The sequence below is a fragment of the Punica granatum genome, chromosome 8 (genome assembly GCF_007655135.1).
Source record: "Punica granatum isolate Tunisia-2019 chromosome 8, ASM765513v2, whole genome shotgun sequence".
NCBI lineage: Eukaryota > Viridiplantae > Streptophyta > Magnoliopsida > Myrtales > Lythraceae > Punica > Punica granatum.
Window position 1 is genome coordinate 19,607,447 of NC_045134.1, and position 71,326 is coordinate 19,678,772.

The 71,326-nt window shown below is 35.7% G+C and overlaps 6 protein-coding genes and 1 pseudogene across 10 annotated transcripts; 2 read left to right on the forward strand and 5 right to left on the reverse strand.

Annotated features, from left to right (window-relative positions):
- Positions 1–1,202: 1,202 nt before the first annotated feature.
- On the forward strand, positions 1,203–6,231 carry LOC116189557 (programmed cell death protein 2-like). Its single transcript, XM_031519268.1, has 11 exons — positions 1,203–1,492; positions 2,225–2,504; positions 2,732–2,815; positions 3,206–3,339; positions 3,445–3,542; positions 3,999–4,087; positions 4,244–4,358; positions 4,666–4,826; positions 4,921–4,991; positions 5,591–5,705; positions 5,797–6,231. The coding sequence occupies exons 2-11, from the start codon at positions 2,256–2,258 to the stop codon at positions 5,965–5,967; spliced, it is 1,287 nt and encodes a 428-aa protein (XP_031375128.1). The 5' UTR covers positions 1,203–1,492; positions 2,225–2,255; the 3' UTR covers positions 5,968–6,231.
- A 1,988-nt stretch (positions 6,232–8,219) lies between these two features.
- On the reverse strand, positions 8,220–15,668 carry LOC116189359 (protein NETWORKED 1D-like). The gene is given in 6 exon segments (XM_031518993.1): positions 8,220–9,407; positions 9,900–11,416; positions 11,419–13,953; positions 14,367–14,603; positions 14,696–14,782; positions 15,300–15,668. Coding segments are annotated over 4 exon segments (5,103 nt in total). The 5' UTR covers positions 14,470–14,603; positions 14,696–14,782; positions 15,300–15,668; the 3' UTR covers positions 8,220–8,459.
- Positions 15,669–37,473: 21,805 nt separating this feature from the next.
- LOC116189577 (40S ribosomal protein S4-like) lies at positions 37,474–39,846 on the reverse strand. The gene is made up of 5 exons (XM_031519292.1): positions 39,694–39,846; positions 39,215–39,292; positions 38,928–39,108; positions 38,193–38,290; positions 37,474–38,076 (listed from the first exon to the last, which is right to left on the reverse strand). Exons 1-5 carry the CDS (start codon positions 39,694–39,696, stop codon positions 37,642–37,644), a joined length of 795 nt encoding a protein of 264 aa, XP_031375152.1. The 5' UTR covers positions 39,697–39,846; the 3' UTR covers positions 37,474–37,641.
- Positions 39,847–41,642: 1,796 nt separating this feature from the next.
- On the reverse strand, positions 41,643–43,998 carry LOC116187959 (40S ribosomal protein S4-like). The gene is made up of 5 exons (XM_031517019.1): positions 43,844–43,998; positions 43,347–43,424; positions 43,060–43,240; positions 42,473–42,570; positions 41,643–42,355 (listed from the first exon to the last, which is right to left on the reverse strand). Exons 1-5 carry the CDS (start codon positions 43,844–43,846, stop codon positions 41,921–41,923), a joined length of 795 nt encoding a protein of 264 aa, XP_031372879.1. The 5' UTR covers positions 43,847–43,998; the 3' UTR covers positions 41,643–41,920.
- Positions 43,999–50,353: 6,355 nt separating this feature from the next.
- Positions 50,354–52,724, reverse strand: LOC116187960 (annotated as a pseudogene).
- A 9,978-nt stretch (positions 52,725–62,702) lies between these two features.
- On the forward strand, positions 62,703–68,015 carry LOC116187817 (chaperone protein dnaJ A6, chloroplastic-like). Of its 3 annotated transcripts, none has more exons than XM_031516768.1 (8): positions 62,703–62,921; positions 63,280–63,439; positions 64,444–64,585; positions 64,733–64,790; positions 65,732–65,774; positions 66,124–66,172; positions 66,743–66,823; positions 66,925–68,015. In XM_031516768.1, exons 2-8 carry the CDS (start codon positions 63,333–63,335, stop codon positions 67,783–67,785), a joined length of 1,341 nt encoding a protein of 446 aa, XP_031372628.1. In that variant the 5' UTR covers positions 62,703–62,921; positions 63,280–63,332; the 3' UTR covers positions 67,786–68,015. The 3 variants fall into 3 exon arrangements, with proteins under 3 accessions (XP_031372628.1, XP_031372627.1, XP_031372629.1); XM_031516767.1 differs by having other exon boundaries at positions 62,704–62,921; positions 66,922–68,015; XM_031516769.1 differs by lacking the exon at positions 62,703–62,921 and adding an exon at positions 64,233–64,324 and having other exon boundaries at positions 63,304–63,439; positions 66,922–68,015.
- Positions 68,016–68,235: 220 nt separating this feature from the next.
- On the reverse strand, positions 68,236–70,807 carry LOC116187819. Of its 3 annotated transcripts, none has more exons than XM_031516773.1 (3): positions 70,652–70,807; positions 69,180–69,349; positions 68,236–68,839 (listed from the first exon to the last, which is right to left on the reverse strand). In XM_031516773.1, the coding sequence occupies exons 2-3, from the start codon at positions 69,331–69,333 to the stop codon at positions 68,466–68,468; spliced, it is 528 nt and encodes a 175-aa protein (XP_031372633.1). In that variant the 5' UTR covers positions 69,334–69,349; positions 70,652–70,807; the 3' UTR covers positions 68,236–68,465. The 3 variants fall into 3 exon arrangements, with proteins under 3 accessions (XP_031372633.1, XP_031372630.1, XP_031372631.1); XM_031516770.1 differs by having other exon boundaries at positions 68,236–68,848; XM_031516771.1 differs by having other exon boundaries at positions 68,236–68,848; positions 69,180–69,343; positions 70,652–70,802.
- Positions 70,808–71,326: the final 519 nt, after the last annotated feature.

A 71,326-nucleotide genomic window follows, 5' to 3' on the forward strand; every position in this document is an offset into this window, starting at 1 on the left:
AGTTAAACCATGCTAAAGTAATCGGTCCCAATATCCAGCAAGTTCAACCATGCCAAATTTTTATAGATGTTGATGTGCACAAGTTCGGTTAAAATGATTATTTTGGCATGATTATCAGGGGTGTGCACGGGTACTGGGTAGCTCGTATTGAAAATATGGTAGGTTTCGGGTATTAAAATCAGGAACCGGTGAAAATTGGTTTCGATTCCGGTTCTTGCCTACAGGGTACTCGGAATCGGTTATTTATTAAAACAAAAAAAGAGAAAAGAGTAAAGTTACTGGCTTCTCTAATGAATCTGAACAGAAGCACTTTGTTGTGTGAGATTGTATTATGGATGTTTAATTTTATCGATGGATTGATGAGATATATTATTTTTTTTTGTTGTGGATTAATCTAAATTTGATTAATATTCTATTTGGCGTGATTACTGATTATGTATGTGATATTTTCGGTTTTATTTAGCGAGAGAAAAAAATTTACAAGTTCCAACAGGATACCCGGAACCTGTGGTATAATACAGGTTCTAAGTAGGTTCCGGTTCCAGGGTTCAACAGGGTAGGGTTCGGTTCCAAAATCTTGAAACATGTCAATTACAGGATATGGTCCAGGTATCGTGAAAAATACAGGGTACGCGGAACCGATTACCCCTAATGATTATTGTCTTTACAATATAATATACTAAACTCCTTTTTTACTTAATGTGATAACAAATATTAATACTTTTTATTTTCAAATGACAAACTTTTAACTATTTTAACACTTCTTTTCTGTTAAAAACTCTTTTTAACATTCAAATCAACATACAAATATATAAATCCCTAATTCAAACTTATAATCATTTAAAGAAGTCATATTTTGGTATATGTGATTTTTTAAAAAAGTCATATTTTGGTAGATGAAGAACATAAGCAAACTATTGATTTTTTGAAGTTACTGATATTTTGATAATTGAATATTTGATATTTTGGTAGATGAAGGAAAAAAGCAAACTACGTGATTTTCAGGTTAAATGGTTTACCACATCAACGCTATTGACGGCCACGTCCGTAATTTTGATAGCCCAATTAATGATTGATAGATTTGGTATTTGGTATACGGAGAAAAACGTTGTAATATTTTAGGTCAAAAAATAAAAAAAAATTAGCAGATGAAAAAAGTAATTTAGTTTTTAGGCTATTAACCTTAAAATAAAATATAAAATTAGGGTTGCACTGTCTGTGTCAATCTCTCTGCTCTCTGTGTCTCTGGTCTCTGTATCTGTCCTGCGCCGGCGTCCCCCGTGAGCCCGTCCAGGCGTCGATATCCTCCTCCTCCTCCTCCTCCTCCTCTCAGGCTCTCCATTGCCGTCGCCCCTCTCAGCTCGGCCGCCTGCGCGTCTCAGCCCTCCCTCTCAGCGACTTTCAGCCCTCGCCGTCCTTCTGTCCCTCCCAGTGGATCACAGTGGTGTGGCCGTGGGGGACTTGGAGACTTTGAGGGTTCTTTCAATTGAAGGTTGAAAATCCTCGACCATTCAGTTAACTGGACATAAAAATTTGTACTTTTTTTTTACTTGAATGGCTTCATTTACTTAATTCGGTTTTGATTACGGTTATAGTAATTATATACTTTGTCATGGGCTTGCCTCAAATTGTTTTGATTTGTGATACTATGGATGTCTTCCGTTCTCAAACATTGGTTCAGAATTGTTGCTTTATGATGCAAGCGGGTGACAAGCATAGCTTATTCTTGTTCCTTGGTTAACACGTCTGCATCTTATTTTGTTATGTACTAGTCAATTGATGCAAATTTTTTGGTTCGTGAAAGTCGGGATTGATGGTGATTGTTTTTGGCTTTTGAGTGAAAGAGTGGTGTATTGAGAACAGACCAGTAAGAATGGATTGGTCAGCTTAGTTTGCAGATACTGAACAGCTCTAATTATTCGCAGGAAGTCGTTTGCAGAAGGTATTATATTACGCTTGAGAGCTAATGGGGTTTTGCCTAGGTCTCTTCAGGACTAGAGTGACTTACTCGAGCTTCACGTGTTTTAAAACGTCCCCTTTTAATAGTCTTTCACGGTATCATTCTTGTTCTGGTGTCTGTCAGATGTTTCTTAATTGATGTATCTATTTTTCTTACTGATATATAAAATATTTGGATTTCCAGAAATTTGCCTCTTAGTTATAACTTATATTTATCGAATATTTGACTGAATTCTTATTTGTTTGATTGGCTTCGATGTTACAGATAACCTAAGTGAAGAAAATTGGTAAAGGACATGGAGATTGGCGAGGCAGACAACCCTGCAGACATGCTCAAGGGTCTCCAGGTCACATCCTATGACAACGAAAATGATGATGATGATGATGATGCAGAACCAGTAGAAGAAGACCCAATTGATGAAGAGGACGAAGATGACGATGGAGATGAGGAACAAGAACCAGTAACTTTAGGGTTTTTAGAGAAACCAAAGAATAATTGGTCTCTGCTTCGCCAGCTGTTCCCCAGCAAAGCTGGTGGTGTTCCGGTGTGTTAATTTTCATATCTTGCCTCTGATCAGCCTTCTCTTTCATCTTGTTCCCCTTCTCTTTTTGCAGGATTTACGGTTGCCCTTCCACAATTTCTTATATGATGAGAAATATAAGATTGGCAAATTTCCTAGTGAATTATGCTGTTATTAAAAAATTTGTCTGGTCTGGAGGATTTTCTTTTTCTTTTCTTCTAGTTGTAATCTTTTTCCTTAACTAAATGCAGGCATGGTTGGTCCCAGATGAATTGCCCTCGGGTAGGGCTTGTGTTTGTGATATATGTGGAGAACCTCTGCAATTTCTGCTCCAGGTATATCTGGATTTTGGTTGTTAGGTTGCTTAACAAGGTGTTTGTTGTACATTGAATAGCAATTTGATAGTAATTGGATTTGGGCCCTATCTATCTGGCTTTTTATTAGGTTTTGATGATATTTGTGATTAATAATCTATCACTAATTCAACCAGCTTCCCGGTCACATGCCTTGTGATCTTAGAAATGCGCATGGTAAACTGGTAGGATGTTGGTATGACTTTTTGGGACGTAAGTTCTTGCAGAAGGATGGGTGTTTCTTGGTTTTCATTGTCAAGTCTTCTCTGACTTATGAGTGTATACGAATTGCAAAACTCTGATTATGAGTTATTCTGAAAATAGAGCGAGAAAGACTTCGTGGATATTAATTTTGAATATGTAAATTCATAGGTCTATGCGCCACTCTCTGATAAAGAATCCACATTTCATCGGATACTATACTTGTTCATGTGTCCATCTATGGCCTGTCTGCTTCGAGATCAGCACGAACAATGGAAGCGGTGTCCCGAAGAAGCATTTCGAAGGTATCCTTTTAGTCATGCCTAGCCTGTCAGCATTTCTGATCCATTTTAATCATCTTAAAAAGTACTCTTTGATTCATAGTTTTGATTATATTCTGGATTTTCTAGTGTGAAGGTCTTTCGTAGCCAATTGCCCCGATATAATGCTTACTACTCAAGTGATCCACCCAAACATGATGGAACTGACAAACCTTCTAGTAGCGGAGGTACCTAATGGAATAAATTTTTTCACCTATAGAATCTATTATTATTAATAAATAGCACATATAAACACACTCTGTTTGAGCTATGTCCTGGTAAGTTGTTCAGCTGGATTTCTTAGTAGAATGCTTGTTCTATGGAGGTTTCAGAGAAATGAATAGCGACCTTGTCCTCTATATTAAGAGAAGACAGTGTGGCCCAATGTTATGATTGAATGGAACAATGGACATATTATAATGCCTTGAAATTGAACTCAGATTCCGCTCTGCCTTTCCATCAGGCCTATATTCTCCTGACCTGTTAGCTTCTTCATAAATTCTATGAGGTTGTAGTAATATTCTGGAAGAGTCAGTTGCCCTAATTGAGGAACTGTAGCCTAGATGTGTATGTTCTTACTTAGTTTTGGTTTGATATGGTTGTGTTCATACTCTTACGTACTATTGGTATTTCCCTTGGATCAGCTGCACTTTGTGATTGGTGCGGTACATGGAAAGGAAATAAAGTATGTGGTAATTGCAAAAGAGTCCGATACTGCTCAGAGAAGCACCAGGTACCTTCGGGCTTCTGTCACTCTTACAAATTTGAGAATATAGAGAGAGAGAGAGAGAGAGAGAGAGTGAAAAATCATCCCCCCCCCCCCGGTTTTTCTATTTTCCCGTAAGTAGTGAAAAGATAATTCTCATATTGGTTTCTCTCCAACCTGCAGGTTATGCATTGGCGGTCGGGTCATAAAGCTGCTTGTCAACGTCTGAGCATCTCACCTGAATTATCCGAGTCTAGTCCCAGAACTGGAGAGACTGCTTCAGCTAAAATACAAAGTGGTGAGTGAGATGGAATTTTTTTAGGTATTTATATGTTTTTATTTGGTTGTAGTGTGTCTCACTGTGTCGGATGATGTGCTTCCATTCAACCAGCATCTACAGGCAGGTGTTATCAGTTTAATCACATACGTTTTTAACAGTGGGCGTGCATCTATTGATGCTTGCATGTTGATATGAATCGCAATCGTGTTGGTAGTTTCTATTGGAGAAGTGAGTTTAGGCATTGTTTTCTACTGTAGTAGTAGCTAAGCTGTTGGATTTTTGTATCTTTCCTTAATACTTCTATTTATTCTGCTGATGAAAACAGCTGCAAGCAAGAATTTGTGGCCTGAGTTTGAGATTGTCAATGAGGATGAAAGTGAATATGATGCTGAGATGTCCGATGATAATAGTAATGCAAACGCTCTGGTATCATCAAAGAACAATGAAATGGATGAATCAATGAAGTCCCTTATAAACAGTTTTGAGGTATTGCTTTTTTATTCAGAATCGCTGACTGGGCATGAGCTTCTTTTGCTAAAATTCCTTATGTGGATCACCTTATATTTGACGGTGAACTTAGGGGGATGGTGATAGAAGAAGTTGGGCCACCTTCCAAGAACGTATTTCCAAAGCCCCCGAGCAGATCCTAAGGTGCATTTATTTTTAACTCGAGAAGAATGTTCTGGAAATTCTTATTCCCCATCAACTTCCTAGTAATATGTGATTTGCGTGGGTGATGCAGATTGTAAATGATTATGAAATCTATGAAGTTTGTAGATCCAAACTTTTCATATACTGGGCTTGGCTTGACTTCTGAAAAGCTGGGAACTATCATCGTCTTTCTTTAGTCGCACCTTCATAAACAGATAATGTGAAAGAAGCATGTAGTGGATTGTATTTTAGAAGATGTATTTGGTCAATGAAGCATCTTGAAAGTGCAGCTCAACGCCTTCCTTTTCAAGAAGAGAAAGATGGACTACTTGGAAATACTTTGCCCTCTTCGTTCTCCTTAATACCAAACTGAGTAGCTATGCGTTACTTGCCTATACAGCCCCCCGTCAACAAGAGAGTGCTAGTTAGCTGATTTTTCCCCTTGTTTGATGGGTGCGCTAGTTAGCTAAAGATTTTTTCTTCTGTGTCAATTTTCTTCTCGTACACTGATATTTAATATATGTTCATGGTTCCATGTTTTGTATCCTAGAGCAGCTTTTCTTGAGTAAAATGTCTTCTTATGTTTATCCTGGGTGCAGATATTGTCGCAATGTGAGCACGAAGCCTTTGTGGCCCATGTTGAGTGGGCTGCCATCTAGGGCCGATATTCCAAGATGCAGCTACTGCGGTGGCCCCCGGTGTTTTGAGTTCCAGGTCAATCCTTATCTTGGTCTAGAGATCCGTCTACCGAGGTGAGTGTTACCTGTTGATTGTTTCTCATCCTTTTGTCTCCTCTCTTGTTCAGGTACTGCCTCAGCTGCTTTACTATTTTGGCGTAAAGAATGATGCAGACTCGCTTGATTGGGCTATCATTGTTGTCTACACCTGTGAGGCCTCGTGCGAAGGAAGCTTGGCTTACAAGGAAGAGGTCGCTTGGGTACAACTCGCTGCTCCGACATCTTCCCCCATCTCTTGATCTCCCGTTTGCAATTTTGCCTCTTGTCATCTCTAGGCTTAACACTTTTCTAGTAAAATTTACTTCTTTTGTTTCTTTTGCGGGTGTGAAAGAGCAAACTATTATCATTAGCATAGAAACAGAAGGAAAACCAGAGTTTTGTTTCTCTTAGCACGAGCTTTATGTAGTGTTTTGTATTTGAAGTTGCCTCTTTTTGCACTGTATTTCCCTGCGAACTCAAGACGGACTGAATCAGCATATTTGCGATTGATCGGTGATCACGAAGAGGTTAATTCTCTCGGCTCTATTGAGACTATACTTGGTGGATGTCGGGTTATGGAATCTAGATGCATCGCTGATCTTATGGCATTGTTATCAAGGTGGTACTGCCGTGTAATATATAGCGATCCAAATAGGTGAAAAGCTCGAACAAGATCAGGTTCTTTTGGGCAAGGGAAAGATCATGATAGAATCATCTGAACCACTCGGCACACTTTCCACATCACCGTATTTATATTCCTATCTTATATAACAAGTCAGAATCAATCGTCTGGACTTTTGGATTCATTAAGAAATTTGACATACCAACTTTTTTTTTTTATTACAATAAGAGACTCATGGCCTAGTACAAAGTAATAGAAAGGAAATAAAAAGGCACAAATAGTCTCACTGATAAAAATCGAACCTGAAATCTCTAAATTATCAGGTGTTATCAGGTGAGAATGTTAGTTACTGCATTTCTTTCTCTTTGATATACTAACTTTAAGAACAGAATTTACAGAATCTCTAGCATACAATAATAGGAACCCCCCCCCCCCCCCCCCCCCCCCCCCCCCCCCAAAATCAAGGAATCAAGGTCTTGTCAACTTCTCCAATCTTATCAGCTTGGTTGTTGCAACCTAATAACTGCATCCCTTGATGACGGGGAAAGTAACACTATAGGCTTGATTTGAAATGCGATGAGGTTGAATAAACGTTTATTTTATTGAGTTTTAAATAGAAATAGTGTTTTGTGAGATCCTTTAAAATTATGATTTGATTACTTTTTACTGTTACAAATATGATTTTCTTCAACAAATTGATAACTGCTTATAAATATTGATTTTGTTTATTCTCAATTTTAATTATTAATTTAATTTCAATAATTTTAAATTATTACCTTTATTTATTTTAAAATCGAGATTTATTTTTAATAATTATACTTCAACACTTATTTTAATAGTACTCTCATGTCAAGCCTACATCGCCGTACAATTTCCCAAATTTTATGTTTCTTCTTAGCATCTTCATTTATGGTTATCATTTTTAGGGGAGACTTTCTATGGTGCCCTCAAACATTTTAGGACACCAAAAACAAAAAAGTCAATGTTCAAGGCACAATTTTTTCGTCCATAATCAATGAATGGCCACTGATAAATAAAAATAAGTACAAGGAAAAATTCCAAAGGGGCAGGTTACATAGACAGAAAATTAGAGCAGATCCATCGAAATTACTGCAAAGCAAAATTTAAAATTTCATGTGCTGAAGTGCACAAAATAAATACAAATATAAATTTTTTCAAATGTTGTAATTCGTACTCAATCTCTTGCGACTAAGCTCAATATAAACCTTAATAAAAATTAGAAAATAAAACATAGCGACAATTTATATAAAGACTACTACTATTAAGATAAACAAAGCCAAATGAATCTTGGACCAATACCCGATGGAAGAACTATCCACAAATCACATCATCTAATCTAATCAATCAACCAACCCTAAACAGCTAGAGGCATAGTTATTCTAAGGCCCCGTTTGGATTTCGAGTTCAATGATTTTAACTTTAACTCAACACACTACACAACAAAAATACATATTTCCAATTCAAAAATTTTAATTTTAACTTTAACTTTAACTTAACACACTACACAATAAAAACACACGTTTCCCAAGTCAAATTTATAATCACATCTCATTTGTCCTTTTCCACAATCAAAATCAAAATCAAAATAAAAATAACTTTAACTCTCAATTCAAACCGTCCCTAACCTTCTTCACGTATTGGCATAACTTGTGCTTTTCCTCTGACCCTTTCTAACTCTTCGAATCTGTATTTCCCCACAGGCTTAGTCTGCCTTTCCTATGGTTTCATTCACACATTACCTCTCTCATGGATCGGCTCAGATTCATAGCATTAAGTTCAAGCGACAACTGATTCTGCCCGATGAATGAACAAGCTCGAATCCGATAATTCGCTGCTCTCAGATTTTAAAGACCAAACCGCGGCTCAAAATACTGAAAATGGAACTCCAATACGGAAAATTAAACTCCTACTTGCCAGTACGCACGCGAACATCTCCTTCACACACTGTACATTTAATACCAGTAATTTCCCCACTTTTGCCTCTCCCGCAAACAAAGGATCCGGCACCTTTTTTTGTGCAAAAATACGTACAAAGCCTTTAAAATGTACAATAGTATCTCTATAACAAAAGGAAAAAAACTTGTATGCATGCTGCTACTGGTGTGTTAATCATTCGATCACCTTCGGAGCACAAGCACAAAAGGGAACCGCCTTCTTACGCCTCGGGTCGTTCCTGTTGTGGGTCCTCAGCCCGCCGCCGTAGAGATAGTCCCGCAGAAGCACTCTCTTGCTCCTCTCGTCCATGACCACACTGCTCGTATCCTTGCTTTCGTTCCCGTCCTCGAGCTTCAGTAACAGAAACTGAATTCTCTGCAGCTCCAATTGGATCCTGCCAATCTTCTCCGACCCCCTCCGAGCCTGCTCCGAGACCCTCCTCCTACTGACACCTGCCCTGTCATTCTCATCGGGTTCTTCCTCTAGATTCTTTGCCAATATACGATTCGCATTAAAAAGCTTCGCTATGGCCGCCTCGGCTTCTTCCAGCTGCCCCTTCACAGCATCGTACTCGAACCCTCTAGCTTTCCCCATCTCACCCCTATTCTTCTTCTTCTCGATGGCTTCTACCTTCCTCTTTAGGTCCTCGAGGGTTATCTGCAGGTTTGTCAGTTTCTGCACGTCGGAGTCGAGCCGTTCAAGGACCTTCACTCTCCTCTTCCCACCACCTGATTGATTATCCGAGAAGCTTTCAGAGATCTCCAGCTTATCGAGAAGCGAGTCAGTCGAAGGGTTCAGGCTCCTGTGCTCCTTTCGCACTTCGGAATTATGGAAATTATCCACTGAGATTTTACTTTTCCCAAGTTTCGGGTCCCTGCTTGTGTCCCACAGCTCGAGCACTTGATGATCATCGGGCTCAAGAGTCCCTCTCCTACTTATGCCATAGGATGAACACTCAGAGGCCTGATCAAGAATGATGTCTTTAGTCATGAGTCTTCCTTCCGCTGCATCAGAATCTCGCACGGGGGCTGAGCTTGGGCCTTCCAGTTTCCCAAGCTTCTCCAGTAGTGCTGTCTCCATAGCCCTGATTCTTCTTTCTAAGTCATGCATCGACTGGAGATCCTGAAACAAATCCAGTATGATTGATAAATTAATGAAATCTTAGAGGGAGGCAAACAGGTATGATAAACTACCAAAGTTACACACCGACATGTAGAGCTGACAAGCAAGAAAAACCTAGAATAAATGCTACGCGCTTAAATTTTGAGCTCATTCATCCGAAATAATAAAATCTTGTAAAAATCCAATGAGCACCAAAATATTGCAAATAATGATAGGTGCTTACATAAATTGACCAAAGCTCGTTGCAAAGGATAAAATAGAACTCGACTACAACTTAGAGCATAAGACGTGGACTCCAGTTGTATAATTGAAAATTGTTACTGAGAGTGAGCATTAAAAATCAATTACCAGATATACCTTATGCACAACAAAAAAACGAGATCACACACGCAACACCTCAATTACGACCACCATTTCTCGTTATATTCTTGATCCAATTTCAAAAGTACCTGGCAGTAAATAATGATCATAGTACAAATTACAAATAATTACCTCGTGTCCTTGATCATCTGCTTTGTTTTGTTTATCCTGATTGACAGATCTTCCGAGTGATACCACGCTGTCCCTTAAGGAAGCAAATGCTGATAAATGAGCAGCAAGTTTAGAATTCAGCTCAGCATTTTCTCCTTCCAAACTTCCAACCTTTCTCTCGAGAATTTCCGTTTCCAGGCATCCTGATTCTCTCACAGCTTCCAACTCTTCTGAAGTCTCATGAATTTTTTCTTCAAATAACATTTCACGAACTTCAGAGACAATTACTCTGCCAAAAACAGACCCATACTCTTCTTTCAGATCTTTCAATTCCTTCTCCAGCTTGAGTTTCTTGTTCTCCATGACATTGATCGTCTCTGCGGCTTTGGAGAGTTTCTTCTCCAACTGTCCCAACATTTCTTTCTCATTCGCAATCTCACAGTTTAACTGTTCATTAACTGAAGTAACCGATTTCACCTCATTTTCCGACTTCTCTAGTAATCCCTCGAGTTCTAACTTCTCCATTCGAGTGCTCTCCAAGTTGCTTTCTAGTTCCTTCTCCAGCTCACGTTTCTTGTTCTCTATCACATTCATTGTCTCTGTGGCTTCCAAGAGTTTCTTCTCCAACTGCTCCACCATTTCCTTCCCACTTGCTATCTCGCAGTTTAACTGTCCATTAACAGAATTAACTGATTTCACCTCATTTTCTGACTTCTCCAGCAAGCCCTCAAGTTCTAACTTCTCTGCTTGAAGTTTCTCCAAATCGCCCTCCATCGCTTTAATCTTCTCGCGCAAGCTGCCATTAACAAAATGGACTTTCTCCAGTTCCTGAACCAGCCGTCTGAGTACCAGAAAATTCTGACGAGCAACATCTTGGAGAATAATTGAAACAGTAGCTTGAGATAATTTTTCACTCAAGACAGCATGACTTTCCTCTTCCAGCCAGTGTTTCTCTTCAAGAACCGCACGGTTCTCTTCCTTCAACTGCTCAAAAGCTGCCCCAGTGCACGTAAGCCGCTCGTGCAGGATCTTCATTTCAGATATCATCACTTCTTCTCGGCAGATTCCCTCTAAGACTTTTGATCTCAGTTCTTCACTTGTCTCAAGAATCATGTCAAACTCCGCTTGCAATAAAAGGAACTGCTCCATTTGAACCCTAAGATTCTGATGGAGGTCATATCTCTCAGCCGAAAGACCAGCTGCCTCTGCTTCCATTTGCCTCAGTAGCGTGTTGAACACCGATTTTTCAATAGTCCCAAGAAGATTTTCCTCCTCGACTTTCGCAAGAGAATTCTGTAGTCCTTTCACCTTGCCGACAATGCAATCCACAGTTTCTCGGACCATTTCACTTTTATGTTCGAGACCATATTTGGCACCGATATCGAGAACAGCAAACACCTCATATAGCCCAGAGCGCAAGTCACGGATGTGATCAGTCAAAGCCTTCAGCTCCATCTGCTGTTCAAGATTTTTATTCTCCAAAACAAAGATCTTCTTCTCTGCATGATGTGAGCCCTCCTCAAGTTTCTTGCAGTTTAACGGAGGGATGAAATATGCTCTTCTAATTCCTTCATGCACTTCAGCAATATGAACATTTCAGTCTTTAGTTCTTTCACCTTCCAGATGATTTTTTCCACAGCTTCTCGGTCTATTTCAATTTTGTGTTCCAAACCATCTTCTGCATCAACTTTGAGAATCCCCAAGATGTCATATAGCCACGAATGCAACTCATTGAGTTGATTAGTTAAAGCCTTCAGCTCCACCTGCTGTTCAAGATTTTTGTTCTCCAGGCGAGAGATCTGTTGTTCCGAAAGGTCTGAGGCCTCCACCAGTTTCCGGCAATTCAATGAGAGGGACAAAATCTTCTCTTCTAATTCCTTCATGCATTTCTGCAGTATGAAGATCTCAGTCTGAGAACTTAAATTTTTGTCCAACTCCTCCTCATATTCACTGTTTCTGCAAGCAGCCTCTTTTTGAAGGAGAAGCATCCGAGATTCCATATCACACAGCTGTGCTTTACTCGATTCAACATAACCTGAGTGTTCCTCCCTCTCCACACTCAAGGTTTTGTTAAGTTTATCCATCTCTAGCAAAATAGATTCTTTCTCTTTCTCTACAAATGCATGAATCTCTTCAACTTCTCGGAATCTTTTCTCAAGATCTTTCAGACTTTTCCGAGATTCGTCCAACTTTGAAACTAAGCCGTCTCTTTCAGTGACCAGTCCAGACTTTTCTTCACCGAGCAGAAGGCATGAATCCTCCAAGCCTTTTGACTTGACCCTCAAAGCTTCAACTTCGGCATTAGCATCACAGAGTGAGTTCTCCAACAAGTTGTTCTTCTCCGCGAGCTTTTCAAAATTTTGGGTCGCTATATTTAACTGAGAAGCGAGAGAATCCTTCTCTTTGAGGAGAGACTCGCATGATTCTTCCAATGCCTTCACCTTCTCCCTCACACCTTCCAATTCGACATTCAAATCAGAAAGTGAGTTATCCAGAAGAATGTTTTTCTCAATAAGTTTCTCCATGACCGCAAGCTTCCCTAGAAGAACTGCCTTCTCACTTGTCTCGGAATCAACCTGCTCTTCTAAGCTACGGTTCTTCTCGTTCAAGCCGTTCAGTTCTTTCTTCAAGCAGTAAATCTCCTGCTGAAGGGCATTCCTTTCATCAACACGAAGCTCAATCTCCTGCTCAAGCTTCTGTATCATCTCCCTCAAGCTCAAGATCTCCTCCTGCAAATTCTTCACCGTAAGGGAAGAGGACAGGTTCACCTCGTTTAAATTCTTATTCTCATCGAGAACCTTCTTGACTTCTCCCTGCAGACTCTGATTTTGTTCTTCCATGTCCTTCAAGATCTGATTCCTGGTTTGAATTTCTACAGCAAGAGACCTCAATTCCTCTTGGGACTGAGAATGGAGGTGCTGCAGAGTCTGAAAAGCTGTCTCAGCCTCCACAAATCTCGCTCTCTCTTCCTGCACACTGGCCCACAGGTTCCCCACCTCATTGTGCTTCTCCACAAGCTCCTGACTCTGAGTCTCCAATTGCAAGTGGAGACTCTGATTTGAACTTTCCAGCATCAGATACCTTTCTTCGGAGATCCTCAGCTTCTCAGTCCGATCATTGATCTCAAGCCTCAGCCTGTGTGTCTCCTCTTCAGCCAAAGAAAACTTATGTTCTAAATCTGAGATTGTCTCCCTTAACTTTGCGAGTTCTTCCTTCAAGCTTTGAACTTCGGCCTCAGCATTTCTTAGCTTCTCTTCTAGTACCGATATAACTTCAAGACATTTGTTGTATTTCTCAAGAGCAGCTTCTTTCTCAGCCTCTACTTTCACAAGATCCGCCTTGAGGGCTTCAACCTCAGTTTCAACTCTATCCGCTCTCTCATTAGATTCTTTCATTAGATTCTCAATTGTGCCTATCTTATCAAGACACTGTTGGTACTTGAGAAGATTCTCGGTCTTCTCTTCCTCCAATCTTGCAATTGATTCCTTCAAGGAACTAACTTCAGCTTCAGCTTGCTCTGCTCGCTCGGAAAATTTCTTCGACTCCTCCAAGCTCCGCTGGTACTGAAGTACTCCAGCTTCTTTCTCTGCTTCTAATCTCGCAAGATGCTTCTTCAAGCTCGCAATTTCCTCTTCACCCCGATGGCCATGTTTCTCCTCCGAATCATGAAAATGAAGACCTCTTCGCACTCTTCCTTCTCCAGAACCAAATAGGCCATTGCCAAACTGCTTCAAGCCCTTTCTGCCAGTGATTGACTCAGAATCTTCCGAAAACCCACCATTTCTGCTTGCAAATGAGAACTCGGGTGTCTGGGGGTTGAAGTCAGGAGTCGAATCATCTGAGAGCATTAAGGGGACTTGATTGGGGAATGCTTCGGCCATGGCCTTATGGGCCTGCTGAAGGACCCCTGTGGCATGATCATATCTCTCAGCTAAGGCACGATAGGCCCGATAGAATTCCTCAACCAGCTTCATGAGCTCGGGCCGCTTTTTGTAGTACATCTCGGCCCTTCGAGCGAAGGAGTCTGCATCTTCCTCCAGGAGCTTGATCATTTGCTTGACTTTCACGTCCATATCTGTTGAGGAAACAAGAAACACACGAAGTTAGGATCTCCAAGAAATACACGAAGTTGAGGGGAAATGTCATTCATGCAAAGCTGAGAAACACGAAATTATGATGCGACGCATTTTCAAAATGGAAAACCATTACAAAAAGTGGAAAAACCGGTGTCTATCTTGTGTACTCCACTTTACTTTTGAGCCGAGAACTTAACAATTAAAGCAGCTACCAACACACGATCATCATATGAACTGAATGCTTCAAATTCAAAAATTTTTAGCAATTACTGAGTCTGATTGCCTGACTGCAACAGCTCAAATTGAAGCAAAAATCTCGTTTATCCACTGAAGAATTCTGTTTTAGCAACCTTCAGCTTAAGGTATACTTAAAACACAGCAAAACCAGAAGGAGAAAGAAAGTAAACAATACCCGTGAGGTTCTCCAGAAGCCATTTTGAGTTCTTTGGGCTAATATGGCTATTCCACCACCAAGAGTACATTCCTTTCGAGGTTGCATGCGCCACTGCCGCCATCTCTTCAGCTAATAAAATTGCAACTCAAGTGCCGAAATTCCAAACTCTAAGCAAGCTCTGTCTTGAACGGGGGACAAAAATATCACACTTCCACGGTAATTTTTTAATTAACTATATTCTCGGTCTCCCTGTACCTAGGCAACAAAGGTCGCACGAACTGTACGTAAGTTTCGGTCGGTTTCGCATTAAGAAATTCAAAGGTGATCAGATCTTGCAAGGGTAGTACCTGATCAATAAAACCCAGGTCCAGGAATCACCAAGGAGTTGAAATTTGCTTCTCTCCAAGGTGCCCAAAAAAAAAAAAAACAGCTGCCTGAACAGAACACACCAAACAATAAAAGATCAGAGCAGATTAAAATTGATCAGAAACAGAATTTGATCACTGGTACTTATTGAAAGATAAAGACTCTTAGATGATCAAATCACAGCAATCCTACAACTGCAAGACTAAGAATGAACTTCAAAGCTTAAACAAAAGATCCAACTCAAACGATTGAACAGCAACCAAGATAAGTTCACCAGGAAACTCAATCCTGATAAATGAGGTCAAATTTTCTCACCAAAATCAAAACTTGAGAGAAACCCAGAAAACATAAACACCGTAGTCTGAAGCCCATCACTTTGAAAGTTGAAACATCATCAATCATCTTAGGTTTCTCCTCCGGAAACAAAGATTGAGAAGATGCCATGAAACAGCATCCGTTCTTGGAATCACAGTCACTTTGAAACTCGAAATCATCCCAACCAAAAAAAAAAAAGAATAATAAAAACACAGAAAAGGGGAAAGAGATTTCTTTGAAGCATATCAGCTTCGGAACTTGAAATCTTACCGATCACTAATAAACCTCAAAAAACGGGGAATTCGGGTTCTGGGTTTTTTGGATTGACTTGCGGTTGAAACAGACAAAAACCATAGCTTCCCCTGCTCCAAGAATTTTCACTGTCTCAGCCCATGTTTGGTCAGATCGTTCTCTGTCTGCTTCTTCTTCTTCTTCTTCTTCTTCTTCTCTCTCTCTCTCTCTCTCTACTGGCTGCTCTGCTGTTGCTTAACGCTTGCTCTTTTGTGCTGTGTTTTGTTTAGGTGAAAGGCTGCCAATGTGTGAAGAGGACAAAAGCAGAGGAGGGTTGGGGGTTGGCAAGGGTGACCCGTTGGCTAATGAATCTTCCTCATGTCATCATCATCGTCATCGCCGTTGGCTTGGAAGCCTTTTCCTTCCTCACCATTAATCAAATGTTTAATGTAATTTCAACTTTTTGGTAAGTCTCTGTCTCAATCCAAAAACCACCTCTTATTATGCAAGGAAATTCTCAGCACTTCGCTGTCACCTCTAGTAACTTATGATGTGCAGTGAAATGACTGTCATGCCCTTGGTTGGATTCCCTTTCTACGCTCCTCATAATTACAAAATTAAATTAGATTAGATTTTTTTAATCATGATTTGTGGGTTTTTTTCCCTTTTTTTTTTGGCCAGAGGCATGAGTTGTTCAAATTGTTGATTAAAATTTACGTCGTATCCGAAGTCAACTAGAAGCGTCTAATGTCCCATAGACCACGGCGACGCCAAAGGAGGATTATCTTTGGCTTTTCTTTTCTTCAAAAAATTGTAATATATCTTAGATCCCATATAGAAAACATAAAGAAAATTCTGTTGGAAATTTAACAAACTGAAAGCACTATATATATGGTATCCCACCAAGAACTATATTATCCAATTAATGTGAAACATATACGTATGGAGCTGCTGTGCAATCACACATGTCATTTCTTAATAATTTAAAAGTTTCGAATTTGATTTTTATCATTGAGACCGTACGTGCCTTTTCATTTAGCTTTTTCTCAATTTTCTTATACTAGACTATAGCCTCCTTCTGCGATAGGAAGTAAAAAGAATATGAAACATACTAATTAATTAAATACATGCCACGATCTTATCGAAAAAATTATTATTTTTTCTCTGCAATGGATCTGTCGTTTGATGTTTGATTAGGCCGTTTTGAGGGGGGGTCCAATTAGTTGCGCGTTTCTCACTAGAGAAAAGGAAAATGGAGAAGTCGAGGGGAAAGAAAAGATCATTGCTTTTATTTTTCTTTTTTTATTTTAATTTTCTTTTTGGGCAATAAAAAGATTATTTAGGGTTTACGCGTGGGGGGATTTGATTTGATCATTTCTTAACGGTCTAGAAGTCTCCTCGGGGGGCAATAAATAGACGGAAAAAAGGCCTATGATTTGGTGTGCACGTGCTCATTTTGTTGTTGCGTTCTGCCCATCAAATCTTTCCCCAAAGTGAACCGCGAAATTCAATTTCCGATTTTAATGTTTAGGGACGGTCCATGGCGTGCAACTTATCACACCAAATAATCGAGTAAATTACTAATGGTGTGTTTTGTTTTAGAGTTAAGTATAGTTGAATTTTAATTTTAATTGGATTGTAATGATTGTGTTGTTGAATTATGAGATAAAGTGCGAAAAAGTAATGAATAGTTGAGAAAAAGTAATGATTATATTGTTGAATTGTGAAAAAAGTAATAGATAGTTGAGAAAATTTAATATTAAAAATTAAATTGAATGGTTAAAAAATTAAAGAAAAAAATGCAATAATTATATTGTTGATTTTTGTTGTGTAGTGAATAAAGTTAAAGTTAAAATTAAAATTTTAAAAACGCGATTGTAAAATCAAACGGAGTGTAAAATTTCTAGTAATTACTTAATTTTTTAGTAATATATTAATAGAGAAAGTAAATTGCATTATAGACTTCCCGAAATGGGGAATTCTAAGTTGTATTTTTTAAAAAATTAGTTTAGCCGGTTAGTGCATTTGCAAGAGAATTCGGCTAAGCCGATTCGGATGGTGTAGCATCATCTATGTGAAATATTTTGAGCCCGTAATTCATTTTTTTCCACACTTTCAGTAGACGTTGCTTCAACTATTTTCCTATTTGAAAATGCTTCTTCTTTTTTTGAGTAAATTGTAGAATTGCCATCGCGTGAGGGCTTTTGATTTGAAAGCATCGACTACTCGGACGGTGTAGCAACTCTCTAATAGTTGTGCCGATGCTATAACAGTTGTTCGAGAGTTGTTATTTCGACCAAAATATTTGCCTAAAGAGGCAATGGTAGAGCTATTCGGGTTTTTTGTGAAACAATGTTTAAATGAACTTGCTGAATATTATCAGTTTATTACTCGAAATTGAGCAAAACCACATTTATATAACCCGTGGATGGTGGACTAACACCATAATAATCACATATTATGTTCTGAACTTGCCAATACTCTAATCGGCTTAGTTCAGCTCCATCCTTAGTTTTCCCCTTCAAATTCGGCAGCTGGGACCGGGAGGCAGACATTTTTCAACAAGGCTCGAACTCGACCACATACATCCTAGAGTCTCGACTTGATCCTGTCCTGCATTAACAGAATATATATGACCAAATAATAATTTGGCTTCTCCACAACAATTGCAAGTAAGACTTACAAATATCTACAAGAAAAGTCTTTATTAATTCTTATCTATGGTTAATATATTCATTTGATGCTTATCTTAGGGTGTAAGATTAATTACAAGAAATGTTGCTTTAAGCAGCATTTTTCAAAGCCCAGCTATAACAGAAAACAACATTTGAAAACCCAAATGTATGGAAAAAAAAAAAGAAAAGAAAGTTAATTGCTATTATATAATAACAACGCATTATTGTCTAGGACTCCAATGTAATCATGAATCATATATCTACGTATATATATAATCAATGTATATTCCACACGAAACATACACCGAAAGAAATCAGACACACGAAATTCCCATGATTTAGATTTTTCGGGTGCTAGGCTCAAACTATCGGATTCATATTTCGTTCGAAATACACAGAGAAAGCAATTAGATTTCTTATCAATGTTCACAGTCTTGATTATCTCTCAACTTCGAAGTTGGGAGATATTACTCTATTATTTGGATTTTTTTTTTTGTACTAGTTAGGCTCATGGCCTAGAAGGGGTAAGCAAGTGATAAGCGCAGGGCCATCAGAAATTTTAGGAATGGATATCGAGCTAAGGGTCTTATAATGCCGTGACGAGGCAAAGATCCTCCGTACCGCGACGTCATTTTCTATGTTGCTTGGATTCTAATGGCAAAAAGAATCACATTCTAATGGTCCAAGGGATTAAGTACATATCCTCCATTTTAATTTCACGAATCAATTCATATTCGATGCAATGGTTATGGCACATACGCATCAATTTCACAATGAGAAAGTCCGGAATGGTTTGACAAGCAAGAGCAACATGAGAAACTTTCAGAGGCACATCCAACAGAAGACTTGCATCTCCATTAATTAAACGCTTCATATAAGAGACAATGCTAGATCTTCTTGTATATCTAATCCAATGATCAAGTTCATTTTCCGACGTACATTCGATATTCTTCTGACATACTTATAAGTTGTTGCTATGTTCATCGTCTTGTATCCGCAAGCCGGCGGTAGACTTTAATTTAATTCATATACACGTAGTCTGGTCAGACCACTAAAAGTAAAAAGATTTCATAATCATGAATTTTTCATTAACATGACTCAAACTTGAAAACTTATAAAGAAAAGAGGTATCGAATCACTTCAACTAATTGATAAAAAGAAAAATACTTAGGCGGATAAATATAAATAATAATTTAAAAAATCAGCAAAATTTCCTTCTTATGTATTTTTTGGTTTAACTTTGACCCATTTATCTTCATTACAATTTTAATTGCGAAGAAAAATCAATTAGGAAATTGGAAGAAAATAATGAAAGCCCGGCGTGTGCATTTCATGGCCTAATTAACAAATGCCCAAGAAATCTCTCTCTCTCTCTCGTAGCCATTTACTTAGAGGAAAGGACAGATCAGTAATTCCACGCGAAGGAATCTCTTGTCTCGGGTCGACATGACGTGGCGTCTGGTGGCAGCTTTGATAAAAGTATGCAGTATCTTTTCCCTTTTTTTCCACTAAAAACCAAGCCTTTTTTGGCTAGCTAAACAATAAAGCAACTTCCGTGCCCATAAATGACTCATGAAATTAGTATAAAAATAAAATAAAAAAATTAAATAAAAAATACATATAATTCCACTCACGAGAATTAAAATTCAAGCAAAAAAAAATTTAATGGGAACTGAACCTAAAACTTATTAATTCCTAAACATTTACCGCTACACGATCCATTTTAGCTACTTTTCTTACTTCTGCTCTTACTTTCCATTTAGAAATAAATCGCCTTTTAGTTCTCAATTATTTACATTATTTTCATTGTCGTCCTGAATTTTATGTTTCCCTATATCTTCTCCTCATTCTTCCCTAGTTCTCCTACAATGTCAATCTTAGTCCTTCCCGTTTAATGGAGAGTAAAACTAATATGATCAAAGGATGAGGATAAGATATATATAAAAAAAATTGATTAATCACCTAAAAAACACTACCTTTACACTTTTCCTATATATTTGGAAAATAATATAGAAATGCATGACCTTTATATTTTTCCTAAATTTAGCGCGACATTTGAAGAATAGTATAGAAATACATAACTTTTGTATTTTTTTCTGAATATAACACGACGTTTAAAAAATAGCACAGAAAAGCATGATTTCAAATTTAGATGCGATTATAGTATGTTAAAAAGAAGATCGTGAGTCAAAGTCATGTCTTTTTGTGTTATTTTTTAAAGATCATACTATATTTATGAAAAAGTACAAAGGTCGTGTATTTTTGTGTTACTCTTCAAAGGTCGTGTTATATTTAGAAAAAAATGCAAATGTCGTGTACTTTTGTACTACTCTCCAAGGTCCTACTATATTTAGAAAAAAAAATGCAAAGGTCGTGGATTTTTGTGCTATTTTTCAAAGGTTGTGTTATATTTAGAAAAAAAATGTAAATGTCGTGCTTTTCTAGTTGATTAACCCAAAAATTTTTACGACGAGAATGAATAAAATATGAAAAAATTAAAGACTAAAATGATTTATTCTATTTTGAAGATACCAAAATTACGTGTTTCATTAGTTCTTCTCACCAATTTGTGTTCTACTACTGATACTGTCAATTCAAATTCCTCGATTCACAGAGAATGAGGGTGTGATGCATTGACATATACCATTACCTGTCAGGTTACAAGTTCGATTATCATTATGAGACTATGTACCTCTTTATTAACTATTAAGATTTATATTGTATTGTATTAGGCCATAAGCCTCCATTGTAATCAAAGAGAAATTCATGACGGATAGACCATATGTTTAGTGGGATCAATTGACCGACTAAATTTTGAAAAAAATTTGCCGGAGTATTTATATTTGTGAATATATTTTATTTTAATTTAATGGGTGTGAAAAGACTTCGTAGAGTCATAATGAAAAATGTAAATTGATCCAACTTTCTTCTTTCACTTTCTCATAGAGGGAAAGTAAGAAAAAATCAGAATCAATTCCAAAACAAAAATCCCAAAAATCTCTCTTTAAAAATGACGATCATAAGTTTTTTTTTAATATATACCTAAATTTTTATTTACAGTCTTATTTTCAATATTTTCTACATCAAATTACGGAAATATATTCAAAAAGTTACCAACAAAAATTTCCCCTTTTTAACTTAAAAATCTTTCCGGGAAAACTCCAATGGAAATACCTTTTAAAAAAATTTAAAAATAAAAACAAATATAAAGTGAAAAATATTAAATAACGTAATAACTAATAAATAATAAGGATTGCAAGTTTAGATATATTAAGAAGTTTTAGCCGAATAGGTCTGGTGCTCTTATTATATTGTTGAGAGATCATGAGTAAACATCCACTCTCATATATTTGCGCAGAATCTGTTTTTATTTTAAAAATATAATTGGACCCACTCGAAAAGGTTCAGAAAATTTTAGGGATTTTTTGTATAAAAATTTTAAGAAGATTAGGTTTTTTTAGGGAGAAATAAAATTTCTTACGGTGATTTTAGGATATAAATTATTTGTCCATCTAATTTCTTAAGACAAAAAAAGAAAAAAAAGTAATTTGTACCTAATAGTTCTCGGATCCTGGAGTTGCCGCTGGATGCATCCCTCTTTCGTAGTCAAAAAATTTTCGACTCCCCATCGTAGGTCTCATATGTTGAAAGATATACATTACATGCTTATTTAATATTGATAATGAAAATCGAGTTTGGTTATCGTCAAGTTTTATCTGTATGTATATATCAATGGACAAGTAATAGGTCATATATTATAACTTCCCATGACAGTAAAATAGTGTAATTATTGAGACGCATATTTATACGTCTAGGAATAAAATGTTATATATATGTGGGTATAGGATTTGGTGGTGAATGGACGGCGGATAAGGGCGGTCCCTATTTCGTCCCTCTGACTTCTGATTAACAAATTCATTTTCGTACTTATGATTTATTATCTTTTGCTTTTCCATATACGGTTCCAAGCAGTCATGATTTGGCCACGTTTAATTATGCTATTCAAAAAACACTTGATATCGTTTTGCCAGTGAACGTGAATGACAGGTGTCGAGATTTGAAGATTAAGAACTAATACCGTACGTAGTGGAAAATTAATTTTAAAAATTTTATAATCGATTGAGTTACATGACCTTTGAATGGATTAACTCAAATAGTTTGGTTAATATAAACTCAACCACGATGCAAATTTAAGACAGTATCATAGTAGGCCCTTCATACAAAATATATAGATCAAGGGCAACGCAAACTTTTCACTTAGTAATTAAAATCATATCGGCATTCATCGTGTTTTATTATTAGCTAAAGCCCCGGGATTAATGATGCTGCAATCAGTTCCTCAAGGAAGCAAATGATAAGCAACAACTTTAACAATTTCCAATTCAATAATAATATATGCACACACGGCTCTTTCTATATATATATATATATATATATATGATATAAATCAAAATGTTTCTATGTCAACATTTTCATATATTTATTTTGTTTTCCCATATTTTATGCATCTATCAAAACAGGTTCCTCTTCATAAGGGACCTCCACTGTCATGGTCCTTTTTTCCGAACTTTCTTTTTTCTACACATGCTTTTCTTTTTCTTTTTGGATAATAAGAAATGTCAAAATTTCGTCCGACTATTTTCTATAACTTGTATATCACCATACAAGCTCGTGGGACAGGTAAGTTCGCCAGCCCACACATGCTGCGTAAATAGTCCAGTATGGAGTATTTTCCTATATCATTTCAAGAAATATTCTATACATGTTTTTCATGATTGTTTTTGCTATTTATCCTATACTTGTATTAGTTTCTTTAAATATTTCATCTCCCTTTCATAATGCATAGCAGAGAACACACATGCGCTATGACCAACAACACAAAAGATAATAATAAAAAAAGTATATCCAAATAATAGCATCTTGACTAAAAATAATAATTTTCTAACATGAAAATTAAATTGTAATAGTGCATAAAATAGAAGATTACAATAAATAAAAATTAATTTATACGTGTATAAGAATGAAATTAGCTTAATAAGGGGCAGTTACTTGCAGGTGGTCTTTTTTTTCTTGCCCATATATGTGTTCTAGGCTAATGTGGATTGCTAAGTTTTTGTGAGCTATTTGAGAGGGGGCGTGCCTGAATAGAAAGATGGCTATCATGGGTGATTTTTTAAAAAATTTATTAGAATTGATTATATATGTGATTTATTGAGTGTTCTTAAAGTTCTCTAGAAAATATAGGAGAAATTTATTGGTAATCCATTTAACACTTTTATTGTAGTGATAGACTATTCTACTACATATGTGATGCACGGATTTTTGATATATTTATTCAATTAAAATTTGCACTTATATATCTTTAAAAGATAAGTATTTATAATTAACCATTTACTTTTTCATAATATCATATAAGGTAACTTTAACAAAATTTAAAAATTGTATATAATATTTAAGTTTATAAAATAAAAGTACAGAAAACATGTACAACTATGAAAAAAATTACTCTTAGTTCTTTTACCAGAAGATTTTCCTAATGAACACACAAATTTTTTTAATTAAAATTAGAGATATTTGCATAATTTAACTAGTTACAATATATATTTATATTAATTATTTTAACTTTTAAAGAAGTACCATAATAAAAAAAAGTTAAATAGATATACATAATAAAATTTTCTAAAATAAAGCTCTTTTCAATCAATCTTAACACTTCAGCAATATTTATAGTTTTGTAATGCTTAGAAATTTTAAACCTACCTATTGGAAATTATAATGCAAAATACCGTTGAAATTCATATAAGCTTTCATATATCTAATACCTATAGGAACTCATACGTAAATATGTTGTTGAAAATTATTAATGCTTAAATTTTTTATTATGAGTTATAACGACAAAATTAAATTAATCATAATACATATGACTTTCTTCATTATTACACTATTGATAATAAGCTATACATATTTTTAAAATTTTAAATTGCTGCAATATTAATAGAACAAAAACAGCTGCATAAAATTTTAAACAAAATTAAAATCGGTTAAATTTTTATTTTATAGATAATATTTTATATTTTTATATTTAATGCACAATTAAAGTACTAATTCTTCTTTACATTATGTATTGTAGATGTTCAAAAATAATTTTTAAATCATATATTTTATTTAAACTATTAAAATTAAGTTACAAAGACTTTGAGAGAAAAAAAGTGTAGACCCTCGACTATCAACCAAGATGTTGAATGTCAATTCTTATTGTGCGATCGCCCATATCCTTTATTAAATATTTAAAATTTTCATTTCATTGTACTAAAGTTATGAGCCTCCTTTATAATAAAAAAAAGTTATAAAGACTATCATTTATTACGTTTAGATTTTATTATATTAATCCATATATAATGTATTAAAAGTACTTTTGTATGGAGCCATCTTAAACTATCATACCATACCATAATTTTTTTGGAAAAATACAGTGTTGGTCCTCAACCTTTCGCTTTTTTTTTGTCGTTTTCATTCTAAACCTTTTTTTTTCATTCTCATCCTAAACCTTTGATTTTTTTTGTCACTTTAGTCCTACTATTCATTTTTCCGTTAAAAACTCATTTTCCCTCAAAATATTAATTTTTAAAATAATTATAATTTTTAAAAATAGAAAAAAAAAAAAACAAAGTAGCAGCAAAAAATCAGGGGTTGTGGGGGTACCTCTGCTAGCCACAAACCTTCGACTGAGGTCGCCGACATAGGCGATTTGGGGAAATCGAAATTTCTCGATTTGGGAAAATCGATTTCCCTCAAATCGGGAGTGTGAGGAAGAAGGTTTCAATTTGTTGAAGATTTCACGCCTCTTTTTTTTGTAAAGTTTTATTCCTTGATAATTTTTTCATAATTAATTCTAAGTTTTTCTCATAGCACTAATAAATTTTTATGTTGTAATAATCGATTTTTCTTGCTCCTTATAAATTTCAGTCACTAATCATATTGTAAATTGTGGTAAAATATATAAGTTTTTTTATAATACTTTCCTAGATATATAGCAAGTCCTAATATATTATAATTGTTTTCTTCTTATTGAAGATAACAATAATTCTTTCTTACATATATCAGTATCTTAATGAATATTAATTGTGCAAAGCGACCTAATGAAATAAAATAAAATAATTTCTAACTATTAATTAAAAATAAGATTTGGACAAAGTATAAAAAGATATTAATTTTTATATTTGTTACATATGTTAATCAATATACCGTTCACTAATAATTAAGAGTTCATAACTATAATTTTATTATCGTATATTGATGTTATGTGTTATATTGAGCATTACATAAATTACGACTATGCTATTGTTAGTAGAAATTTTAGCCAAATGGCACTGCTCGGGATTTTTTTTCCTAACTGTAATAATGACCGTGAAAAGTATTTTACATTATGTACCAAAAATTAAATTAAACAAACTAGACCTTGGGACAATGCTCTTGCTGGTTTCTGAAAAAGACCCCTTGTCCTACTAACGAGTCGTGATCATCAATCGACTGTTACAATTGGTGCATGTGACTCAATAATGAAATTCCCATACCAAATTCTCTCATCCTTTCTATGTTTTTATTTATTTAGAGGACATAGTCATAATTAATTTATCGCCTTCAACTTATAAACATAATTAGATTAGTTGCTCTGTCTTTCAACTCGGAGAAGCCCGCGATTTTTGAAACCTTTTAATAGTTGGCTAATATATAATAACTAGGCAACTGTTCACAGAAACGAAGAAGGTTCAACTTCTCTTGGAATTAGGTCAAAGGGATTTGTTTTTTGTGATTCTCCTAATTGAATTCAGTGTGAATTGTCCACCTTTGACTTGCCTAAGGAGACGGATTAATCGAGTTGTGCATACGAACTGGCCCGAACGTCACATATGATCGCCATAGCAATATAAAAGAGTCCAATATTCATTATGCATTCGAAATTTCATAATAACCCTCTACCATTTATATTGGTGGACATAAGCATGCCCGCTATAGTACTTACTGAGATTTAATTTCTATAATGAATTGGCGAAAATTTATAGCAAGGACAATAACAGTCGAAAGATTGTATATATTTATTATTAATTGACTTGGAATTTGGTCGTGAATCTCTCGACATTTCCAAGAAACTAATTCTGGAAAAAGCTAATAAGATGGTGAGTCCGTGATACTGTGGCATTTGAGCTAGGCATACGAATTCAACTAAGCTTGTCTCCGAGCATAATTCATATGCATACATATATATATATATATGGATATGTATTTGGTCGTTAATACATGTGTATATATATATATATATGTGTGTGGTTGCACATGTATGAAACATATACATAGGAAGAGATGAATAAGCCTGGCACTATATGAATGGTCTTTAATAATTAATACAATTCTACCTATGTGGGCGGCGTTAATTTTTGGACCCTCTCGTACGGGGAAAATGACATTTTCATTTTTAATTGAAAGGAATGATAATAAAGAGAGGATTGGCCGGTTCTTATTTGACCTTATTGAATTGTTTTGTTGGCATCAATTTTTATTTTAATTGGTTTAGCTTATATTATCGATGTCAAATCAACAGAAAAAAGTTAAGAATTATATTCTTAATTTTACAGTCTCAGATAATGCGCTGGAGCTTGATAGGTTTGATTGTTAGATATAGAATATATAGGTTGGCCCACTTTTCTTGTTTACAATAATTCATATTAGGTAAGTACTTGTCATATCATTAAACCACTCTCCTTTTACCTTAATTTTTCCTTATGGCAAAATTGAATTATTAGACCATGTTTAATTGATAGCGCAATGCAAGATATGACATTGGTTCTTGTTATCATGTTCTGGATTCATTGAACATAGTATGAGATTAATCATATCAGAACGAAAAAATGGTTGATGAACATATTCTACGAAAACGACGATGTATGCTAGGATATAACACTTGTTATCCGAAATCATCCCTCAACTTCAAATCAAAACTATCTTCAATGTTTCTAATCTTCCACCCGACTCCTCATATAATTAGTAGATTAACGATGCTAGCAGCCATGCATGACTGCTTATATCCTATAAATGTCGGGGTACGTAGTGCGGATAAACGTCCGGATAAACGTCCAGCTCTTTCTAATAACTATTATCATGGTCCCAGATTGAAACGTTCCTCTGTTATGTTGCTGAAGCTTATAAATGGCACAGGCAATGCAGAAGCTCGTGATGATGATGTGGTGGTGATGTTAGGTGGAAAGCATGATGGATGGGCCAATCCGGCCCGCTGCGGTGTTTCTGTTGGAGCCGATAATGTGGTTCTGCAACTATATATGTCATCAATAACAGTTCTAATTCGAATAATCAAATTTGATACGGTGACACTCATTTTGCATGAAATAGTAAGTTTCGAATTCAATCTCAACAAGTTTTTCCCTACCCCCTTTTTGTTTCCGTTCCCCTATCCTATATGCAAATGCTTTGCTTCCTTATAGCAAAAATGAGGGTAGAATATGTCATTAGATAAATGAGACCATAGGCTGCATGCGTGAAATTTTATGAAATTTTTAGGAAAATGCGAAAATGGAAGAAAGTTGTTCCTTCCGCAATAGGTGATATTCAGGAGCGGAGCCATTGTACTGTTAGGAGGCAATTGCCCCATGACCTTTGAATTTTTTAAATTTTACCCTCAAAAATATGAATTTTTTTAATATAAAATTAGTATTTTATCCCCTCTAAACTTTAAATTTTTTAAAATTTGCCCCAAAAGTATGAGTTTATCCCTTCTGAATGAAAATTTTGACTCCACCCACGGTGATATTCTAAGGTGGAAACTTCACCAAAATAATTATATATTTTCCTTTTGAACTTGACGCTTTTACCCAGATGTCTAAAGCAATTTATTTATAGAAGATATAAAATAGGTCCATCAATTGGTGATGGCGAGTGGGTGGGTTTTTCCCACCCGCAGCCACCACCAACTCAAGAAAACAATCTTATTTTTTTTTATTTAAGCACAATTAATATTAATGTTATTGTTGTTTTTGTACCGGCACTTATTTCATTTATTTTATTATCCCTTGCAATTATTCAATTTGGTGAATTGGTGAATAATTATTTTTATTATTATTGTTGTTGTCCTAACAATAATCCCATCTGGTGATCTGGTAAAATTAGTGAATTTAGTGAAAGTTATTATCCCATTGATATTATTACAATTTTTGTCCCAAACAACAACTATAACAACAAAATGAATAATAATAATTTTTAAACAAATAATTTTGTGGGTGCAATAATAAAGATGATGATAATAATTTTAAAATAATTAATATTTTTTTTATGAAGGGAGTCATGGAGGCTTTCGGGCATACAAAAAGTTGATAAATGGTTTTTGAACAAACGGAATGCAACTACAATTTGCCTAGCAATTATATATTTAATATATATAGTTTGGTGAATTGGTGAATAATTATTTCTGTTATTATTGTTCTAGTCCCAACAATTATCTCACTGGGTGAATTGGTAAAGTTAGTGAATTTAGTAAAAGTTATTATGCCATTAATATTATTACTATTTTTTTGTCCCAAATAACAATTGAAACAACAAAATGAATAATAATAATAATAATAATAATAATAATAATAATAATGGAAAATAACATCAGATATCCTGACTCTTATATTTCGTTATAGTTTTATCCCAACGTAAATTTCTTTTTTTGAAGCATCCTATTGTTTATGGTTTGATTTTCCATCTATCACATCGTGATATTTCCGTCCATTTTTTTACGTAAAACGTGACGTGACTGTAACGATGTCCACGTGGATAGTTGTGTGGGACCCTCTTGACATCATGGACCATTCCCGCATCGCCACCTCAGTTGTCTTGTTCATCTTCTCCCTTATCTCTCCTTCTCTCTCTCCACCAACACCGGCCTCTCTACCCAATTCCTGTGATGACCCTTCCCCTTCTTTTCCTTCAATGTGCTTCATTCTCGAATGAAAAGCTGGATTCTTAGCTAATAAAATAGCGCTCTCACTGTCGCTGTAAAGAATACTGTTCTTCTGCTCTTTCCTTAGTTCACACAAGAAATTCTGCAGCCATATCATTTCTTTACTAGCCTCTGTCACTGCTATATACTCCGCTTCTGTAGTAGACAAAGCCACTGTCTTCTGCAACTTAGAAGCCCAAGAAACCGATGTACCACCGAAAGTAAACACGTACCCGGTTGTATTCTTCCTTTTATCAAGATCACCTGCCAAGTCAGCATCAACATAACCATTCAAAACCATGTTCTTGCCTTCGAAACATAGAGCCCTCTCTGTGGTACCTCGCAAGTATCTGAAGATCCACTTTACTGCTTCCCAATGCTGCTTACCCGGATTACTCATATATTTGCTCACAACTCCCACTACATGCGCAATATCTGGTCTAGTACACACCATAGCATACATAATACTTCCAACTGCTGAAGCGTAGGGAACTTTCTCCATATGAGCACGCTCCGAATCACTTTTAGGTGAATCCCTTATTGATAGCTTAAAATGGCTACCCATAGGAGTACTCACTGGCTTTGCTATATCCATACGGAATCTCTTCAAAACTTTTTCAATGTATTCAGCTTGTGAAAGGAACAGTTTTCCTGCCACTTTATCTCGATTAATTCTCATATCTAGGATCTGTTTAGCCTCTCAAAGATCCTTCATTTCAAACTGTTTGGACAATTGCTTCTTCAACTTATACACCTCTTGAGCACAAGAGTCTGCTATCAACATATCATCAACATATAATAGCAAAATAATAAAGCTATTGTCAAACCTCTTGAAGTAGCAACAATGATCAGCATTGCATCTGACAAACTCGATCTCACGCATGAACCCATCAAACTTTATATACCACTGTCTCGGGGCTTGTTTCAAACCAGACAAACTTTTCTGTAGCTTGCACACAAGCTCACTGCTACCTTCGGACAAGTATCCTTCTGGTTGCTTCATATATATGTCTTCGTTAAGACCACCATGAAGAAATGATGTTTTTACATCTATCTGCTCTAACAAGTATCCTTGTTTCTGCTGAAAACCCTTCACAACCAACCTTGCCTTGTAACGGTTGCTTCCATCCGCTTCTTCTTTAATTCTATAAACCCACTTGTTATGCAATGCTTTCTTACTCTTTGGAAGCTCAACTAGTTCTCAAGTGCTATTGGACATTAAAGAATTCATTTCATCTTCCATTGCAAGCTCCCACTTGCTGGAGTGCTCACTCTGCATAGCCTCAGCATAATATTCTGGCTCACCACTATCAGTCAACAGAAGATAGTGTAAAGAGGGCGAGTACCTTTCTGGTGCGTGATGTTGTCTTTCTGATCTCCTCAACGGAACTATCGGTGTACTTGGTTCTGCCTCAATAGCCTCCTGGTCATTCTGAATTTTGCTAACACGTGAGTTTGGAATATCCAATTCAACAAACTGAGGGCTTTTAACCTGAGTACCTGCAATATCAATGTCTGGTGCACTCGACTTGTCTTTGTACAGAACATGCTCATTAAATATGACATCTCGACTTCGAATTATTTTTCGATTCTGATCATTCCAAAATCTATAACCAAATTCATCACCGCCATATCCAATAAAAGTACACTTCACAGATTTTGCATCCAGTTTGCTTCTAGCAGTAGCATCAACATGAGCATACGAAACATAACCAAAAACTTTGAGAAATGATAGGTTTACCTCTTTACCACTCCAAACCTCCTCCGATATGTTGTTATCCAAAGGAACTGATGGTCCTCTATTAATTAAGAAAGCAGCAGTGTTAACTGCATCTGCCCAAAATGTTTTCGGTAACCCACACTTCAATTGCATGCACCTAGCACGTTCATTCAAGGTTCTGTTCATTCGTTCTACAACCCCGTTTTGCTGAGGGGTTCCTCTAACAGTTTTCTCCATGCGAATGCCATTCACAGCACAGTACTCTTTGAACTCATCGAGCTCATATTCTCCACCATTATCAGATCTCAAACATTTCACCTTCAGGCCTGTTTCATTTTCTACCAAAGCTTTCCACTTTCTGAAAGTATCAAAAGCGTCAGATTTACGCTTAAGAAAATAAACTCATACATTCCTCGTGGAGTCGTCAATGAAGGTCATGTAATATGATGCGCCACCAAGAGATGTGACCGGTGCTGGTCCCCATAAGTCACTATGTACCAACTCCAATTTATGCTCCTTCAAAGTTCTACCAGCCTTCGAAAAACTGTTTCTTTTCTGTTTCCCGAATACACAATCCTCACATAATCCAAGCTCAACTGTTTTTAGACCTGGTAGTTTGCCCTTTGAACATAACTGTTTCATCCCCTTCTCACTCATGTGGCCAAGCCTGCAATGCCACAAATCTGCATCGCTGTTTGCACTGGCGAGTGCAATGTTATCATGGTTGTTCACGGTCATGTACAGTGTACCCTCCTTCTTACCTCGAGCCACCACCATGGCCCCTTTGATTATTTTCCAAGAGCTAGAGCCAAAGGACAGGTCATAACCCTCGTCATCCAACTGCCCTACAGAAATCAGATTCCTCTTCAAACCGGAAATATGCCTCACACCACGCAACTGCCATACGAGTTCATTCGGTGTTTTAATCTGAACATCTCCCTTCCCTGCGATCTCCAAAGGCTCGTCATCAGCAAGATAAACCTTACCAAAATTACCAGAAGTATAATTCTCCATAATATCGGCATTAGGGTAGGAATGAAACGATGCTCCAGAATTCAAAACCCATTATTCCAACGGACTGCTGACACTCAAGATCAGTGCGACACTAATCTCCTCTGTTGCCACGTTCGCTGAGTTGTCGTCTTTCCTTTCCTTTCTCGGTGCCTTACACTGATTCTTGTAATGACCACGTTTCTTACAATTCCAGCACTCAATTGAACTTTTGTCTTGTCCTGACTTAAATTTATTTCTCGACTTCGATCTGCCTCAATGCGAATTCCCTGATTCTGATCTGCCTCTATTTTTTGTACTTAAAGCTAATCCCGAAGTTTTCCCTGATTCTTTTCTGCGAATTTCTTCACTAATTATCAGATCTCGAACTTCATCAAACTTTAATTTCGCCTTCCCCGCTAAAGCACTAACAACTGTGACCATTCGATCCAACTTTCTGATAGAGACGACAATAAAATTAGGGCTCTTACTTCGTCATCAAAATCGATAGCGACTGAGGTCAATTGAGCCGTTATCAAATTGAACTCATTCAGATGTTCGGCAACAGCAGTACTCTCCGACATCTTTAGGTTAAACAGCCGCCGCATCAGATGAACCTTATTCGCCGCTGATGGCTTTTCGTACATATCGATTAAAACCTTCGGTATTCCTTTGGTGGTTTTCTCCTTCGCTGTATGAAACGCCACGTTCCGCGACAGCAACAAACGAATCACACTCATCGCCTTCCTATCCAACACCTTCCATTCCGCTTCTTTCATCCCGATCGACTTATCCTCTAGAGGTTGCCACAAATCTTTACTGTAAAGATAATCTTCGATCTGCATCCTCCAAAACCCGTAATCCGATCCATCGAACTTTTCAATCATCAATTTTCCTCCGTCCATCGTAGATTGCTCTGATTCAAACTCGAGCTCTGATACCAATTGTTGCAACTGATATACGATAGTAGAAGACAATATGAACGAAAAAACAAAAGGGACACACGAAATCGATTACCCAGTTCGTCAGAAATTCTGACTACGTCTGGGGGCACCGCCAAACCAGGTATATCACTATTTTTGAGTTAGGGTTACAAGAGATATAAACTGCTGTTTATAAAGGGAACAAACCCTAATTACATCACCAGTTGGATAGCCAATCTCGATCCGGATTCACAGTACTTCAGGCTCCATAACTCAACACTATCTCCTCGAGTCTCCCTCGACCCAGTCTCGTGTCCTCTACTCTTCATCCCAAGCCTCATTTTAGCTCACCCATGAGCACCGACCCACCTCGAGTTCATCCTCCCAACTCCGGTGAGTTCAGCCCGAGCTCCTCAAGCCTCCTTCCTCTGAACTCAGAGCTAAGTTCTTGATCTCTCCCCCTTTTCAGTACCTTTAGCTCTGTCTATTTCTGTGTTGTTCTCTTTCTTCCAATCCCAGCCTCGTCTTTTCATTTTTCAGCTCTTCGACGACCGGCCTTGACAATGACAACTGCCTCGATGACCAGCTCTGCCACCTTCCAGTTCTCTGCAGCTCCCCTGCAATCTTTCTCCTTCATCAGCGACGCCTAGTAGCTCCACCCAAGTCTCAACTGTCCTACCACCTCTTCACCCCAGCAAGATTGTCGAGCCTCATCTCTCCTTTCCCATCCTCATATCAGCTGCATTGTTCTGGATAATGGTGAGATTTGGTGAGGTTCTAAACTCCATGACTTGTTGCTTGCGCTCAATTAAGAAGAAGGGAAAGGATCGTCACCGGAATCGAAGTTGGACGGCCTCGAGGGATGGAGCCAGGTAAGAAATGGCCCGGTCGAATCCTACTTGCACTTCAAGGAATAGTGGGGCTGTTGCGGGGAAGGAACAAGGGAGACTACAAAGATGGGGTCAGAGAAGGAGGCGAAGTTTGGGCAGGTTGTGCTTAAGATGCTCGGGGTGGTACGGAAGTGGTTGGAGATGGAGAAGAGGGAGCACTGGAGCCTTGTGGCCTTGGGGAGGTCAGTGTTAGTGGAGATGGAGAGAGAATGAGAGGTTAGGAAGAAGATGAACAAGACAACTGAGGTGGCGATACGGGAATGACAATGGTGTCAAGGAAGGTCCCACACAACTATTCACATCGGCATCGCTACAGCCAAGTCACATTTTCCATAAAAAAAAATAAATGAAAATATCACGGTGGGATAGATGGAAAACGAATCTACATATAATATATAGTTGTTAGGCAGATAATGGTTGCATACCGTTTGTCTAGGAACTCCAAATGGGAGTTTATTATACACCTATTCTTTGTATGCCCGAAATCTTCCAAAACTCCAACCATAAAGGATATTATTCTTTTAAAATTATTAGTATTATTGTTGTTGTTGTTGTTGTTGTTGTTGTTCTTGTTCTTGTTATTATTATTCATTTTTTGTTGTTGTTGTTGTTTGGGACAAACATAGTAATAATATTAGTGAGATAATAATTGTCACTAAATTCTCTAATTTTACCAATTCACCAAATCTATATATAATATAATATATAGTTGTTAGGTAGATTGTGGTTGCATGCCATTTGTCCAAAAACTCCAAGGGAGAGTTTCTCATTCACCTGCCCTTTGTATGCCAAAAAACTTCCACAACTCCCACCATAAGGAAAATTATTCTTTTAAAATCATCATCATCATCTCTATTATTACCCCAACAAAATTATTTATTTTAAAATTATTATTATTATTTATCAATTTGTTATTGTAGTTGTTTTTTGGGACAAAAATAGTAATAATATCAAAGGAATAATAATTGACACTAAATTCACTAATTTTACCAATTCACCAAATCTCTATATAATATATAATTGTTAGGCAGATTGTGGTTGCATGCCATTTGTCCAAAAACTCTAAATGAGAGCTTCTCATTCACCGACTCTTTATACGATCAAGAGTTTCCATAACTCCCACCATAAAGAATAACATTATTTTAAAATTATCATCATCATCATCTCTTTATTACTCCCTGCAAAATTATTTATTTTGAAATTATTATTATTATTATTATTATTATTAGATACATTTATATAGATTGGTGAATGGTAAATTAGTGAATTTAATGAAAGTTATTATCCCATTAATATGATTACTAATTTTGTTTGAAACAACAAATATAACAAAAAAATGAATAATAAAAATAATAATAATTTTGTGGGAGTAATAATAGAGATGATGATGATGATGATAATTTTAAAAGAAAATATTTAGTTATGGTGGGAGTCATGGAGGTTTTTGGGCATATAAAGAGTCGGTGAATAAGAAATTCTCATTTTGAGTTCTTAACATATGGCACGCAATTACAATTGCTGGAGCAATTATATATTATATATAGATGATATTTAGGATTACATTTAAATATAGAATTAAATATATGTTTGCTTAAAGGTCATACATAGACCTAGCTTAGCTTCCCTACATTGATTTTTTATTTTACATTGTTATTATAGGATTTGCCATGCTATTTACCTATCTTATCGGTTTTTCTTAATGATTGGCTTTCATTCTTACAAAACCTATAGCAAAACTTTCACAATTAAAAACAAATATAAAGGTTACAATTCTCTACTGAAATTTTCATGTTGAGCAAGCTATATCTTCCAAATATTTTAACAACCATTGCCCCGAGAAACATGTCAAATTAGAAGTCAACAAATTTTGGAGCGGTTATAATCAAAATACACAAAAGCTACGAAATTAAAAGCTGGAATGGATCGAGAGAAGATCATTGAATCAAAATAAGAAAATCATAAGAACAATCAAGATCACACTTTACCTACCAATGATGTGTAGTTCATTGATTCAAAGTAAGAAAATCATAAGAACAATCAATATCACACTTTACCTGTCAATGAGGTATAACTTAGTTGGTAACGTACTAATGTTCCAACCATTAGATCGAGAAGTCAAGTCTCCTTGGAGACTTGGGAGCATATAAAGGGAGAAGGTCCCCCATTTATTGTTGAATCCATTTGTCATAATAGTACTCCAATTATAGACTTATGGATGGGTAATATTCTTTTGATACCTAGTGAGAATCGCGGTGATGAACTTAGACTCTCGGATTCTGGTGCAGCTATTGCTCAAATCGGACATTTCGAGGTGGGGTTCGAGCCCATATGATTATGCTTTGTGGGGATTGCTACGCCAGTAGCTCCAGACTCCTTTTACCTATTAAAAAAATCACATTTTACCTAAACAAAAACTTAAAGAAGTAGATGTAAAGAAAATTGTGGTACCCAAGGAAACAACAACACTTTTTAGGAGTGCACGTAAAAACCAAAAACCGGCCAGGTCCGAACCCCCCAAAAAAAAGAAGAAGCAAAAACCGTTTATAAATTTGGGCCGTTTCCTTTAGCATTTTTGGTTCTCGGTTAGGATTTTGAGTTCAAGAATGAAAACCGGCGACCGACATGACTCAACCTGACCCGACTACATATACATATTAATTGTTTATATAAAATAAAATATAATAAAATGCTAATTTCTTGTGTCAATTTGAGAATTTACTTTGATGAAATATGCTACGATATAACACTTGTTATCTGGAATTATCCCTCAACTTTCGTTACCCGACTTGTACAATGTTAGCAGGCAAACGTCGCCAGCAGCCATGCATGTTTATATCTTATAAATATCGAGCTACGTAGTGCGGATCGACATTCACTACTTTCTATTAACTATTGTCATGGTCCCAAGAAATGCCTAAATTTCCTGCTCGCATCGGAACATTCTTCTCTTATGTTACTGAAGTTTATAAATGGCACATGTAAAAAGCTCATGAAGATGATGGTGATGATGGCGATGTCAGGTGAAAAGCCATGATGGGCCCAACTGGAGCTTCCGGCCCACTTCGGTGTTTCTGTTGGAACCAATAAAGTAGTTCTACAACTATGTGACCAATGACTGGTACAATTCGGATAATGAAATTTGATGCCGTGACACTCGTTTGACTTGAAATTATAAATTTTGGATCCAATCTCAGGCGATCTTTTCCGTACTCATTTTATGTTTTACTTTCCCCTATGTCTTATGGCAAAAGCTTCATTATAGCAAAAATAGGGGTAGAATTGTCAATTTTGTAGTAAAGCCTGATAAATACGATGATAGGCAGTACGAGTTAAATTTTGTGAATTTTATAGGAAAATGCATACCATATGTACCCTATGGACATTTGGTTAGCCGACTTTCCACATTGTCGTGAAAAATGAAAGAAAATTTTTTCTCTTAAGACAAGTGGTATTTCGAGATTGAATCTTTTCTCAAAATAAGTATATATATATATATATATATATATATGTATTGAACTTGATGCTCTTACTTAGATGTCTAAAGCGATATAGGATTATGGCCTTAAACCGGACACCGTCTAGGATTCGATCTAAATGCATTCGACCACACCCGGTCCGTTTTGCATAGTGTTTGAGACTATGATCATTGAGGTACGACTTGTCATTGTCACTTGTGACCTCTTTTGAAGTCGACATCCAATGGTATAAACAGCTTTTTCTACGTGAGAAATTCAAGATCATGGTCACTTTTAGTTGGATCCAATCGGTCAATAAATCTAATAATGTCTCTTCGGGATAATTTACTGTAAATCTGGTACCCATAAGGCCCACACTAATGACAGAAGAGGAGATCAAATCGAATCCCTAATGTAGGTTAGGTGAACCATAAACACCCAGTCCCCGCTACTACCAAATACTTAACGAACAAAGCCAACTTACGTTCAAAGATTATGAGGGTATGTGCCCCGCAAAATTCTAGAATTTCTTGGGGATCACCCAAATCAATGATCACCGCCCAGATAGAATAAAAGCCAAAATCATGATATTTGGATTAAAAAATGCAAATTGCTACAACATAAGAAAAAGATTTCCAATCTCTACCATTCATTGAAGCAGAACGGGCATCGCCACTTACTAATCCAAGCAATGTAACAAGTCATCGTCATCTCAAAATTAAAAGGAAAATAACTTTACGCAGTTGCAGAAGCTTGGGCTGCAAGCCTCTTCCTAGCTTCTTCGATGATTGAGAGCTTGATACCCTTGCCCTTGGGAAGGGACACCCAGGGCTTTGTTCCTTTCCCGATGGTGAACACATTGCCCATACGGGTAGCAAACTCGTGCCCAAGAGCATCTTGAACGTGGATAGTCTCAAAGCTCCCCTTGTGCTTCTCGCGGTTCTTGATCACTCCTACACGGCCTCTGTTCCTACCACCAGTCACCATGACGACATTCCCAACATCAAACTTAATGAAATCCACAATCTTGTTGGTCTCCATGTCCAACTTGATCGTGTCGTTGGCCTTGATAAGAGGGTCAGGGTATCGGATGGTACGGCCATCATAGGTGTTGAGGTACGGGATGCCCTTTTGTCCGAACTGGACAGATCGGACCTTGCAGAGCTTAAACTGCGAGGGAACAGCAAACAAAAAGGATATCATAATGTTGCAGTTTAGCATGACATTCAAAATTGGGGAACATCATTCAAAAGTCAGCTTTACGTGAAGCAAGAAGCACAGCAAACCTTAGCTTCTTCATCTCTGATGCTGTGGAGACGGAATCTGCCCTTGGTATCATAGAGCAGGCGGAAGTTCTCATTTGTTTTCGGAATGGATACAACATCTGGTGAGCGAGAGCACAAACAGACAATGGTATTTCAGGTATTGAGCAAAATATATTCCAAAGAGAAGAAATGATAAATAAGTAAATAACAATGACAGAGAGAACGCTAATGTGCTTGAATGATGACTAGCTGCAAACAGACTTCCTTTTGCATGCAGGATTCCATGTGATAAGATTATAGCTTCATTTGCTAATAAAAACTCATCATATAGTATGAAGTCATTTCATCCTTCAGTCAAAAGACATCCAAATTTGCATAAATAAGCCTTCAAATAACCAAAAGAGAGGAGGTGGGTTGGGGTGGAGTGGGGTAGGGTAGGGTATGGGAGAGAGAGACATATGACTTCTCTTTGTCAAAAAAACCAACTTCCACCAACTTCCATCGACCAATCCATCCTTGCAGCTCAAATATCTAACAGCAACTTCTTTATAGCAATTCTGTTTTTTCTCATTTGGCTGAAAGAATTGTATACCAATAATACGAGCATCAATAAGAAACTCCCCCCTAAAGTAACTAAGGACAGTAACCTCCATCCACTGAAATCAGTTCAATCCATCAAAGAAAATAAGAGGAAATCCCAGCTAGAACATAACTATATAAAGAGCTAATGAAACAAGATAAAGCAATCTTACGGACCCATGAACCCAGCAGGATATGTCTTGTCAGTCCTGACTTTGTTATCAACGAGAACTTGGCGCTGCATCAAGATGGCAATGACCTCGCGATAGGTGAGGGCATACTTGAGCCTGTTCCGCAGGATAAGGATCAGAGGCAAGCATTCCCGGGACTTGTGTGGCCCAGATGATGGCTTAGGTGCCTGCAAAGGACAGTGATACCAATCATAAGCAAAACTCGATCAACAAAATCCAGAATAAAGAAACTCAATCGAGGATGATGCCGGTCGGTTCAGAAAAGCCACTTACAAAGGCACCGCCAAGCTTATCAAGCATCCAATGCCTCGGGGCATTGAGCCTCTTCAAATGCTTCTTCAACCCTCTCGCCTGCAAAAGCCAAAGCCAACAGAGGCTTAAAACTAGCAAAAACAGCAAGCAAACAAATTCACCAATTAAATCGCGAAAGTTTTCAATTTCCAAATGAAGCATTTAGCTTGAGCTTACATTCAATTCAAGCACTAAAAGCAACAAGCCTTAAAGCTTTGCCACCAAATTAAAAATAAAAATAAAAATAAAAATAAAAACTAATTTGTGCTAACGGATGAGACTGATAATGAAATTGAAAGATAAACAATCACAGCTTCGGAGCACCGCAACGGCGGAGATTGATCCCATCACAGGAGTCCAAAAACAGATCAACATATCATAGTTCGGAGCGCAACGGTCTCAGAAATTGTGCAGAGACCGATAAAAAACGAGCGATTGAATGACAATGGAAGCGAAATTACCATTTCGAAGAGCTGAGATCAGACAGTCGGCGCTCCGGCTGTTCTCTGCGGGAGGGAGGGAGCTTCGTCTGGCACCAAAACCCTAGCTTGTTCGAAGGGTATATAGCCGGGCCTGAGTCGGGTCGTGTGGACCGGTTTATGGGCCTTTTGGGTTCGGTCAACCTTGGGCTCAATAGGTTGATGTACTTCCCACATCTAAAACTCGAGTGTTTCATTACTCTAAATAAATTTTCAGCTGCCCTTAATGGAGTTCAATTTAATTGATGACACAAAATAAAAATTGCCTTAATTTAATGATTTAGCAAAAAAAATGATTAATCATTAAGTAAATGGGGACTCACAATCATTCAGCACTTTAATGGCTTAATTGCTGAGCTAGGGTGCATTTTTCTCATATTTGTAGCATTATCCCTAAACCTTTTCATTATCACGATTTGGCCCATTTTTGGATTTTCACCTTGAATGTTAGAGAGAGAGAGGAAGGGGGGTTGGAAACAACGATTCATAGGAAAGGGCGGTAGTGGACCCCGATTTTGGCCACCACCAACCAAGTAGAGGTCGCCGGTGACCTCTCCTAGGTTGTGGTGGCTATTATCGGGGCCACCACAGCCCTAAAGTCGTCCCTCTCTCTCTAGGTGATCTCGTTTGGGGTAGTGGGGCTTGGTGTTGGAGCCCCAGTGCTCCGATCTAGAGAAAGTGAGTTCGATCCTTGATTCCTGAGCAATGACAGCTTCAATCTCGGCCATCATCGCTTACATGAGGTCGCCAATGATCTCCACTTGGTTGGAGTTGGCCGGGATCGGAGGCAGCACCTTCCCTTCCCTATCCAATCTCACTATGTTCTCATTCTTTTTCTTTTTTTAATAATTTCATTTTTTAATTTCAGTAATTGAATAAGAATAATATGGGGTCAAAGTGTGAAAAAAGTAAATATCGAACTAGAATATAAATATAACTCTAGAAAATTACAAATTTTCAACGCTTAACTTTACCTAACAATTTTGATTCTAATCAATTAAGCACTTATTATTTTAAGTAATTAAATTTTCAGTAATTAATTTTTAAGTGTTTAATTTTAAATTCAAACACACACATGCTTCGTTTTTCTTGAGTTTTTATCCAAAATTATACGTAACATTTGTGGAAATGAAATAAAATTAGGGGGAAAAACAAGATTGCACATAAGATTTTATTATTTCTTTGTGATTTCTTTAGCAATTATTATACCATAAATACGTATTTCCAGTGAAACATAACAATTAATTTAGAACTAGGAGATTATATCTTGATACTATACCTATCAATCATTTTAACAATTTTTTTCAATGTTTCAAAATTTAATAAGCCTCGACTAATTCAGTTCAAGTCGGTACAATCTATTAAAGAGTAAAGCTCTCTCCATTCACAAGACTCAAATCTAAAACCTTATTTAAGAAATATAAATGATGTTATAATCGCTAATGTAAAAGTTCAAAAATGTCTAATATTTTTACAAACTGCAGCACAATTGTCGAAATTCACTATCGAAATTCACTATTAATGAATGAATGTCACTAGCAGCACGAGGGTCGAAAAACGCTTCATGACAAGGCAACGGAACACTCGATATGGTGATGACACCTTATAGCCTCACTCAATGAGAAGATTTTTCAACATGGACACAAAATCATAATAACGACTAGGCATTAAACCTTTCCGTTGAAACATGTTGTCAACTCTAAACCCATAGTCTGCGAAAACTGGAACTTCAATAGAGCGAATTACTTAAAAGCCCAACTGAAGCAAGTAATCCCCATCAACCGTCACCGAAAACGAGAAGTGAGATCAAATCGAAGCCCCAACGAAGGTTACATTAAACTCAGCCACTAGGGCAAGGAGAGATCAGATCGAATCCATACTGTAGATTAGGAGATCCTTAACTAAAGTCCCCTCCTCAACATGCATGCAAATTGCTATGACATAAGCAGATAGAATAAAAGCCAAAATCATTCCTGGGTCCCCTCCATAACTAAAGTCCCCTCCACAACATTCTTGGGTGATTGACGATCACCGACCAGATAGAATAAAAGCCAAAATCACGATATTTCATCACTAAAACTTGGATTACAACATGCAAATTGCTATGACATAAGCAGTTATCATTGTACCAAAACAGGACGTTGGAACATACTTATCGAAGTAATGTAACAAGTCATTGTCATATCGAAATTAAAAGGCAAAAATAACTTTACGCAGTTGCAGAAGCTTGGGCTGCAAGCCTCTTCCTAGCCTCTTCGATGATCGAGAGCTTGATACCCTTGCCCTTGGGAAGGGACACCCAGGGCTTTGTTCCTTTCCCAATGGTGAACACATTGCCCATACGGGTAGCAAACTCGTGCCCAAGAGCATCTTGAACGTGGATAGTCTCAAAGCTCCCCTTGTGCTTCTCACGGTTCTTGATCACTCCTACACGACCTCTGTTCCTACCACCTGTCACCATGACGACATTCCCAACATCAAACTTAATGAAATCCACAATCTTGTTGGTCTCCAGGTCCAACTTGATCGTGTCGTTGGCCTTGATCAGAGGGTCAGGGTATCGGATGGTACGGCCATCATAGGTGTTGAGGTACGGGATGCCCTTTTGTCCGAACTGGACAGATCGGACCTTGCAGAGCTTAAACTGCGAGGGAACAGCAAACAAAAAAGATACCATAATGTTGCAGTTTAGCATGACATTCAAAATAGGGGAAACATCATTCAAAAGTCAGCTTTACGTGAAGCAAGAAGCACAGCAAACCTTTGCTTCTTCATCTCTGATGCTGTGGAGACGGAATCTGCCTTTGGTATCATAGAGCAGGCGGAAGTTCTCATTTGTCTTCGGAATGGATACAACATCTGGTGAGCGAGAGTACAAACAGGCAATGGTATTTCAGGGAGTAAGCAAAATTACTCCAAACAGAAGAAATGAAAACATGGAATGACCTCTTAGTCAGATGTGTGTAAATAACAATGACAGAGGGAATGCTAATGCACTTGTATGATGACTAACTATAAACAGACCCTTCCTTTTCCATGTAGAACTCCATATGATAAGATTAGAGCTTCATTTGTCCATAAAAACTCATCACATAGTATGGAAGTCATTTCATCTTCCAGTCAAAAGACACCTGAATTTGCACAAAAACGCCTTCAAATACCCAAAAAAAGACAGGGTTCTTGGGTTGAATGTACTAATTAAAACCCCACAAAAAATCTAAATAACCACCGACAATAACCTCCATCCACTGAAATCAGTTCAATCCATCAAAGAAAATAAAGGGAAAACCCAGCTAGAACATAACCATATAAAGAGCTAGTGAAACAAGATTAAGCCATCTTACGGACCCATGAACCCAGCAGGATATGTCTTGTCAGTCCTGACTTTGTTATCAACGAGAACTTGGCGCTGCATCAAGATGGCAATGACCTCGCGATAGGTGAGGGCATATTTGAGCCTGTTTCGCAGGATAAGGATCAGAGGCAAGCATTCCCGGGACTTGTGTGGCCCAGATGATGGCTTAGGTGCCTGCAAAGGACAGTGATACCAATCATAAGCAAAACTCGATCAACAAAATCCAGAATAAAGAAACTCAATCGAGGATGATGCTGGTCGGTTCAGAAAAGCCACTTACAAAGGCACCGCCAAGCTTATCAAGCATCCAATGCCTCGGGGCATTGAGCCTCTTCAAATGCTTCTTCAACCCTCTCGCCTGCAAAAGCCAAAGCCAGGACAATCTCAAAACAGGGAATATCACAACCAAACAGATCAGTCACGCATCAAACAAACGACAAGCAGACAAATTCACCAATTGAATGGAGAAAGTTTTCAATTTCCAAATCAGGTATTTAGCTTGAGTTTACATTCGGTCAATTCTAGGACCAAAAACACCAAGCTTTAACGCATTGCAACACGGACAAAAAAAAAAGAAAGATATAGCTCATGAGTCTGATATGGAAGTGAAAGCTAAACAAGCACAGCTCCGAAGCACCGCAACAGTAGAGACTGATTCCACCATAGGAGCGCAAAAACAGAGCATCATATTACAGTTTCGAGCTGCAATGGTCTGAGGAATTGTGCAGAGACTGATCAACAACGAGCGATTGAATGACAATGGAAGCGAAATTTTACCATTTCGAAGCGCTGAGATCACAGCACGAACAGAGAAGGCGCTCCGCTCCGGCTGTTCTCTGGGAGAAAGGGAGCGTCGTCTGGCACCAAAACCCTAGCTTGTCCGAAGGGTATATAGCCGGGCTTGAGTCGGGTCATGTGGACCGGGTGATGGACCTTTTGGGCTCCTTCTGGGCCGAGCTTGGGCTCAATAGGTTGATTGGCCGAGTCGGGTCACCATCTTATAAATGGTTAAGAAGCTTAACGCGAAGAAGGCAATATCTTCCTTACTCAAGGATTGCAAACCGTATTGAACCATGGAAATGTCAATGAATATTATAGTGGTTAGGAAGTAACACCAGAATACTGATTGTTGTGGAATTTTGCGTTCTTCATTCAATTTCAGTATACTGTGGCTACATTGAAATCTTCATGCTCGTGATTAGACGGATTATCTCTGTGACAGGAATTAGCTGAGCTGCAGAGAGCACCAGAGAAGAAATATTAGTTGCAAATACTTCGTCAGAACCTTCAGTGACAGTCTCAGATGTTGAAGTTCCTCGCTCTAGTCCAAAGATGTTTTCCAAGTTGCGATTTTCTTTTCAAGACGTACAGGCACCAAGGCAGAAGAGATCGTTAAGATTACAGTCCAGTGGCTATACAAACAAAGAGCTAATCCGGAAAGGTCTAATATACATCTTCATATGCACATTCATCGGAGTTTACGCTATATTTCTAACTTTAGATTTATTAATGGTCATTTAGCTACTATGCTGCTGCAACACTGGAACGTTTCCCAACCAGAGAGTGAGGAGCGAAAAGCAAGGGCTTTAGCTGCGGCCACAAGTGAACTCGAAGGGTTATTCGACAAAAAAGAATTTGGCCTAATGAACGTCATTGTCATCTCTGCTTAGTTTCTAAACATTGATGGCCATTTGCTTCAGCTGGAATATTTTTGTATGATCGACCCGTTTGTGTTCTAGCATGATCGGGCTGTTGCCTGTCAATGCTTGCGTTTCCAAACTATAGTGAAATGTTGACCTGCTTTGATAATGATATTGCTATTCCTTCTATGTAGGCAATAGGGCAATTCAATCTTGGGTTTTTCATTGGAAAGTTGTATCAGGTAACCTTCACCGATGTCTTGAAGCCCTCGACCTCTTAAATCAGATCTGTATGCATGCTTCTTTGTTTTACAAAAACCTTGAATTTCATGAGCTGGGAAGCGTCGTTTAATACAAATTCATTTCTTGTAGCATGCGGCTGATGAGAAATGTAACTTTGAACGGCTATCGCAATCAACCATCTTGAATCAACAGTCTTTATTGAGGTGAGGAGTTGAATTATATTTTCCTGGATCCTCCTGGCGAATTTTGTAGGGCTACTGGACTGGCATTGTCATATTCCTCAGAAATATAACCGCATCTCTAACGTGGTTGCATAGCTTATATATGACATGGCTATTACTTTGAGAAATTAGTTGGACTAAAATTTTTATTTCATCTTGACAATCAACCCTTTCTTTTTTAAACGCAAACTTTACTGTTAAAGTTCTAATCCCTTGTTCATGTGATTTAATTTAGGCCTTTAAGAGGTAGTCGCATCTATGCATACGGGCGTCATCAGGTGCAGTCTTTTCATGACGTCTGTTTCCATTCTATCATGTTTTCTTAGATAGAATTGATGAAAATTGTGAAAAAGAATTATCTCGGGTTTTATCAGCGGTAGATTTCTCTTATTCGTTATCAAGCGCTTGGTAGATTTTTTGTTTTTTTAATGAAGTAGTATGATCGATCTGTGCTAAATCTTAGGAAAAATGGGTTTACTCTAGAAGAAGACCCGGATGCCCCACCGGGCCAACATTTCCGATTGACAGTTTTTCCAATCAGTGCCAGGTATTCCATTCTTCTCCCGACTCCCATGTTGAAGCTGAGTCAACGCTTGAGCTATTCACTCAGCCATGTAGACATGGCATAATATTGATGTCAATGAGATAAGCTTTGTTATGAGGTCAATGTTTCAATTTCTGTAAACAGATATCAAAGGATCTGATCCCTACTCTTGCTAATGGTTATGGGGAATGCTCGATAATCGGATCTTACAAGTTGGATTCTGCGGACTCCATCTCCCCTGCTAGAGTCCGTGCTATGCTTGCATCACGTGCTTGCGGATCATCGGTCATGATTGGAGATCCTCTCGGAAGAAATGAGATGCAAAACGTAATTTGCATTCTAACTATTGAGAATATATATCTACCAGGGTAACTTACTCGTTTCAAGTTCAACTTATTTGGCGGATCTGAAGTCTCCCTAGAACTGCCCGCACTGGAGGCCCACCATGCGCCGTCACCTGGTCGACATGAGCTCCCTTCGAAAGCATTCAGATGAGAACATGGTTCTCTGATGGACTGACTGACCCCCCATTTGGTACTGGTCGAAGGTTTCGCTATAATGAAACCCCCCTTGTGTGATTTCTGGTACTCCAGCATAAACAAAAGGTTCGAGAAAAGGGAAAAACGCGGTATATGAATATCAGCTCATTGAATTTCTTGATGCTTCTCTAGGTGTAGGATGGAAGCTTTTCATCGAAGCTTTTACTCCTCTTCTGTCAAACTTTTTCATGACAGAAAGATGCATATTCAAGGCCTCTTGGTGGCAGATTTGTTGGACAAAATAATGCTGCCGGTGGGTGAATTATCATACGAAAGAGTGTCATTCTTTTCCTTCTGTATATCATATAATGACAGTCGAGAAATGAATCTAGTCCAACGTGACATCTAAGAAGTTCGGTTGATTCTTAGCGCAGCTAGCTGGGACAGATAGAGGGCGTTATAGTCGATTCTCAAACCTAGGTTTCAGTATGGATTTGGTTCATCCCAACACGTACACGCCATGAACTAATAAGATGAGAAAAAATGATATTAAAAGAACAAAAAAATAAAAACTATTATATTAGTAAATTGATAAATTTATTAGATAAGAAACATAAATAAAAAATAAAGGTAGGAAATTTACTTTCACATCTTTTGGTAGCATTATTATTATCCAATGATAACAATTTGTGAATTATTTTCTATTATAATACGATGATCGATCCAATTTATAAATCCTTTAAAAAATTAAAAAAAACTTTATTTGATTCGAATGGAATCATAATGTAATTTTAAAAAATCTAGAAATTTTGCTTTATTAGAAATTTATTGCGAAATTTTAAAAAGCTCAAAAAAACCAAAAAAATTATTTAGTTTGAGATTTTAAAAAAATCGTGTTGTATTGAATATTTCCGTTCTAATTGTATCTCATGAGAAAATTAGGAAAATATTTTGTTCTATCCGGATCTTATCGTAAAATACTTTTAAAAATTAGAGATTCATTTTTCTTAAATCATCAAAAAATTAAAAAAAATCAAAAACTGAAAATATTTATTTAATTTAAAATTTTAAGAATCATGTTTTGTTAAATATTTCCATAACTAACAGCACGCCATAAGAATTAAAACATTCCGTTCTACATATTTGCATAAAGTTTTTATTAACAGTTATTAAAAAGCTAAAAAAACTAAAAATAGCTACATTTAATTAAAAAATTCAAAAAAAATCATGCTTTATTAAATAACTCTGTAATTAATAGCACCTAATGAGAAAATCAATGAGACGCCTTCTTGTAATCGATCTTATCATAATATTTAATTTTTTAAATTCATATTTTATTAAAATCATTAAAAATTAAAGAAAAGCTTTAAAAACCAAAAATAATTATTGAATTTGAAAAATTTATAAAAACCATGCTTTATTAAATAGTTCTGTATCTAATAGCTAGCAGGAGAATACCATGTTCTATAAAGATATATATTTTAAAAATAAAAAAACTCGTTCTTGTTAAAATTTATTAAAAAATCTGAAAAAACTCAAAAAATTTAAAACATTTATGCACATTAAATTTTTTTTAAAAAATAATGTTTTATTAAGTATTTTCGTAACTAACAACACCTATTGAGAATAGAAAAATATTTTGTTTTATCCAAATCTTATCATAAAATACTAGGGAATGATGCCTCACGGTTTGCTGCGGAATCAAAAAATTACATCGATAAATTTACTATGAGATTATGAAAATATTATTGCCTTTATGTTCTTTTTTTAGCCAAAATATCTTAATATTTTCTCATTTAATTGTGAGGATATCAAATAATAAAAATGATATTATAACCATTCTTCTGATCATATAAATTGAAGTTGTTAAACTAAATCAATTTTATATTTCAAATAATATATAGTTGAACGCTACCCAAAAAATATATAAAGTTAAAGTATTGAACCAATCAGACTTAAATAGTGGGATAAGTAAAAAAAAATTAAAATGATGTGCATGCATTGTACTTTAAAATCGTGTTGAATTCTCCAACTTAATGTTTTTATTATATTGTTCTACGTTGGCTTTTTATTTGCATTTTTCTTTCATGATTAACTCCCACTTGTCTGTATGATGTTTATTTTTTAATTATTTATTGTTTTCTAATATGCTATTAGAAATTTATATATTGATTATGGTAAATAAGTAATTATTTAATGCAAAAATTTATTCTTTCGTTATTATTGAATGATTTTGATCTATTCATATTATAACCTTTATTTGTCTTATTCCATAATTACAATAAAGTGACCTTTTCATGGATCCTTAGAATTTCATGTACATTTTCATATAACATGTCCTTTTTGAAAAAAAAATTTAGAGAGGATTACAGTTTTGTGTCATTTTGAGAATAAATGGGTGCGATTATCAAAATAATAGTTACTTCACTTTTACAGGATAATGCATGTTTTTTACTGAATTGTGTGCAGATAGCTAAAATATTAGCTAAAACATGTAATATTGAAATTCTTTGGATAATATTTTAACAATCAAAAGAACGGACATAAAAATAAAAGCGGACATGCAGCGACACACTTCCTCATTTGGAATCAAGAGATTATGAATTTGATATTTGTTAATGCAACTTTTGATTTCTTTTTATTTAACTTTTTGTTTCTCAGTATTAAGTCCATGATCTTCTTTATAATTAAGAAAAAGAAGGGACAAAAATGAAAAAAATCAAAATTTGTGGGCAAATCATAAAAATTAGGAAAGAGAAGGCTAAAATGAAATAAAATAAAAAGGGGGCACGTGTCATGCTTAGATGACACGAACCCAATACAAGAATTTTAGTTTATTTAAATGATTTTAAATTTTCAAAAAAATGTGTTGTTTTATAAATATTATTAAAAAAATTAGGAAAAAAGAGTTTTTTAAAAATTAGACGATCTCATTTAGCAATTTGAACAATCTAAGACCATCAAGTTGATCAAAGCTCCACTTCCATCTATATATATTTATATGAAAGCAAGAACATGGTGGGCAGGTCAGGTGACCTCAAAAAGCTCTCGTTGATGAATGAAAATTTTCCATTTTTTAAATTTTTTTCAAAAATAAAATTTTATATTTATAAAAGTACATAGAAATATATTTGTGGAGTTTATTATTTTCTCGATATTTTTAGATTTTTTTGTTAGTTTATTTGAATTTGTATATCATCGAAATGTAATGCAATTTTTTCACTTTATATAATTCTACACATGTATGGTATTAATAATTAGAAATTGAGAAAATCTGAAAAAAATTATTCACTTTTAGAGGTAAGTATTTTTCATATAATCATGACTGAAGAATCCATATGGTATATCTTAACAATAGAAACATTATGTACATAGTAGATATAATTGATATGAATACTACGTAAGAGGGAATATAGTGAAGAATCTTAATTAGGTACTTTGTTTACCCTTCAAGAATATATTTTTTGTTACAAATAACAATTAGAAGAAAATAGAATTGTAAAAGAATCTTTAAATAAATTAGGTATTTCATGCTATATTAAATTTTATTTATATAAAACAAATTTTATATGTTATATACATTTTTAATTATAAAATCCACATTAACAATTATTATGTTATAAAATTTTATCATAATTTTTTTTTTATAAAATCGGTGCAATGCATGAGCCTAAAACCTAGTAAGTACATATTTCTATTGAATTTGACGTTCTTACCTAGGTGTCTAAAGCAATATCGGATACTCCATACTCTTTACAATCGATATAAATGCGTACAAGCACATCTGATCCATTTTGCTAAGACTAATTTTGTCTGAGGGGTGGGAATTGGACAATTGACCTCTGCACGAAACCAAGAGATCCAGCGGGAAACACTTTCTTCTACATGGGAAAATTTATGATCACGAGCACTTTTGGTTGCCATTAAGAACTAACATGATTACTTCAAGAGATTCGTCTAAGAGTCACCTTCACTTTTAGTTGACTGATCAATAAATCTCATAACGGTTTTAAGGACGATTTACGGTAGGTCAGGTGAACCTCAAACTCCGCCTCTAGGCTACATCATGATACTCGACACACAGAGGCGTGTCATGTACCGAGAAAAACTAGAATTTCTTGGGTGTCACCCTAATCTACAATCCCAAAGCACATGGAGTATAAGCCAGAATTTCAGTACAAGCATTTTCATCACTATAATCTGGATTAAAACATGAGAACCGCTAGGACATGAGCTGTTTCTTCCACTAGTGCCAAAACAAGAAACAAAGATATCCAATCTCTACCATCAGTCAACGCAAAGCAGAATAAGCATTGTCACCTACCAATTCAAGAAATGGAATAACTCACTGTGATACTAAAAGGCAAAAATAACTTTAAGCAGTTGCTGAAGCTTGGGCTGCAAGCCTCTTCCTAGCCTCTTCAATGATCGACAGCTTGATACCCTTGCCCTTGGGAAGGGACACCCAAGGCTTTGTTCCTTTCCCGATGGTGAACACATTGCCCATACGGGTAGCAAACTCGTGCCCAAGGGCATCCTGAACGTGGATAGTCTCGAAGCTTCCCTTATGCTTCTCACGGTTCTTGATGACTCCCACACGGCCTCTGTTCCTTCCCCCGGTCACCATGACAACATTCCCGACATCAAACTTTATGAAGTCCACAATCTTGTTGGCCTCCAGGTCCAACTTGATCGTGTCGTTGGCCTTGATGAGAGGGTCAGGGTATCGGATGGTACGGCCATCGTAAGTGTTGAGGTAGGGGATGCCCTTTTGTCCAAACTGAACGGATCGGACTTGCAGAGCTTAAACTGTGCAGGGACAACAAACAGAAAAGTTATGACAATGTTGCAATTCAGTGTGATGTTTACAAGAGTGGATCATAATTTTAAAGTCAGTTTTACAGGAGGCAAGAAGCACAGAGAACCTTTGCTTCTTCGTCTCTGATGCTGTGGAGACGGAATCTGCCCTTGGTGTCATAGAGCAGACGGAAGTTCTCGTTTGTCTTCGGAATGGATACAACATCTGATAAGTGAGAGTGAGTTACAAAGAGGTGTGGTATTTAAGGCATCGAGAAAAAATATATTTCAAAAAAGAGAAGGATAAAATATGGAGTGATCTCTTAGACAGAACTGTTAAATAACAAGGGCATAGAGTATTCCTTGTGTGACTGAAAATGACTAGCTTTGAACAAACACTTTTCTGTATAGAAGTCCATGCTATGAGGCTAGAGCTTCACTTCTCATAAAAACTCATCACATATGACATGAGTCCTTCCATTATCCAAAGACGAAGTGAATTTGCAAAGGAAAAAAAATCTTAAATCCCTCCAAAAAAGAAATAAAGAATACAGAATAAGACTTCTCCTCGTCCAAATTTTTTTTTAAAAAGAAATATCAACCAAAATCGATCCTTCCAGCTCTAAACAGTAACTTCTTTATAGCAGTTCAAACTTGGGCAAGCATCATTAAGAAACTCTGCCTAGAGTACCCAACAAAGCTGGCCATAATTGAAAGAAGATTAAAGCAAACCCGGCTAGAAAAAAACTATATAAAGAGCTAGTGAAATAAGATCAAGCTAATCTTACGGACCCATGAATCCAGCAGGATAGGTCTTGTCAGTCCTGACTTTGTTATCAACGAGAACCTGGCGCTGCATCAAGATGGCAATGACCTCACGATAGGTGAGGGCATACTTGAGCCTGTTTCGCAGGATAAGGATCAGAGGCAAGCATTCCCGAGACTTGTGTGGCCCAGATGATGGCTTAGGTGCCTGCAAAAGATAGTGGCGCCAATCATAAGCACAACACAGTCAACATAATCCACGCAAGAAAACACCTAATTGAAGATGATGCCAGTCGGCTTCAGAAAGAGTCGCTTACAAAGGCACCGCCAAGCTTATCAAGCATCCAATGCCTCGGGGCATTGAGCCTCTTCAAATGCTTCTTCAACCCTCTCGCCTGCAAGAGCCAAGCCAAGCCAAGACGAGCTCAAATTACAAGGAATAACATAACCAAACAGATCCATCACGCATCAAATTAGCACAAACAGCGAGCAAACAAATTCACCTATTGAATGGCGAAAGTTTTCGATTTCCAAATCAAGCATTTAGCTTGAGCTTACATTCGGTCAATTCAAGGACCAAAAACACAAGCTTTGACACATCATGACAGTAAAAAAAGAAAAATCTAATTTGTGCTAACGAATGAGACTGATATGAAGGTGAAAGCTAAAAAATCACAGCTTCGGAGCACTGAAGCAGTGGAGACTGATTCCGCCATAAAAGTCCAAAAGCAGAGCATCATATTACAGTTTGGAGCTGCGATGGTTCCAGAAATTGTGCAGAGACTGATTGAATGACAATGGAAGCGAAATTACCATTTCGAAGCACTGAGATCAGAACACGGACAGAGTCGGCGCTCCGGCTATCCTCTTTGGAAGGGAGATGAGACGAGCTTCGCCTGCAAATGGATGAGGGAACTAAAACCCTAGCTAGCTTTCTGAAATATAGCCGCCGGGGCTCGAGTCGGATCATGTGGACCGGATCATGGCCTTTTAAGCTCGGTTTGGGCCGATATTGGGCCCAATAAGTTGATGAACTCTTGACATGCAAAATAGTCATAAGCTATTATCGTTAAGTTGATCGACTTTTGACCAGTGTTATCAGAACCGAACCGGATGATGAACCGGAAGGGGTATGGGTTCATGAGTTTATGGGTCCAACCGAGGGTTTGATGGGTAGGATCGTACGTTTAATTAAAATAAAATAAATATTCATATTATTAAAAAAATTATGATAATTAACATAGAAGTATGATGATTTCAAAGATATATGAGAATAGTGTAAAAAAATAAAAATATATTTAATATTTCTTAAAAGTGGAGTTGAAAGAACAAGAAAGTAGTAATTGTTTGGTTGGTAGTATATTAGTATAAGAAATAAGAGGTCATGAGTTCAAATCCTTAAACAACCAAACAATTTTTACAATAAAAATTGAAAACACATGACTTAATTCATATCAAATTTTTTTCTCGATGAACCATATTTTCAAGTGCAAACATAACAATTTATGCTAGTTGAATTTAGTGAAATATAATATGTTCAACTTGTCGAGTTTTCTTTTGTAAAAATACATGGTGTATTTTTTATTGTTCCTTACTATGTCGTTATATTGATGCATCATATCTAGATACTTTACAAACCGCCATATATGATTGAATTAATGACTCAAATAAGATTCATCATGTACTATTACTACTCATGCTGCTGCTACTACAACAACAACAACTTGTTATTATTATTATTATTATTCTCATTTTTATAATAATAATATTATTAAAATTATTATTGTATATTATCATTTTATTTTTTACTATTATTATTTTTGTTATTTACTTCATGGTTAAGTAAACGTATATATTATTATATTAATTTATATTACTATTAATTACTTCATGGTTAAGTAATGTATATATATTTACCCGTCATGATAAATCTGACCCCTTCCTTTATTCCCAACTTGGTTTTGTAAGAGCAAGTCAGAAAAGATTGAGAAATAGAACTATCAGATTTGATTCGTTCTTAACAGCCATGGGTTTCATAAAACAAAAGAGAAACTTAAGAGTGTGAAAAACGAACGTTCTCTTTGAGAAAACTTCTAAAATACTTCCGCTTTATATATATACTAGGTTATTGAACCCGTCAATTGTACAGATTTTATCAAGAAAAATTTATTACAAATTCACACTAATTGCTATCATTTTGTAATTTATATTAGTGTATAGAAAAAATATTTTTTATACTAAATAAACTTCAATAGGATAAATTTAGACCCGCGCTAAATAATATTTATTGAAGACCTCAAGGAAATAATCATGTAAAATACTTCATATAAATAATCATAATTATCAATCTAATTTATAGAAAAATAACTTAAAAATCCTAAAAATTTAAAATTCTTAGCTTTGATTAATGAAAGAATGATAATCGTAAAATTATCTATAAATTTTTAAAATTATTATTAAGCTGACTTTTATTCTCAATCACATATCATCATTAAGTTTCATGTGTTTGGATAATTATTGATAAAATGGATTTGATGTGAGATTTCTTTATTGAACTTTTATGAATCTAACAATGTTTTCTAAAATATATTTTAAAATTTTAAATAATTTTTTATTTCCTTCAAATAATAATAATTTACTAATAAATCCTTAAAATTATGAATATTTATTTACTTATGAAACAATGATCAGTGATTGATATATTTATATTTATTTATTTCTTTAATTACAATAATAATTATTATTTAATTTCTATATTGTACATTAATTTAGTAAGACATTTACTATTGAATGTATTTATTTATTTATTTAGTTACAATAATAATCATTATTTAGTTTCTATATTTAATATTAATTTTATTAAGACATTTACCATTGGATATTTTTTTTCTTTATGATAATAATAATTTAAGATCAATATTATATATTAGTCTATTAAGACATTTACTATTGAACCCATTTATTAAGGTGGATTTAACTTTATATTATTTATTTCTTTATTTACAATAATAATTATTATTTAATTGCTATATTGTATATTAATTGATTAAGACATTTCCTATTGGACATATTTTTTTCTTTATTTGCAATAATAATTATTATTTAATTTATATATTTAATTTTATATTGGATATATTTATTTCTTTATAATACTTATTATCATTATTACGAATTTAAAATCTACACTTCATATTAATTTTATTAAGACATACGATATTCTACCCTTATTTATTAAGGTGGATACAACTTTATATACATATAAAATATGTATACACGTAGAGCACATATATTTTGGTAGTATAAAAAATTCAAATAAATAAACAAATATGTTAAATATAGTTGTAGTACTTTTTAACCTTTAATATTATTTAGACATAAAAAGGACATAACATTTTCGGCAGTATGAAAATTTGAATAGATGAAAAATTAATACATATTGAAATATTTGTTTTACTATTTAGTGCAATCCACGAGTTTTTTTTCGTAAGTAATTTTAATTATTAATTTTAAACTTTTTAATTAAAGGTGTAGTTAGATTTTTGGCAAATATATTAAATATAGTTATAGTACTTTTTTAACTCTAAATGTTATTTAGATATAAAAAGTGCATGGTATTTCGGTTAGCATAAAAAATTGAATAGATAAATTTTATGGAACTTTTTTATAAATCCACATTATAAAGACCTATAACAAGTTATTTGTTATTTTCGTGGTAATAAATCTTATATGTTATTGTGAATATTGCTGATACTGGGTCATATGCTGAGACTTCTATAAGCATGTATCATACTAATCGAAGGATTCTTGTCGAGGTTATGTGAAAGATTAGGTATCTTAATCAAATTACTCAAATTTCAACAATTGATCGGCATGATTCAACACAACTCTTGACGCAGACTTGCAACAATATTTCGGAGTTGTATTGTCTAGTGCCTTAGTATAAGTTAACCTTCATTATTTCGTATTGACCACTTGGTCATGAATTTTAATTTCATATATTACATGTCACCATGATAAGTTGAGTAATTGTTGTTAAGCTTTCGGCCCCGACTGTCGTCATAGTCAAGCAAGCGTCATGCAACTGAACCGCCATTGTTGAGTTGATGTTCTTCCTACAACATTTGTTATTGTCGACAGCCTCAGGCCCTTAAGATTTGAAACTTTTTCTTCAAGGCTCTCGAAAATCTCCAATCTTGTTTAGGCTGCGACATTTGTGAAAGACATTTTGATTGAACATGGGGACTTACTGCTTTTTCAATATGCTGGAGAGTCGAATTTTAATGTAGAGATTTTCGATTGCTCTAGTTACCCTAAGTAAGCTGCATTTCATGTCAGGTGTTCTCAAGGCAAGCTGATATATAATCTTAAGTTTCTTCATCTTGATGAATATGTAATCTTTAAGCTGATTACAATCTTTCAACTGCTATTTATTTTTGCTGATCTCCTTTCCGCTACGAAGGACTTGATTGGGTTGTGCTTCCAGGCCATAGATCATTTGCCCCGGCTAGATGTTCCTCTAGTCGAAATTCGAAGTTCAATGCAACCATAAATGAGTCCAATGAGCGTTTTGGTTACGTGGTAAATCCTCAGCTCGTTGTTATTAGGACTAATGAAAAGTGAATAAAATGATTAACTTGCTTATGTTATCCCTTTCAACCTAAGTTTGAGCAGCTCTTATTGCCTAGTTACTAATGGTGTTTTTTTCCGTGTGGCAGAGCATCCCCATGCGTTTTGCCTGCTTATACAGCCTTCTTCAGAAACATTTTGTGACCCTTGTGAATCCATCAAGAGAGCAATGGTCGGTGGAACTTAGACTTTGAGATCGCCCTCATCAGTTGAACATATATAGTAGGTGGCGTGAGTTTTCCAACAACAATGAGATCAATATTGGAGACACATGCGTGTTCGAACTGTTGCCGGGTCCAGAGGACTGATAGTTTTTCAATGGTGGTTCATATTAATGAACTTCCTTGAGTGTGTCTAGGAATCACTCTGATCGAATTACAAATTATGATTATATGATCTCCAATATCCCCATAAGATAAACTTGTATCCTAGCCAGTTTATTATGAGTTTCGTTTTCGGTAGATCATGCATCTCAAATTGAAGACATCAAGAATTGCAATTATAAGTTAACATGTTCTTCTAAATAATCCACAACTTGATTTGGCAAAGCTGATCCAAATTATTGATAGTTTCTCAACCAAGCTTGGGTCACAGGACTCATGATATGATTTGATATATGATCCGTGTCGCAGTTCCACAATAAAAAGGAAATGGAACGAGAACTTCCATGTATAATAATGATAGTAATTATTATCATTATTATGAATTTAAAATCTACATTGCATATTAATTTATTAAGACATTTGCTATTCTACTACCCTTATTTATTAAGGTGGATATAACTTTGTATACATATAAAAGATGTATACACGTAGAGCACATATATATTGGTAGCATAGAAAATTCAAATAAATAAACAAATATGTTAAATAAGTTATAGTACTTTTTAACCCTTAATATTATTTAGACACAAAAAGGACATAACATTTTCGGTAGTATGAAAATTTGAATAGATAAAAAATTAATACATAGTGAAATATTTGTTTTACAATTTTGTGCAATGCATGGGTTTTCTTTCGTAAGAAATTTTGATTATTAATTTTATATATTTTAATTAAAAGGTGTAGTTAGATTTGCGGCAAATATATTAAATATAGGTATAGTACCTTTTTAACTCTAAATATTATTTAGATATAAAAAATGCATGGTATTTCAGTTAGCATAAAAAATTGAATAGATAAAAATTATGGAACTTTTTTATAAATCCACATTATAAATAAATATAAAATATTTCTTTGCTAACAATGCCTAAAAATAATTAATAAATAAATTTAATTGTCTTACTATTTAATGTATTTAATGTAATAATTTTACCTATTTTTAGTCATAAATCTTAGGGGTTTTTACCCCATATAGCCCACGGTTTACCCATTTTGTCAACTCTATCATATGCTTTAAAAATTGTCAAATATATCATATGGTTTACATTTTACTCCAAATTTATCCTATTGTTATATCTTCCGTTAATGAAGGCTCCAAATCTATTTCATGATTTTAATTTTTTCTCAAATCTATCCCGGATAAAAAAAGTCACCACTCCATTAAACGTTGATGGAGATATAACGGTGGGATAGATTTGGAGCAAAATTATAAATCATATGATATATTTGATAATTTTTAAAGCATATGATATATTTGACAAAATGTGTAAACCATGGGCTATATAGCGTAATTTCCCCTAAATCTTATTTATATTTATAACCTTATATAATATTAGAATTTACTTTTCTAACTCTATTTATTGCGTGTAACAACACTCTTAGATAAAGTGACCTAATCACTTGGATGAGAGTTTTACTGTTAGCTATAATACTTAAATTTCTTAAAATGATGAATACATTTATTTGTTGACGATATGGTAATAAGCAATTGAAATATTTTTCATGCATTTTTGAATATTTTCTTTATAATATATATAGTATGCTAACATATAATTTAATAAGGATTTTACCACTTTATACCTATATTATTTTGACATTTTCTTTTATGCTCCTATTTAATGCATTGGTTACAACTTTATATATATACTAGGCTATTGAACCCGTGTGTTGCATGGATTTTGTAAAAAGAAATTTGTTATGAAAATGTTAGATATTAAGACAATTATTGATATTTATTTTTTACGCTATATAAGTTTTAATACGATAAATTTCACAGTATGCTGTATAATATTAATTTTAGAGTTTATAAGCAAATAATTCAAGTAAAATAATTTATAGACATGATCTCAATTATCAACTCAATCTATGAGAAAATAATTATAAAATCCAATAAATACAAGATTCATAGTTTTAGTTAATGGTAGAAAGATTATGCCTTGTTTGGTTTCATAGTGTTATTTTAGAATCACAATTCTAACTTAACTCTACCCACTACAAAACAAAATAACTCATACAAAGTCAAAGAGTGGGCCCTATTTATACCACTTTTTTCCACAACAAAACAACATAACTCATACAAAGTCAAAGGGCGAGCCCCATTTATACCACTCTTTTTCAAAATCAAAATCTGATTTTAAAATCCTACTATGAAACCAAACGCAACATAATCATGGAGTCTATAAAATCTTAACAGTATGTATTCGCAATTGTCTTTTTCTCTCATATTTCATATAATAAGTTTTATAAATTTGAATAAGTGTAGATAAATGAGTAATCACTTCGACAAGAGATTTATTTAATTGAACTTCTATAAGGCTAATAATGATTATTAAAATTAATTAAGTATAGTTTAGTAATTCTTAATTTCTTTAAAATTATGAATATTTATCTAATAATAAAATAGCAGTTGCTGATATGGTTAGAATTCTTCCTTAATATTTCTTTTGGATGTATTTTCTTTGATTCAATTTCTATATAACATACAAATTCATTAATAGATGGACTATGCTACCCCCATATATATATATATAGATATAGCTATAGATATAATAGATAATGCTTTATAAATAAGAGAAAGCTTTTTGAATTGGAGCTTTTTATCTCAATGTCTTTGCTGTCGCTAATATAAACTTTAAAAAGATATAGAAGATATATTTTTTGAATTTTTATAAGAGTGATAACAAAGATATAAAAAAAATTTCAAAAGTATCACAAATAAGATTTTTCAAATTGTCAGGTATGATGCAATGGGCGAACCTCAATGTTAATGAACGAGCATTACTAGCACTATGAAGATTCAAAAATGCACTGAAAACACTTTTTGTCGAACAAGGCGATAATCGAGTCGGGACTAGTCACATCCAATATGGTGATGACACCGTGTGATCTCGCTCAAGAAGAAAAGATTCTTTGATATGAACTACAAATATAACAATTTCGCTTGAGATTATATTCCAATTTTCCAGAAAATAAAATAAAGAAGAAATAACGGGGTTCGGTGTTGTGACATCGTCCCCAACTTTCTACAAAAAAAGAGACCTTGATTACTGAATAACTGGTCATGGAACAAGTGCCTAGACAAAATGTGATCTCCTTTTTTTACTAATTTTATTATATAAAATATGTGTTATAAATTGTTGAAAATAGTAATTTACAATCGATAATAGTATACTATTAGATATTTATATAATACTATAGATAAGAAAAAGATTACATAAAAGGAGATAACTTAATGTAAGTTCTCAAAAATCCGATATTGCCAAGATTATCCATAAAAATTAAAAGATAAATTCCAACAACAGTAGGATGATTTTTCGTCTTCAATATCATTACAATTCATATGGTGTTGCATCCTATATTGTGTTAACACATACATAAAATTGAAGAACCAAAAAACTATGCAAAAGTTTGTGTGTAAGAAAAACAAAAAGTTGAAGAACTCGTCTTCAAAATTCTAATTATAGCCATATTAAAATAAACTTGCGTGCATGCATGTGAAAAATTGAAGAATTTTCGTGGTAGTAATAATTTTCAGAGGCGGATTAGTCACATTTTATGTATGATATCTTCGCTATTTATCACATATAATATATAATATAATATAAATAACACACGATAACTATATTTATAATAAAATTTAAAAATATTTTTTAAAGAAATCTAAAAGATTGAAAATAAAGATCAGTCCCACAAATTTATATCTATATATTTTTAAAAATGACATATCATACTTATAACATATCATGTGGAATATAATATAAATAACACATTATAACTATATCTATAATAAAAAATATGATTTGATTTCTTTTTTAAAAAGCAAACATATAATACATCATCATATATTAATGAAAATATGCTAATTTGTTTTTTGAAAAGCAAATTACATGATTTGTTTTATCTAGATTTTCTCATAGAATATTTATAATTTCATTTTTTTTTAAAAAGAGCAGTCCCAAAAATCTATACCATATATGTTTTTTTTTAAACTCAAAATCCTGAGAAAATAACGATCGATCCCGCAAATCTATATTTTTTATTTTTATTTTAAAAAAATTTAATTTTTTTTAAAGAAATATAAAATATTGAGAATAAAGAACAATCCCACAAATTTATATCTATATATTTTTAAAGAATAGCACATCTTATTGGTAACATATCATATAAAATATAATATAAATAAACCATGATATCTATATCTATAATAAAAAAAGTACTAGTGAAAACTACCTTGCATTACCGCTGTTTATTTTATAAAAGAGTTTAAAAACGGTTAAATTCAAATTATATTTTAATCATTTCAAAAGCATTATAATAATTTTGCACATTTTATTTTGTAGTAAAACTTCCATAAATATTTCTTATTTATCATTATTCAGTATATGCATTATACATAATATTATAACATAAAGATAATTGAACTAATAAAATAGACATCTTACACGAATTTTAATATTGAGAATTTAGTAAAACATAGTATTGTATGAATATAAAACTCAAGGATAACATGGAAACATAGAAAGATGATATAAATGTGGTTATCGATTGAATTGTGATGAATTAATTAGAAAATATTACATTGAGTTCTTTGACATGTCAAATATTAAAATTTCGTAAAATTTTAAAATTAAAACTTTATTAAATGTCTTTAATATTTCAGAATTTGCTCTTCATAAATTTATTACCCATCACTTTATTCTTAATATTTACTTTAGAAGTTATTATAATGTAAATCTAGAATTAAGAAAGCAATATTATAATTAAAATAAAGACATCAAATTTGAGGGACTAACTTGTTAAACTGAAAAGTTAGACAAAAAAAAAAGAAAAGGAGTGGCCTTATTGGAACACTTGTCAAGTTGTGGAACATTACTAGTGTGTTTGGTTTTAGAGTTGAATTGAGTTGAGTTTTGATTTTAATTGGTTTGTAATGATTGTGATGTAGAATTATGAGAAAATGTATGAAAAAGTAACGAATAGTTAAAAAAAGTAATGATTGTACTGTTGAATTGTGAAAAAAGTAATTAATAGTTGAGAGAATTTATTATTAAAAATTGAATTGAATGATTAAAAAAATTGAAAAAAATAGAAAAGTAATAATTGTGTTGTTGACTTTTGTTATATAGTGAATGGAGTTAAAACGAGAGTTAAAATCTTAAAATCAGATTACGAAATTAAACGGGCTGATTTTGTAACCCTTCCTTAACTTAAATAGAAGATAATGTCAGCTCCTTTTTGAAAAGTAAACATATAACATGTCATATTTATGAAAATGTGATATAATTTATTTTTGAAAAGTAAATTAGATGATTTATTTTATCTAGATATCCTCATAAATATTTATAATTTAAAAATTTTAAAAAGTCAAAAAATGACTAATCCCATAAATCTATACTATATGTTTTTAAAAATAAAAAAACAGTTTGTTTAAAAAGTTTAAAACCCAGAGAAAATAATAACCAATCTCGCAAATCTATATTTATATCTTTTTTAAAAATTTAAAACTATTTTAAAAAGAAACGTAAAAGATTGAGTTTAAACATCAGTCCCTTAAATCTATATCTATATATATTAAAAAAATTAAAACTTGTGTTTTTTAACTTAGAAAATCGAAAAAGTTATACTCAAAACTGAAACGTTCTGAAACTATTTGACTTGATCCACCATATTCTCACTTTCATATAGATATAGATATCGATATGTAGATAATATATCGATATCTATACAAATATAGATAGATATGGATATAAATTGGACTCTCTATACTCCTTTATTTTCGCATTCCCGTCCGCTTGGCGCCTTGGCCCCGTTTATATAGCCGATAAAAAAAAAAGGAAGGAAAATATAAATCATACCGACTTTAAAAGCCCATTGAAGTCGGACTGCCTCGAGCCATATAAGGCCCATTAGCCCATCCTCGTTCCCCTTTCTGTCCACTGAAGTTTAATCTCTTCCGGCGTTGGCTCTGCTCTGCTTCTCTTTGTTTGGGGGATGAAAGCTTGAAGCTCTTCCCGAGCCTTCCGTTGCTTTCACTGCCCCTATCTCTCTCTTCCCCCACCGTTCTCTCATTCTTGGCGGCCTCCTGTCGCCTACAGCTGCAGCTTCTCCCGCTCCTGCAGCTGCTCCGTTGTTGCCCACCCGAAGTACAATAATAAAAGAGGTAAAAGTTTTCATCTCTTTAGGGTTTGGTCAATTGTTTTGACCTTTTTCGGTCGGATTGGCGAGTGGATTGATTGGTTGCCATTGTTGGGTTGATGGTCCCGAGCAGTAGAGTAACGCTTTGCTACCAGTTTCAGCTTAGGGACGAGTGCTTCAATATTAACATCTGTATTCCTTGTACTATGTTTTATTGGATTTTCCTAAGTCTTAATGCAGTTTCTTTAGTTGGTTTCTCCAAAGTTAGTAACTTTTTTGAGCATTACGAATGCCCATAAAGTTGGGTGGTCTTCTGGGGGTTTCTCTGGCTCAGTGTTAATTACAAGTTTCGGTTTTAGCGCTTATTTTTCGCATTTTAGCAGGGTATTACAGTGGAGCTGCTTTCAGTTGGTGGCCAGTGCAGGAGATATAATCAATGGCAGTAATACCCTTTGGAAGCACATGTGTTGCTCAGTGGGGTATTCGGCCTCAGCTTTCCCTCAGGTCTTATGCCACGAACGGGGGACCTGCGTTAGAGTTCCGGTGAGGACGCATTCCTTTAGCTGTTAATGTTAACGGGTTTGATACCATTCACTGATAGTACTTATATATATTGATATGGTACTGCTGTTCTTTGGTCATTTCGATTATGAAAAGAAGACTGTTGTCATGCATTCCTGCTTTTATATTGGCTCGGCGGCTGCTAAATCCTGAAAAAGTTTTTTTACGCTGTGGTCTCTACCATTCTGTTGTTTTATTTGTAAGTTCGGACCCTTTTTAATACTACTTTCTAAATAATCAAAAGTGCAAGTCGAGCATCAGCTTCAGGGTGGTGTTCTATCTGATGAAACTGTAGTCGGGTTTCACATTCCCTTTCTGTTTTCTTGGTTCTGAAGTTATCTTTCAATTGTCAGCTATATAGAGAGGTGCTGTACAGTAGCTTCTACCAACTGAATCAGTCAGAGCCCTCAATAAATGGATTCTGCCATGGCTAATGCATGATTTCTAGTTGTAATTGTATAAAGGGAAAATTGGAATAAGAATTTGATATGAGAAGCATTGGCACTAGAATTATCCTCCAGCCCTGCAGAGGTCTTGAAAGGATTCATTAGTAGTATCTTTGTTTGCCTGATTTTGTTGATTCTTGTCATTCACTTTTGGTGGTCGATTGCTATGAAATGCCTGTTCAATTCCTGAGAATTGCTGACACGGTGAAAGGATTGAGTATTTCTAGCTGTTTGTTCTTTGATTGGGTGGGGAGTAGTTAGGCAGCATCTTCTCTACTTGTCTCCTGTGGGTATGCATTCAAAAGCAATTAACATTTTTAATTATGTAGCAATGATACTCTGGCGTGAAATGCTTCAAGCTTAAAACATATTTGCTCAAACCTCCCAGCCCTCGCCAACACTTTACGTACCATGCCATGATGTAAAAATTCTGACTTTATAAAGATGATTTCATTTTCTTGTCACAAATCCATATGTCATTGTCATGCAAAATTGGTTCTTGCTAAGATCATCATAACTTTGCTGATATTTTGTTTGCAGTTTTACTAGTAGCACGAGGCCCTTGGAAGCACGATCTTCAAGCTTATTCTCCCGGTGTTCATTGCCTTTGTCTTTTTATGCGGGTTCATCTCGGAATTCACCTCAACGTAGGGGCATGAGATTCGTTGTTAGAGCAGATGCTGTGAGTAGAAATGTTTGCCTTTGTTTTTTCTCCCCTTTCCCTTGTATAATGATAATTTCATCCTCTACCCAATATATATATATATATATATATATTTCTGAGTAGTGTTGTATCTCCAACTCAAATATCAACGTTTTCTGTGTTCAGGATTATTATTCTGTTCTTGGGGTATCGAGAAATGCCAGCAAATCTGAAATTAAAAGCGGTATGGTGATCCTTTCGTTTCTAGACTCTTTTCAGTTGCTGGACTCTTCTCTGTTGATCTCCTATATCAAATTAATGTCTTCTAAATATGTCGGTCCTCACCTCTTTATTCTGTTAACCTCTCGTTTACATGTCTACGGCATGTGGACAATTTATTGGATTGCTTCACTATGCATTTTCAAGTAGTTGTTGGTTTTTTGACCATTAAAGAAAGAAAAAAGAAAATGCTGTAATATTATATTAGACCAAGCAAACCTAGATTGTAAGAAGCTAACTGTTCCATGCAATTGTCGACATCCTTAAACATGTTTTTTCATTCTCCGATATTTTTTCATGTATTTCGTGTCCTATGTTTGAGGTATACTTGTTTTCCTTATGTTGCTTTAGCCATTGCGCACCTACATGTGTTAGTTTTCCTTATGGAAAAGAAGATGTAGCTCCTCTTTTATTCCCTTTTGGATCTAACAAATAATAAAAATTGAAAAGGGTAAGCATGCACAGCAAGGAATACACTGAACAAAAAGGCTATTCTTGTTCCAGCAATTATTGCAAAGGAAGATGATTAATTGGAGGGTCTAGTCAGGCTTTTACCTTCTGCATGTGTTACTTTGACCAAGTTATTAAGGGGGGGAAGAACTTCAAAAGTATAAACTTTTCTAATGTTATAATTTCAACTACTTAGATATGATCATGTATAATTATTATCACTGGCACTCGGATTATCATTGAATTTATGTAGCTTCTGTCTTTTAAGAATTGGGGATGAAGTTCGAAATTATTGAAAAGAATACACGCCTTTTGTGTGCCTTCGCACGTCTCTCTCTCTCTCTCTCTCTCTCTCTCTCAGTGTGTTTGTGTGTGATCTAGCCATCACTTTTGATGTCTACAATTCTGCTTCTTAGAGTGATAGCTTATTGCTTGCCTTCTGATTTAATTTTTCAGCATATCGGAAGCTTGCAAGGAACTATCATCCAGACGTGAACAAGTAAGTCATTGTGTATACTTTTACCTGATTGTGTTACCTTAGCTCCTTGTCTTCCACACAAGTTTTGTTTGAATATGGACCAGCGAACTATATGAAGGCTATGCATGTGAAACTTGTCATGTTCCATTAGATGTTGGACAAATCGAATTGGTTTTCTTCCTCTTATGCTGAAAAATTTGACAGTCAGATACTTAAGTGTGTGGTCTGAAATGGAAAAGGTACAGGTTGCAAAAGAGCTTATTTTAAACTGGTTGAAATGGTAGACTACTGGCTTCCATCTGTTGTGCTATTTGTCATATATCTTGTCATTATTGCTTATTGATTGCTGCAATCGTGCCTAATGCTGCAGAGAACCTGGGGCAGAACAAAAATTCAAGGAAATAAGCAATGCTTATGAGGTAAGAAGCTCATTGTAGCTGGTATTTACAATGTCTTAGTGGAAGCAGATAATGATAGATATTATGGCACATAGTCAAAATCACGATTTTGGATAGTGTTAAAATACAGCAGTTTGATTGTTTCTTCTGTTTGCCCTCCTTTTTACCAATCTCTTTTTGGATATCTCAAAATATGATAGTAAATTCATTGGAAAATTTTGTTTTGTTCTAAACTAAATAATGTGAGATTGCTTTCCTTTTTAATTGCTTTTCGTTTGTAACTTGTCACATTTTGCCAAGTAGATTCTTGTGGCAAAAGCCATAGGAAACCTTTTACGTACTACGCTGGATCTGACTTTCTAAATATTTTCAATCTTTGCGACTACATAGTTGACTGCTGCCTATTAGTTGCCTTTTATTTTCGTTTTATCTCTCCTTTTTTCTGATATATATATCATGTCGAAGTCGTCCTAGCCTAGTCTCACGCAAGAAGGAGTGAGTTTTACACTTCTGGTTATAGTTTCTTTCCTTTGTTGTGATGATATCCTGTATGCTGAGAATCATTACTTAGAGCTCTTCATATCCTTTCAGGTCTTATCAGATGATGAGAAACGATCCCTTTATGACAGGTATGGAGAGGCCGGGCTTAAAGGCGCTGGAATGGGCATGGGAGTAAGTTCATCTGTCCCTTTACAGAAAAAGCTCATTACCCTACTAGAACTTTTCGAGGACTCTGTTCTTATGTTATGTTATACTATCATTTACTCTAGCAGGACTTCAGCAACCCCTTCGACCTGTTTGAGTCGCTCTTTGAGGGCATGGGGGGAATGGGAGGCATGGGGGGAATGGGAATGGGAGGCCGAGGCTCTCGCAACCGTCCTGTGGACGGGCAGGATGAGTATTACAACCTCGTTCTCAACTTCAAAGAGGCTGTCTTTGGGGTTGAGAAGGAGATTGAGATAACTCGCCTTGAGAGCTGCGGGACCTGCAATGGCTCCGGAGCAAAACCTGGGACCACCCCATCGAAATGCACAACCTGTGGGGGGCAGGGACAGGTCGTGTCCTCCACACGGACCCCTCTAGGCGTCTTCCAGCAGGTGATGACCTGTTCTTCGTGCGGAGGGAGTGGACAGATCTCCACCCCTTGTGGGACCTGTTCTGGGGATGGACGGGTCAGAAGGACAAAGAGAATAAGCCTCAAGGTCCCCCCGGGAGTGGATTCAGGGAGTCGGCTCAGAGTCCGGTCTGAAGGGAATGCAGGGAAGAAGGGCGGGTCTCCTGGAGACCTCTTTGTGGTCATTGATGTTGTCCCTGACCCTGTCCTCAAACGGGACGACACAAACATCCTGTACACTTGCAAGGTGTCCTACATTGATGCCATCCTAGGGACCACAATCAAGGTCCCAACTGTCGATGGGATTGTTGACCTTAAGATACCCGCTGGGACCCAGCCCAACACAACCCTGGTAATGGCGAAGAAGGGGGTCCCCTACGTTAACAAGAGCAGCATGAGAGGGGACCAGTTGGTTCGGGTACAGGTGGAGATCCCGAAGAGGTTGAGCAGCGAAGAGAGGAAGCTGGTCGAGGAATTAGCCGACCTGAGTAAAGGGAAGGCCGCTGCCAGCAGGAGATAGTGGCCATCTATAGTTTTGGAATTTTAGCTTGTTTTTGTATTTTCCTACTTAACTCATATATATATATATTTTGACATCAATCATTTGATCATAAGTCTGTTAGATTGGGAAGGGGAAAAGCCATGTACGATCAGTACAAGGTCGGTCTGCCATTTATGGGAATGAGGGATAAGATCAGAACAATTAATAGGTTACTGAGAGAATCGAAATTTTGATGTTCTTTTGAACAAGTGAGATTCTCTTCAGCTGTCATGCCTTTATCCTCCCTTGGAACATTTATCAAGCTGTGCACGTCGCAAGAGATTATCGTGTGAATATGAAGATTGTGCTGAAATAACACCAACCCAAACAACCCAAGGCTAAAGCCCGACTCTTGGTGTTGTGAACATGGAAGCGGGTTTCATACTGATTGCAATGCTCACGCATAAGTAGGCTGCATATATGTTCCGATTAGGAGATAAAAGTACTGGCTTGCCACACAGGTTATTCTAGTAGAAGAATTACTAAGCCGACATACAACAAAACCGTAGGCGGCCTTTCAAGCGCAATCAGGCATCAAATCTCTTCTCAAGTAGTATCTCCTAATTGTAAATGAACAGCAAATTACAGGTCACAACAGTGATTTTAATTTACATAAGAGATCTAGCCCCCCAAGTTTAGCCTCATCCAATTTAAAAAGATCAAGTGTCGAAACCCGAGTAGACGCCGCTGTCCCTTAGCAGCCTCTTTTCTTCCTCAACATAACTCTTCCCTCTGCTTGCCTGCCCGAGGTCCCGTTTCCTCTTCTCCTTCTGTGAGAAGGATTCATTCTTCTTCTCTTTCCGAGACTGGACCCCAACCAACTCCTCCCCATTTGCTAGGGCCGCTCTTGTTTTCTGTCGCTCCTCATATGATTCCTCAACTGCCTCCTTATCACGGCTCTCCTTGCCCGTGGACCAAGACCAGTCCTGTTTAATTTCCTCCTTCGGCAGGGGCACACCGAGCACTGATAGACCCCCTCTATATCCGTGCTGCTTTAATGCTTCAAAGTTCATTGCACTACTCTTCCTCTTTGCTGATTTTCCTAGACGAATTTGGCTATATAAGTACCAAGCAGCTTGAGTTAAAGATCAGTCTCTTCGAGCAAAACCTTACATGCGACGAAATTATAACTGAGATTACAACTTCCTGGAATAGAGTTCTCTTATTATCTTTGATTATGTGCTGGAGACAACTTGAGAAGATTTTCGTATGTTCAAGCTCCGAAGTCTTTTGTTAGTCAGCCAGATGTTATAAGAAACATATTAGAATCACTTGGATAATGATGGAACACCCTACTTTTTCTTTCTAAATCAGCTAAAAAATTTTACCTACTAATAAGCAAACTGGCAATTGCTACAATATGATGAATGTACCTTCACGTGATTTTGCTTTGGAAAGTTTGTCAGCTTTTGAGCTGTCTTTTCCTTTCGTCTTCCCATCCACATCATCAGATTCAGAACCTGAGAGGGAGGATGACTCTTTTGAAGAGTCATCTTCCTCATCACTCCAAGGCATTGCCCTTTTCATGGCCGAAGAACTGAATCTGAAAAATGCAAAAGAATCACATAAAACCAATCTCTGAGACATATTATATTTGTCCTTTTAGTATGTTCAGATGCACGAAATACATAAAGCATACAGGACGTCTTCTGCCCCTCCTTACCAAGTTCTAGTTCATCAGCACTACTCTTATGTAGAGCAGTAGCCTTACATTAATCTTTAGGGAGTTAGTTGTCCCTAAACGCTCTGACAAACATTTTCTAAAGAATTTGGCATAGGCACTACAATCAAAACAACAAAATCATAAACGTGGCAAGGAGGAATTGATTGTTGACTTCAGGGTAATCTTTTCAATAAAGTTGATGCTCGATAGTCACTCCAGAGATAAGCCAGTCATTTAAGTTATGTTCTACTAATTTGCTTCAACTCCTAATTCCAAAGTAGACACCTCGCTGAAAAGGGTTGAGGATATTATGAGTCGAGTTGGTAGAGTTACTGAGGAAGAGAAGTAGGAATCTGAGAAAAATTGCTCAGGCTTACTGCACCTAAAACTGCCCTGATCTTCAAGCTCATAAAATGGATCAAGGAAAAGAAAAGCCGTCCCAAGAAGAACAAGAGCAACTCATCTAACAGATTGATAGACATCTTATGCTTGCAAAGTGAGCCAAGAAAAGCAAAGCTACCCCCAGTGGAAAAACAGGGCAAAAGTCGGTAGCTTTCAAGAATTTGCTCGCAAGCCTGCTAATCCAACAAAATGGTTAAGAGACCTATGGACAATAAATTCACATATGAAAAGGGCTGGGATCGGTTGAAGATGAAAAGACCCCCTTCCTTGAATAAAATCAACAATTGATTCCACAGCCGCTGTTGGACTGAGATACTCACAATACCCATTTGGACAAAATTCTACGGGGGGAAGATGCATGAGACGGTACAAACCGGAAACAAGATAAAGACAGTCCAACACCCCAATAGATAGACGGTTTGCGACCTCCATCAGAGCCATATTCACAATTGGAAACTAAGCTATTATCTTCATCATAGTTGCCAATAACAGGTTCATCACTAGTGAATAACGATGAAGGAATGAAATTCAATTCAGAGATACATATATGTATACATATATATATATATATTATATGAATCTACCCAAGGCTAAAAGGCAGCTGATTTCGATGCTGTGGCTCGGATGACATGATCACGGCTCAGTCAATTTCACCGTCAGTTGCTAAATTATCGATTAGAAGCCAAAGGATTCAAATTATAGCGACAACTAAGTCCACAGTACAGGAAAATCAATTCAAGGACAGGGGAATGCCATGGCTGAGCTGAGGTACGAACTTACCGACAAGCGAGAGCTTCGTATTCAGTCTCCGTCCCTCTCGTTCTGCTCCCCGGTCAGGTCTAGGGTTAGGGTTTCCGAGGCACAGGGGGAAATGAAAGAGGAGAAAAAGCGAGAACAACGTCGTCATTTTGCTGTCGTACAAATGCGATTTGACCAAATTACCCCGCTTTCTTTCCTGCTCCTTTTGTTGTGTTGTGATTTTCAAGTGTAATAATAAGGTGTAAGTTGTTAAGGGCAGAGAGGTAATTTAGTTGAGTCGAGTCGAGTATCGGCAAGTCCAAACTTAGGCTCATCTTGAAGAGGTCAAGTTAGAGCTTGATCATGAGCTTGATTGGGTACTAAATTTCTTTATTCTATCTGAAGCATAAAAAATTATTAATTTATTGATATTTATTGAATCAGCTAAGCTCGTGCTTATAAGTCTAGAACCGGGATTAGCAACTCCCTGAAGGGTTTCCACTTCCCAGTGTAACAGACGAGAAAGTCCGCCACTCCATTTGCTTCACAGATGATATGCTTCACCTCAAAATTCGAAACTTTAACCGAGTTTTTCTCCCTTTTACAAGGTTTTTTTTTTGTGTGTGTGTGTATACTACTTAGTTTTCGGAAACTCAATGGTCCTCAACAAATTTAGATTTGAGTTGCATCAGCCCAATTAAAGATAAAGTTCTTTCA

Bases quoted from the DNA above. Each gene is read 5' to 3' on its own strand.
- LOC116187817 (XM_031516767.1), top strand. From the start codon at position 63,333: ATGGCAGTAATACCCTTTGGAAGCACATGTGTTGCTCAGTGGGGTATT. The intron at 65,775-66,123 runs GTAAGTCATTGT...CTAATGCTGCAG, and splicing joins TATCATCCAGACGTGAACAA to AGAACCTGGGGCAGAACAAA. The intron at 66,824-66,921 runs GTAAGTTCATCT...CATTTACTCTAG, and splicing joins GCGCTGGAATGGGCATGGGA to CAGGACTTCAGCAACCCCTT.
- LOC116189557 (XM_031519268.1), top strand. From the start codon at position 2,256: ATGGAGATTGGCGAGGCAGACAACCCTGCAGACATGCTCAAGGGTCTC. The intron at 4,088-4,243 runs GTACCTTCGGGC...TCCAACCTGCAG, and splicing joins ACTGCTCAGAGAAGCACCAG to GTTATGCATTGGCGGTCGGG. The intron at 5,706-5,796 runs GTCAATCCTTAT...TCTCTTGTTCAG, and splicing joins CCCGGTGTTTTGAGTTCCAG to GTACTGCCTCAGCTGCTTTA.
- LOC116189577 (XM_031519292.1), bottom strand. The intron at 38,291-38,927 runs GTCCGTAAGATT...CTCGCTCACCAG, and splicing joins ATATCCTGCTGGGTTCATGG to ATGTTGTATCCATTCCGAAA. The intron at 38,077-38,192 runs GTTTGCTGTGCT...GTTCCCTCGCAG, and splicing joins TCAGAGATGAAGAAGCTAAG to TTTAAGCTCTGCAAGGTCCG.
- LOC116187819 (XM_031516770.1), bottom strand. From the start codon at position 69,333: ATGAAAAGGGCAATGCCTTGGAGTGATGAGGAAGATGACTCTTCAAAA. The intron at 68,849-69,179 runs GTACATTCATCA...AAATTCGTCTAG, and splicing joins CAAAGCAAAATCACGTGAAG to GAAAATCAGCAAAGAGGAAG.
- LOC116187959 (XM_031517019.1), bottom strand. The intron at 43,241-43,346 runs GTAAGTGGCTTT...TGTCCTTTGCAG, and splicing joins ATAAGCTTGGCGGTGCCTTT to GCACCTAAGCCATCATCTGG. The intron at 42,356-42,472 runs GTTTGCTGTGCT...GTTCCCTCGCAG, and splicing joins TCAGAGATGAAGAAGCAAAG to TTTAAGCTCTGCAAGGTCCG.